At 38.1% G+C, this 72,089-nt stretch overlaps 1 protein-coding gene across 2 annotated transcripts; it reads left to right on the top strand.

The window, feature by feature from the left end:
* The first annotated feature begins 1,166 nt into the window (after window positions 1-1,166).
* Window positions 1,167-20,825, top strand: Gdap1 (ganglioside induced differentiation associated protein 1). Of its 2 annotated transcripts, none has more exons than XM_020177099.2 (6): window positions 1,167-1,387; window positions 2,040-2,232; window positions 13,196-13,369; window positions 14,534-14,628; window positions 15,514-15,628; window positions 17,751-20,825. In XM_020177099.2, the coding sequence occupies exons 1-6, from the start codon at window positions 1,271-1,273 to the stop codon at window positions 18,131-18,133; spliced, it is 1,077 nt and encodes a 358-aa protein (XP_020032688.1). In that variant the 5' UTR covers window positions 1,167-1,270; the 3' UTR covers window positions 18,134-20,825. The 2 variants fall into 2 exon arrangements, with proteins under 2 accessions (XP_020032688.1, XP_073924837.1); XM_074068736.1 differs by having other exon boundaries at window positions 1,300-1,387; window positions 2,040-2,087.
* The last annotated feature ends 51,264 nt before the right edge of the window (window positions 20,826-72,089 follow it).

The following is a 72,089-nucleotide window of genomic DNA, read 5'->3' on the forward strand; positions in this document are numbered from 1 at the left end:
TGAAAAATACAGTGAAAAAAGGCTGGGGTTGTGGCTCAATTGATAAAGCTCCTGCCTAGCAAGCAAGAGACCCTGGGTTCAATCCCCAGTATCACCAAAAAACAAAACAAAACAAAACCCCCCCAAACTTAAAAAAATGATAAAAGAATTATAAGTGAACAACACATGAAGTACTGTAAGGGGAGGAAGACTCTCATGGGATTTTGTGTCATTCAGGGGTCCTTCCTGCTTTGGGGAAGCCTATTGGCTTATTTTATTGTAGCTATTTACTTTGTTAGCTCTGCTACCAGATTCACATCTTGAGTGCTCAGGAATCAGTTTTTGCATGAGTTTGTATTTCCAGGATTCAGCAAAATGTCTGAAACACAACAGTGCTCGAATAACATTAGCAGAATGAATTATCAGGGCATTTATTTAATGGTCATATTTACATGTATTTATTGAAAGAAATTTTATCAATTTAGTAGAATGTTAAATTTCAAGAGGTATACAGTAATGACTAGCATGAAATTATGATTCTGCTCATGGTTATAAGAGACTGTAAAAAGCTTGTGAATAATATTGCATGCTACAATGTGCCAGATGTTTGGAGAGTTTTTTATTTATTTGGGTCTCACAAAAACCTTATGAGCGAAATAAAATGATGTCCACTTCAACTATGGAGAACATGGAAAAATCAGGACATGAACCCACGTGGTTCTGCTCTAAAATTTCCGCTGCTTCACAACGCCATTGTTTATTGGTTATTTCTGAGATTTTTTTCCCCGTGACTCCATAGTAGCATCTTCTAATGAAAACTCACCAGTCCTTACCCACTTGCGTCGTCTGTCCACCGGAACTTCCTTCCCGCCAAAGGAAGACCCCCGAGTGTCTTGGGAAATCGCTGCGTTCCACCCAAGCAACCTCCAAAGCCGAAGAGCAGTTTGCAATTACAATTTTTTTCTTACCCTAATAACCAGAGTCTCCTATTTTAGATTTTTTTTTCCCCCTAAAAATCGTCCGATGGCATCTCTCTCCCACCTGCCCCGCCCAGGTGACTTCGGCACTTGCAGAGCCTCACGGCGCGCGCACACCCCGCGTCTTTGCGGGCGCGGCTCCGCGGCTTTCTCGCGGGGAAAACTACACTTCCCAGAGGCCCGCGTGTCCGCGGAGCTGGTTTCCCGCGGGGGAGGCGCGGGGCAGAGCCCGAGGCCGCTGCGGGGCGCGGAGCGGAGCGCACGGCGCGGGGCGGACGCGCGAGGCCCCTCGCGTCCCGGATTCCAACCCCGAGATGGCTCGGAGGCGGGACGAGCCGAGGAGAGGTGCGCCCTTGATGGCGGAAGGCAAGCCAGACGCGGAGGTGAAGCTCATTCTGTATCACTGGACGCACTCCTTCAGCTCGCAAAAGGTACAGGCCTCGGCGTCGCGGGCCGAGCGGAGCGGATTTCAGCACCCGGACAGCTCCCTCCGGGGCTGGGGTCATGCCGGCCTCCATCCAGCTCCTTCCCTGGCAAGGGTGCGCCTGGTTGGGGAGCGGGGACAGCCAGTGTGAGATGGAAGGGCTGTGCCCCAGGCACTGCCATCATGAAATGCAACAGAAAAGCACCACGTTCAGCAACTGGCCTTGGAGGCCTTGCCCACTGCAGCCTGGAGAGACAGCACAACGCCTTCCTGCAACAGCCCAATCCACGTTCCCTCTTCTCCCCGTCCTCTCCCTCCTCCTTCTTCACATTCAGGCTCCTCAATAAGGCCTAGCATGCCTGCACTTCGGGTTCTGGTCTGGGCAGTACGGATAATTAGGTTTAGGACACAAAGAAACGGGTGGTGATGGGAAGGGTGACTATGTAACGAATATAGCTGGCATTAGTTTCGTTTCCTTTTTGTTTTCTTTGCAAGAATAGGACCTAGAATTTATCTCACTTACTCGTTCTAGAAACAAGAATCACTAAAAAGAATGTTAACAGTGTTAATAACTCAGAAAGGCTGTTTAGCTGTATCCCGGGAAGTCATTTTAAGTGAAAACTTAACCTGTGCTGAGTAACCCGTGTGAACTCTTCCAGGTGCGCTTGGTAATTGCTGAAAAAGCATTGAAGTGCGAGGAACATGATGTAAGTCTGCCCCTGAGTGAGCACAATGAGCCTTGGTTTATGCGTTTGAACTCAACTGGAGAAGTGCCTGTCCTTATCCACGGGGAAAACATAATTTGTGAGGCCACTCAGATCATTGATTATCTTGAACAGACTTTCCTGGATGGTAATGTTAAGGCTATTTGTGATTTCTTGGATTTACTCTCAACACAAATATGTGTTCTCTCTCTGCTCTCTCTCTCCTCTCTCTCTCTCTCTCTCCCTCTCTCTCCCTCTCTCATCTCTCTCTCTCTCTCTCTCTCTCTCTCTCGTTTTATGGTGGTGGTTTAGTGATTTAAAAACCTTTTCCATTTCCATAAGCACACAAATACAATATAGGTCAATAACAAATTTTACATAAGCTAATGTAACTGTTTGAAAGAATTTCATGTAAAGTACAAATGTTAATGTGTGCAAAAAACACCTGCAGCTTTTTTTTTTTTGTGGTGGTGGTGATTTATTAGCCTTTAAGCCAAATTCATAGTATTGATTCTAAATTTATACTATGAAAATCAATTTCATCTAACACACCAGAAGGTTTCATTTTAAAAACTAGAGGGGAAAAAGAATAATGAATCTTAGACAACAGACAATAGGTTATTAGTGTAATTTGGGTTCTTTGCCCTAGTTACTTATGTATAGTTTGAATTTTTCATCTTTTCTACAGAATTCTAGGGCTTAAATTTGCATACTTTTTAAAGTAACATTCTTTTTTTGCTGGGACTGGAGTTTGAACTCAGGGTTTCACACTTGCAAAGCAGGTGCTCTACTGCTTGAGCCACATCTCCAGTCCATTTTTGCTCTGGTTATTTTTGGAGAGAGTGTCTCAGGAACTATTTGCTAGCCTTGAACATGATCCTCCCTATCTCAGCTTCCCAAGTAGCTAGGATTATACTGGTACCTGGCGGAAATGATCATTTATTGGTAGCTTATGTATTGGGAATTTTATAATCTCTATTCTAGTCATTTGTCAAAAGAACTCATCTCAAACAGGCGTTGTAGACTAGTTATTCCTGTTTTGTACAGGAGGAAAGAGAAACAGGATTGTCCGAGGTAATATGACCATTTTATGGTAAGGTCTGTGGTCTCTAAAACCTTCACATTGCCCTGTTTCCCACTCACACATTGTTTGACTTGTTCCTAATGACAACCCTTCCAGATGAACTGTAGCTTCAATAATTTGTCCAAGTTTACACAGTCCATCATTGGCAGAGCTCAGAACAGAATGAGGGCTCCTAGCTTCACCCAAGTGCGCTTCTTAAAAAGAAGCTACACGAGATGAAGTTACTTTTAACATGGCACCAGATATGCCGATACAAACTATGTAGGATGAAACCAGCATATAACTCCAAATTAGAAAGCTGAGGGAGGAAATTCCTAGGTCAGAAAAGATTTGAGGGACCCAGGAGGAAAACGAGTATGAGATCTACATGGGGAAATTAGATCAACAATCCCTATTCTTTTTTCTTGCTGGGAGGATACCACTATTCTTAATCTAGATGTTTGTGTCCTAGGATTCAGAATTCTAATTGGCGGTGTTAATTAAAGGTAGCCTTGGCCTAAACCAAATGTTGTAATGAACTACTGAGACTTCATCATTACTTGCTATTCCTTATATGTTTATATGTTGGCAACTGTACTGAAAATGGATGGTTACTAATTGATTTAAGATAATTTTTCTCAACTTGAGCTTTTTGGAAATGGATAAATCTATTAATTATGTTTCTTGGGAGAAGTGATTACAATAATATGGACAAAACAAAATAATTGTGTAAGAATTCTATCTTAAATGGTCACTTTTAAAAAATACATATAATAGAAAATCAGATTTAAATAGAAAATCAGATTTAAATCTTCTGGTAACGTTGATTGAACTATTATGTCTGTTACTATTCCACTTCTACTCCTCCTCCATTCCATCCTTGTTTTCTCCTTCTCTATACAATGTTTTCCTCTTAAGAAATTGAGCAATAAAATAGTGTTTTACAACATAGTAATGGTACTGCTTATTAGATTTTCTTAAATTTTCCCTTAGGCTTCCTCTTGTGCTTTTATTATATACTAATAACAAAAATGAAATACATTCTGAGTCTTGCTATGTAATATGTAACCAAGGAAAATACCAACTTCTTAAAAATGACTGCTAAGTTAGAGGAGAAGGTACTGTGGATTAAGAGATAGAATGGGAATATGGAAAATACCAATTTTAACTCTGATTGAACTATCATAATAAAATCAAGAATCCTAGTTTTTAGTCTGATACTGCTATTAACTTCTTGAAGATCTTTGATAATTAAATTTCTCTATTTGCTTTTTGAATTAGGTGATGTCATTTTATCAGTTGAGATAAAACATACCCAACCAACTCATATTTCACTCTTTCACAGGAGAGTAATTATCCAGTAGAAAAGGATTTAAAAAAGGAGTAATATTAAGGGGCCTATAATTTATGGTAGATATGAAGACAGCTAGTGAACAATTGTTACAAATCAAGACTAGTCCAGTTTATAGGCCAACATGAAGTTTACCTCAGAATATTGAAAAAGTTTAAAAACCAGCAAACATAAGTGTTATTATCATTATTATTCAGATATTTAATTTTTTTTGTCATGAAGATCTCATGGGAAGTAGGAAGAGAGCCAAACAAGACGTAGACAAATGTTATCCCAATTGTCAGGAAGGAGAGGGTGAATTCTGCTGGTCCTTGCTATTTAAAGTATGCTCCATCTACCAGCAGCACTGGCATCCCTTGTGAGGTGGTTAGAAATGCAGAACTTTTGATCTCACAACAGATCTAGTTAGAATCTTTGTCTTAACAAGAGCCCTGAATTATTTATATGGTATGTACATTAAAGTTTGAGAATAATGTTATAAATTACCATGTTTAAACTTTAAGTACGGATGTAAATTACAATATTTAAGCCTGGCAGAATTCTAGAATAGGTTGCCAAAGTTTTTTTTTTTTTTTTAATAGGCTTGTCAATTGGATAGTTACTCTTCTGAGAAAGGGAAAGAGTAGAATATGAGTTGGTTGGACTCGTTTTTATCTCTGCAACTCATGAGAGTGCCAAAGGATTTTAAATGTATATTTTTAATTTTTGAGTCACTTAGTAGAAGGAACCACTTATGTTTTAGATTGCTGGAGCATGTTATAAATACTTTTAAAGAATGTGTCTATTATTTGCCAGTCATAGTTCTAGATGTAGTGTATATTGATTTAAGTAGAGCATTTGAGATTATTTTATGATACCCTTGTGGAATAAAGGAGCAAATATGGCTAGAAATGATAGCAATGCAAATTTGCATGTGCATAAATTACCATATTAAAGAATATTCATTTATAGATTTCTTATACCAGGTTGCCCCTGCAGTTATAGACTCTCATTTTATGTATAATAATTTTATCATACTTTATTTTAAATATTTATATTACTTATAGAGCACTGTAAGCACCATGAGGTTAGAGACAACAATGTCTGTCTTCTGTCTTACTGTCCTGTTTGTGTTGCACAGTGAATACTTTGTCAGAGGTGTTTAATAAAAACTTTTGAATGATTAAAATGAATGAATGATTGAAATACATGTCAGCCTGGATGGAGAGCTCTAGTGGTTTTTTTTTACTTGTGGTGCTAGGGAGTGAATCCAGGGTTCCCATGCTAGGTTAGTGCTTCCCACTGAACTATACCACTAACCCTCTAGTGATGCTCTTATAGGCCTCTATTCCTTGATTTGAGACTAACAATTGTGTAAACAAATAAAGGCACAGGAGAAATGGTATTACATTTGTGGATGACAGAAAAGGTGGGGTGGTTAAAATGATGACTTAGCTTATGAAATGTTTCTCATGAGATAATAAAAATGGGAAAAACTGAGATACAGTTTAACAAGACTAAGATAACATGTGAATTTTGCTTTTTAAAATAGGCTGCATTAAGTAAGGATGAGGGTCCTGATTGATAGTAAGTTTCCAATAATAAAACAAAAGACTGGTTTAATCTCAGAGTGTTTAAAAGTATCTTCTATCTAGACTGAACAAGTCATAGTCCTTTGCATTCTAAGCTGGCCAGAACATTTGGCATTTTGTTTAGTTATGGGATTTGGAGTAGTATTGACAAGTTAGAATGGTAATAAGTGGGTGGGTTCCATGAGGTGTAATGCTGCCCATGGTTCTGATAGACCCTTCATCTACAGAGCAGGATGTAGTGAACTGGCATCTCTGTTGTCATTTGCTGACCTTTAGGAGTCTGTCAGCTGATGATTGTACTAAAAATGATGGCGTGCTGAACCATCTTGTGTATCAGTATTTAGATACTTACATTCTTGTACTTTTGTGATAATTCATTAAATAGTTGGTAGTTTTAGGGGGAAAATTTGAGAATCAGGGCAATCCTCTTCAAGTTTTAGCCTATAACAGTGAATATCTAACTTAGATAATAGCTGTGTTTGATTTTTGTTTTGAAAGCAGGCACATGGAGGAATGGTAATAGATATGAATGATATTCCCAAGGTCAAGACCTGGGTCCAAGAAGGGATTTAGAAGTATCAATTGTGACTACTCATTGAAGACTGGCTAAGAGCTCTCTTCCTTCTGTTTTCAGTAGTCCTTTATTGGGTGTCAATTAGGTGCAGGATCCTGGGATACTTCAAAGATACTTCAAAGATCCCAAATCATTATAAGCTTACTAATCTTCAAGGATATTTTCTACCTATACATTTAATAAGAGTCCTAACCTGTCCTTGATATATGCATATACTGCTATTTTTATTCAGCTTTACAGGTCCTTTTTCATGTAAATGCTACCTTTTTCAATTTGGGCATATAATGAGTAGTTATATTAAAGCAAACAATTGAGTTAGATGAGGTATGACTCAACCACAGGGGATATGACAAGGTGAATAAACACACTAGTGTGGATTTTAGAACCCAGCTATTATACCATTCAAAAATCTCTTTCAATATAATTTGGCTACTAGATAATAAAAATATGGATATGAAGTAATTATAAAATACTAGGATATATGATATTTATTATTGCCAAGTTACTCAGTGGTAACTTGGAACCAAGGATGTTATATGGTAAATACTGAATTTTGGTAATTTTATACATAATAGTTTTCTGAACATAGTGCCCTATGTCTTATGTCTATCATTTAAAGTATTTCTAAGAGGTAGAGTATGGTTTGCAAATAAACTATTATGATATAATATTAAAATCATATATTAAGTCTGACTAGGAAATATAAATTATTTTATAGATACAATTTTATTAATATTTATTGAAACTCAAGTATAACATTTTAAAAAGAACATTAATTCTGAAGTCACTATTATATTAAGACATAATTCTTTAAGAAACTGCCAATTATTGTGGTTCATAGGATAATTTTATGTCCATCAATAAAAGGCTTTTGTGTACAGTTGAATAACTTTATGTACCTTTTAGCATATCTACTGAAAATTGCAAATTACACAAAGGATGGAGAAAATATGGCACATGGTAAGGAAAAGAAAATGAGTCTTTAAAACTAACGATTGTATCAATAAAAGTTATTTTGGAAATAGCTTTTTATTTTGTGATTTGGCCAATTTTCACAGAGGGGGTTTTAAAAGATAAATATAGCTCTGTTATATGTCTCCAACAATTAAAACAAATTGTGATAACACTTTAACACATTCTGTTGAAAGTATTTAATATAATGACAATTAAGAGTAACTGATATAAATTAAATATAATTGTATATACTTCATATATCTATATGAAACAGAACTAAGGAATCTCTTTTTTTATTATTCATTCATTCACATGTGCTACATTGTTTGGGGAATTTCTCTCCCCTGCTCCCCGCCCCCTCCCTCTCCCCCCCACCACCCTTGCTTCCAGACAAACCTGTTCTGCCCTTATCTCTAATTTTGTTGAAGAGAAGACATAAGCATAATAAGGAAGACAAACCAGAGAGATTGCTAGCATTGCTTTCATGTACAAATGTGTTACAACCAAGTTGATTGATCTCTAACTGATCTTACTGGTTCCTGATCCCCTTCTTGTGTTGACCTCTGTCACTTTAAAGATCTAAGAAATCTCTTGCAATTGCTTTAAGTGGGATGGGGAGGGGGCTGAGGGGGAGCGATGATGGGGGCAGTGTAACTAATGTAATAAAAGTCTAATTAGAGTTGTCACTATGAACCCCCCCATATAATATATCCAAATAAAAATTTATTAAAAAAAATAAGTATAATTATATAATATAGATTATAATTAATATGTTAATTATAATTAATGTAAGTTAAAAAGTAATATAAATATGAAATTTACTGAAAAAGGCTACAAATTTGTCTTTGTCTCAGAAAATCCTGGAGGCATATCATATAGTGAATATAAGTAATTTGATACCATATGTTTTTTCTCATCTATACTTAGATTTGACCCTTCTAGTACCAAAGTTACCACAGTCTTGAATTGCAGTCGGTTCGTAACCATATCTTTGGTTTCAGGTTATGACTTGTTTACCATTATTCTATTTTTTAAAAGGCTGATGTATGACTAGTTGAAGGGCACAAGGCTGTGTTACATATATTGACATATATTGATGCCCCCACTACACAATCTAAAAAAAAAGTAGCGAAAGGATAGAATTAGATTTGAAGTCTAATCTGTAATATTTGAGCTACTAAGGAAGACATGATGGTGCTTCAAATACACCTAGAGAATTGTGTTTCTTGAAAACAGGGCACAATAATACCTCCTGTTTCTAGGGATTGTAGAAAACCAGAGCAGTGAGTTTAGTGAAATAATGGAAACTGATACCTTTAACCTTAATTTCTTTTTGATTTTTGCTTTTGGAGAAATCTAATGTTACTGTGTTTTGTTGTTTGTAAAAATGGCCCAGAGCCATTGTTATTCTACTCAGCGATACAGGGGCCACAGAATGTCCAGGGCCACTTGTTTCCGCTAAATAGCAGCAGAATACTTTTATTGTCTCTGATTTTTTCTCTCTTGGTTTCTTCTGCTGTTACCACATCATTCTGCTTTATGTCTACCTACTGCTTTTGAATTTGCCATCTTAAGTGTATGTGCAATACAAGACCTGCTTTGCCACTCAGGTCTAGGAGTCAGGTCTTGTGGCTGTTTATTTACTTGTCTGGTGCTGAGGATTGAGCACCAGGCCTCATGCATGCTCAGAATATGCTCTACCATGGACCTACACCCTCAGCCCCTGTTTACTCTTCTACTCACCAAGCCTGGCCTCTGCTCTTGCAGCCTCACCCCCAATGCTGGCACCTCCTCTCATTGCCTGCATCTGCTCTGCCCTGTGTGCCCTATATTGCCTTTTCACCCCTGATTCAGGTGGAATACCAAGAAGAGATACTCTTTTCTTTCTTAGTATTACAGCAGAGGTGTTCTATGGAAGGACTGGAAAATAAAATATAGTGGGTGTGAGAGCAAAGATGTCCTGAGTAATACTAAAGGAAACTCCCAGTTATCTTTTTTGAAAACCTTTTTGTGGAGGCAGCAGTCACTGTTGTGCCCTGGTGTAAGGGGGAGGTTTGCAGTGCTGGACAGGGTATCCTTGAAGTGGGCAGGGAAAGGGAGATGGGAAGAGTGTGTGGGTGCAGTGAGCATCTTGTGCTGTGTCTCACCAAGTGCTTCAGGAGATAGCAGACAGCAATGGCAAGTAAGTAGAAGAAAATTACTTGTATTTGTTCTCCTTTGAAGAATTCAGGCTTGGCCAGATGGAACTGACCCAGAAAGCAATTAGATGTTGTTTTTCCTTCTCTCGTTCACTTTCCTGGGAAGGAAGTGGTATGTTCTTCTGGAGAAGGCGCCAGGGTTTGGCACCAGAAAGCAGTTAGAGTCAGGAGCCATAAATTTGACATTTGGGAAGCGTTTGAAAGTGTTGTACTGTTTATGCTCATTAACCTGGGGTTCTTGGACCCCGAAGACAGTGGCTCTTAAACTTTTTTGCTCTCAGGATCCCTTTGTATTAAAAGTTATTGAGGATGCCCAAGAGCTTTTGTTTATGTTCGTTGTATCTGTCAGTATTTTCAACTTCAAAATTAAAACAGAAAAGTTTCAAGCTCTCAAACCCTCAAGCACACATCCCACTAGCTGTCAGAGTGATGAGTCATCATGTTTCGTGTGGCTTCTGGAAAACTCTGCTATAACTGAGAGGGAATAGGAGTGACAAAGTGATTAGCACCTTCATGTTACTATCCAAATAGCTTTGATTTTGTGGTTCCCTCAAGGTGTCTTGGGGCAGTTTAGGGAGCCTCAGTATACATGTTGAGAATTTTGCCCTTAAGGGTTTATGAGTAGAGTTCAGGAGATTGGAGATTTGATGAGGAAAATTGTGTTTGTATTCATTTACTTCTAAGAAGAATTTTATCATTTCCCTCCATTACCAATGTAGACACAATCTGTTTTTTTTATTATTATTTTATTATTCATATGTGCATACAAGGTTTGGGTCATTTCTCCCCCCTGCCCCCACCCCCTCCCTTACCACCCACTCTGCCCCCTCCCTCTCCCACCCACCCCCTCAGTACCCAGCAGAAACTATTTTGCCCTTATTTCTAACTTTGTTGAAGAGAGAGTATAAGCCATAATAGGAAGGAACAAGGGTTTTTGCTGGTTGAGATAAGGATAGCTATACAGGGCATTGACTCACATTGATTTCCTGTGCGTGGGTGTTACCTTCTAGGTTAATTCTTTTTGATCTAACCTTTTCTCTAGTACCTGTTCCCCTTTTCCTATTGGCCTCAGTTGCTTTAAGGTATCTGCTTTAGTTTCTCTGCATTAAGGGCAACAAATGCTAGCTAGTTTTTTAGGTGTCTTACCTATCCTCACCCCTCCCTTGTGTGCTCTCGCTTTTATCATGTGCTCATAGTCCAATCCCCTTGTTGTGTTTGCCCTTGATCTAATGTCCACATATGAGGGAGAACATACTATTTTTGGTCTTTTGGGCCAGGCTAACCTCACTCAGAATGATGTTCTCCAATTCCATCCATTTACCAGCGAATGATAACATTTCGTTCTTCTTCATGGCTGCATAAAATTCCATTGTGTATAGATACCACATTTTCTTGATCCTTTCGTCAGTGGTGGGGCATCGTGGCTGTTTCCATAACTTGGCTATTGTGAATAGTGCCTCAATAAACATGGGTGTGCAGGTGCCTCTGGAGTAACCTGTGTCACAGTCTTTTGGGTATATCCCCAAGAGTGGTATTGCTGGATCAAATGTGTAGACACAATCTGTATCACTGTCAGGAGTGCCTGTGACTTTGTTACGAATAGAAATCACAGATATGCTCACAGCATATTGTTATTGTAGTATTTTCATGCTTTTAAATGAGAGTAGATCTTGTTAATATGTTAAAGAGGTGTGCATATTATAACTTAAACTTACTTTGATAACTATCTTAATATAACTTCCTTTGCAATCCTATTTTACGCAGGACATTATTATTTTGAAAAGAGGTCAGTGGCACATGCAAGGTTAAGAAAACTTTTAATTTCAAGACTTTGGTCTGTTGTCCTCATAGAAATGATTACTGTGAATTGGTTGAGGTCCTGGTGATATTGTTGACATCCAGAAAAGTCTGCTTAGATTGCTGATTGAAATATGTGGTGTTAAGCGACTGGCTGTGGTATAAGTGACTTACCCTTGTTTCCACATGGGGTCAGCAAGAAGTGTGCTCTGTTTGTAAACTCTGTGCAGAAGCAGTATGTAGTCAGTACTACATTCTTGGTTATTCTAATGCAGCTTTCAGCACTGGTTTCTGCAGCAAGGAGTTAGAAATTTGCCTACTGGCTTGAACAGTAATCCATTTTCTTATTTCTCAGAGTCAGAAACAGTCTTTTGGCTTAAAAAACTTGTTCTCCTTGGTCTGGCATTAGGAGATCTTGCCTGAAATGCTCTGCTGATAGCAACCAACATTGAATTGTCAATGTTTATGAATGAGTATGGGCTGCCCAAAAGGATTCTAAATTAAATAAGTGACCTAAGCTAAGAAATAAATGGTTACATTGGAATAAGCCAGTTGGCACTTTTCAGACATGGCATAAGAGATAGAGTAGGAAATGATTCTCAGGGAACACTGCCTTGACTTTTGAGTCTTACCCTTCACTTCTATTCTTTTTTGGATAGTCTCTGAAATGTAAGCCCTTGGAAGATGTTATTGTAATATAATAAAACAGAGCATTACATTAGGAGTCAGGTGACTTCAGTTTTGTTTTGCCTCTAATTACCTGTGGGATCTTGGGTGAACTTCTAGCCTTCATATCTTAATGTTCTCATTAACTGTTGCAGAGCTTTTTCTAGCTCAAGTATTCAGTAACTGAAAATTTTGGGATTCTCTCATTACAATTTATTGAACACCTATGTATCAAACATTGTGTTAGGCTCTGGGGATTTAACAGAGGACAATATGTGGTCCCTGCCCATTTACAGTCTAGATTTTAACCAGCAAGTGAGGATTCAGGTAGAACCCACTTTCTGGAGGTGAATTATTAGAAATCTGCAGGGAAAGTGTAACTGTGGTCTTTGAGCAAAGATTTTCCCTATTCCATACAGACTGTCATTTCATATGAAATGGGTGGGGTTACTCCTGATGTTAATTGGTACATAGAAAAGTGTGGTCCCTAATTATCTTCCCATAATTCACTTGACCTTTTATTGAGGGCCTAAAATGTGTAACCTAGATCATTGTTACTTGTCCTAAAAGAAATATACAACCATTTACAGGGTAGTAGGGGCTGTACCAGTATAGGTATGATGATTTTTGACAAACTTGAGCCAGTCAGGTGTTGGGCAGGGCATGCTTCATGGAGGAAGTGGGTAAAGAACTAAACTTTGAGGGTTGAGCAGGCGTTTGCAAGGTAGGAAGTGAGAGACTGTCAGGGAGATCATGGTTTGGGATCTGGTACCTCAGGCCATTTCAAATGGTGACTGTCTAGGCTCATGAGATGGCATGTTTTAAATGAACTGATACAATGAAGAATGTCAATGATGAGGGCTAGGGTTTTTCTTTTGGGTGTAGCATATCATTTGTAACTTTTCCTCCAATGTTTATGTTTATATGTATATTTTAGAAAGAACACCCAGGCTGATGCCTGATAAAGGAAGCATGTATTACCCACGGGTACAGCATTACCGAGAGCTTCTTGACTCCTTGCCGATGGATGCCTATACACATGGCTGCATTTTACATCCTGAGCTAACAGTGGACTCCATGATCCCAGCCTATGCAACCACAAGGATTCGCAGTATGTAAAACCTTAAGGTTCTGAAATGCTGTCAGAAGTTTTTTATTTCATTTTGACACCTAGCATGTCTCATGGTTATTGAGTTTGCTTAATGGATGTGTGTGTGGATCTACTTAAGAAGTAGTCTGTTTAAACTGTTCCAGCCATTCAACTGAACATTTATTGTCTGTTGGACCCAATTTGTCAACTCTTGGGTTTGAGGACCAAGCTTGGATAAACCTTACAAGAATGATTGGGAAAGTGGAGAACATGACATGTTCTCATGAACAGATGTATTGGGAGTCAGAAAAACTGGAATCTTCCTGGGATTATGGGCAAATGAGTTCAAGTTTCTGGTCTGTAATTATTGTTTTGTTATGTGAGGGACCTGGACTAGCTAGAATCTAAGCATCACCTCTACATTGTGGTATTGATATTGAGCTGTGACACCAGTGTCCTCCCTCCCTCTGTCATGAGGATATTGTTGGGTCAGTGCGTGAGATGTAGAGCAGAAGGAGGTATGCTCTGTAGTGCAGGTGACTGGGGCCAGGAAGGCCAAGGAAGATGACAGTGATAAGACCCTGGAGTGTTTGACTAGAAACATTCAACTCCCGGTGTTCTAAGTCCAGGAACCATATTTTACCATTACATCATGCCTCACATTTGTCATGCCTAACCTTTGTCATCCTCTTATGTTATTTTTCTTCCTTTTTGGATGCCTCTCCTTTTCTCTCCCCTCTTCTTTTTCTTCTTTCTTCCCTTTTTCACCTTTCTCCTTCTCTTCTGTCCTGCCCTGTCTTCCTACTTCTCTCTTTCCTCTTGTTCTTTCTTCTCTTCCCAAGTGCTCATTATGTGATTTGAAACACATCTTCTGTCTACAGTTCTGTCACCTATAGTTGACAGAACTTGAGAAGAATGGACACATAGAGCAACCCACCTGCATGGAGCACTAGGATGGGCGGGGCCTTGCTCTAAGTGTTTCCTAGGAGCTTGTCAGCCAGTTCAGCCTGCACACTTTAGCTCTGTTTTAAAGGTGAGGAAACTGAGGTGCAGGACAAGGTATGCCTGAGGAAGTGGCAGTCCATTAGCCCCAGAACTCGTGCCCTCACTGAGTTTTTCCCCACTCTGTGTCTGGTATAGGAGGGAGAGAATACCTTTGCATTTCAAAAATGTTTTTATTACCAGGCCAAATTGGTAACACAGAGTCTGAACTAAAGAAACTTGCTGAACAAAACCCTGATTTGCAAGAGGCATACATCGCCAAACAGAAGCGGCTTAAAGTAAGTGACTAAGCTGTCCTCAGCTGACACCTGCTGTTTGTATTAAATGTTCTTTTTATAAATGAAGAATACTGTTTCTAGAACATTTGCCATTAAATGTTACATTTCTCTAGTGCACATGTTACAGTTGGCTTATGCTCAGCTTTTAGAAAAAAATTTCTTTATTATTTTTGATAGTCAAACAGTGATCTGAGAAGCAGATATTGAGCATACTGGTAGCCATGGAAAGTTATAAAAGGCAAAGGCAAGCTAATAAATAATTTGGGGAACTTCTTATAACTGCTGTTCCACCACAGCAAGAACTAGCTAGACTGTGTCTCTCCATGTGTTACACTGACTGGCTCTGTCCCTAATAAGTAGCAACAGTTACAGACTTTCTGTTGATTCTTTTCCCAAGGCCAGCCAACACATGGAAGCTTCTCCCATGTTACAGATAGAGCAAACAGCAGCACTCCCAACCCTCTCTCAACTTCCCATCTTCCTTTACCCCTCTTAGCTAAATGAGCTCCTCAAGAGAAATACCTGTGTATAGTCATTCTCCTTGTTCTCTACCTCACTCCCAACTCTCTATTTACTCATTCACTTACAGCTTCTCAAGTTCCGCTCACGACAGATCTTCCTTCAGGTCCCTCACATTCTTTGCCCTCCCAGCTCATCTAATTTCCTAGGAGTTGCCGATGAGCTCTGAGTCTGTTCTTGGATGTTTTCACAGCTGGGGTATTGCCCCTTAATTTTGTTCTGGGTTTGCAAAGTTATTCTATTTCTTCCTATTTTCTAAAAGAAAGAGGTACTAACTCTATAAAAATTTATATGTACTTCATGCTACATAGATTTTTATAGGCATAAATAACCTATTTAGTTTCTTTTTTGGGTTTTGTTAATTAGTCAAAGCTGCTTGATCATGACAATGTCAAGTATTTGAAGAAAATCCTTGATGAGTTGGAGAAGGTTTTGGATCAAGTTGAAACTGAGCTGCAAAGAAGAAATGAAGAAACCCCAGGTAGGTTCTCATTCTTAGTATTTTTCTCATTTAAACACCAGGAGTATTTATGGGAACATTCTTAGATCTTATCAGATATGTTCTGCAATCTGTTTTTTATTGTTGCTGTTTAGGGGCAGTATTAATTATTATTATTATTTTTTTTTTCTCTGCAAAATCATTTATTTGTTCTATATGACAATACACATTTTCATGGTTATATATTGTTAAAAATAATATTTTTATTCCTAATGATTTATGATCTTTACTCAACATAAAAGCCGAAGTATATTAGTTTATGTCTGAACCTTGAGTCAACCTTGGCTTAGAGGGTTGGTTTTGGGAGAGCATCCCAGGTTATTTTCTCCTCCTTAATCCTGACACAGAGAAGTTCTTCCTTGTTCTGAGGATTGCTTTGCACAAAGATTTCCTGCATAGCAATCAGTTAATTTTATTTTTATTTATTTTTTAAATTTTTTTATATTTTTTTTTCATTTTTCTTTTATTATTCATATGTGCATACAAGGCTTGGTTCATTTCTCCCCCTTGCCCCCACCCCCTCCCTTACCACCCACTCCACCCCCTCCCACTCCCCCCGCCTCAATACCCAGCAGAAACTATTTTGCCCTTATTTCTAATTTTGTTGTAGAGAGAGTATAAGCAATAATAGGAAGGAACAAGGGTTTTTGCTGGTTGAGGTAAGGATAGCTATACAGGGCATTGACTCACATTGATTTCCTATGTGTGTGTGTTACCTTCTAGGTTAATTCTTTTTGATCTAACCTTTTCTCTAGTTCCTGGTCCCCTTTTCCTATTGGCCTCAGTTGCTTTAAGGTATCTGCTTTAGTTTCTCTGCGTTAAGGGCAACAAATGCTAGCTAGTTTTTTAGGTGTCTTACCTATCCTCACCCCTCCCTTGTGTGCTCTCGCTTTTATCATGTGCTCAAAGTCCAATCCCATTGTTGTGTTTGCCCTTGATCTAATGTCCACATATGAGGGAGAACATACGATATTAATTATGATAGCAGCAATGCTGTTTATTATGTCTGATTAGAATAGTCTGCATCTTTGTGAAATATGTCTGGTGACTTTTCTGTACCATTTAAGTTATGATTGGGAGAGTCTTACCTATAACCTATTTCACAAATTTGTAATTATAATAGTTCAATTGAATAACCTGAGGAATTGTTTGAATGCCCTTTCTAGTTTTTTCCTTAGGCAGGGAGACAACTTCCACTCTGAAGTGTGAGGTGCATCTGTAGGCTGGCTAGTGAGTATTCTTGTAGTGCACCTGTGGACTTCAGGATTAAGCCATTGTCCTGGTGTATACATGAGGACCATTTGTACTTCTTTGGTAACAGAGTTGAAGACTATGTAACTCAAACATGATTCATGATAGGGACTCCCTTCTGCTTTAGATAAGTATAGTCATCCCTCAGTATCCAGAGGGATTGGTTTCAGGAGCCCCTGGAGATACCAAAACCCATGATGCTCAAGTCCTTTTTACAAAGTGGCATATAGCCTACACCTGTCTCTACCTGTATACTTGAAATCATCTCTAGATGATTTCTGATGCCTAATACAATGTAAATGCTATGGAAATAGTTGATATACTGTATTGTTTAAGGAATAATGATAAGAAACAAAGTCTGTACATGCTTAATACAAATGCATTTTTTTTTTTTTTGCAAATAGTTTTATCCATGGAACCTGGGGGCATGGAGGCTTCATAGAACGGTAGTCAGTGATGTTTCAGGCTTAACCTTATGGATTTTCCTAAGTACACCTGTTACTTTACAAATCAGTAGGAAGTATCTGTTAATCTGTTAACTCCTCTGGCTTGTAGGCTCTCAACTTTTGAATCCTTCACAAATGATAGAAAGACTTTGAGATCAAGTGGTTTCAATTTTACCTAGGGACTTGGGCAGTCAAGCCAGTCTCCTGTATCTTGGGGCACATTTCAATGGACTTTTTCTTTTTTAGAAAAAATTACTTAGAAATGTTATGCTTTAAAAGTTGAGAAAATGTACTGTGGCCCTTTTGCTCTACTTACACTTGCCTTTGAGGCTGAGACTACAGGTATCACTTAGAGTTTGTCTGTATAGAGCTTGTCCCTAATTCTTCATGTTTCTTTCTCTGATTAGAAGAGGGCCACCAGCCTTGGCTATGTGGAGAGTCCTTTACCCTGGCAGACGTCTCACTTGCTGTCACACTGCATCGACTGAAATTCCTGGGGTTTGCAAGGAGAAATTGGGGAAATGGAAAGCGACCGAACTTGGAAACCTATTACGAGCGTGTCTTGAAGAGAAAAACATTTAATAAGGTTTTAGGACATGTCAACAATATATTAATCTCTGCAGTGCTGCCAACAGCATTCCGGGTGGCCAAAAAAAGGGCCCCAAAAGTTCTTGGCACCACCCTTGTGGTTGGTTTGCTTGCAGGAATGGGATATTTTGCTTTTACGCTTTTCAGAAAGAGACTTGGCAGTATGATACTAGCACTTAGACCTAGACCAAATTATTTCTAGGGTTGTTGGTATCTGGTGGTAGTAACTCATCCAAGCATTCAGCTAAACCCGTGTCCACTCTTCCAGACCCAGTGAAGCATTATCCTGGGCAGTAGTAGAAAGCATCATTTACTTCACTCTTTGGTAGTTTATATGGGAAGAGGAGATTATGAAAATGGTTTTGTAGCTTGGTGAGACGACTTATTTGTAACCCTGAACTAATCCTGAAACATGTACAAGGTCAAGATATGTAAATGCTATTAGGTAGAGGATTGACCTTTAACCCAATATGTCAGTTCACGTTCTGAATTGTTTTTTTGAGAGAGGTCATTGTTTTGAACCGACAGTGATAATAAATGAGAGCTGCTCATAGCTTTTCATCTGGAACTGTCTGGATATGCTGAGTGTTGAGTAGTTAGGAATTCAGAAGCCATCTTTGTGGGGTTCAGACAGAAACAGGGCACAGCACTGCTTCATCTTACCAGTTTCAGGCAGAAGTAAGGGAGGCAAAAGGAAAAGGGAGAAGGAAAAACAGGAGAATGAAGTGTATATAAGATAGAGTAGTAGATTGTAACCTTCAGTTGCCTTCAGTGTCACTCATGTAAACGTCTCATTTAACTCCTTGTGGCCACTGCCCACACATGTGCTCCTTAATTGAGGACTCTTGGGGAGAGGGCTGGAAGTTACTGGGGATAGTGGGCTGGGGAGAACCCCAGGATTTACATATATAGCACCTCATTTGACCTTCATGAACCATATTCATTGATCTAATAAAGTTAACTGATTATATACTTGGTCATGAGATACCCATTAGAACATGCCTGGGTAGCATTTATATGAATCTTTTAAGTGATATTGAGATGGTTCCTTACAGTCCCCAACTTGACACCTTCGAGATATTATTCCTCACTCTCAGTGCCAAGTTCTGGGGGGCTTGGTCTCTATAGTCCTCTTTATGCACATAAATGGCATGTGGATGAATGTTCTAGGTAATCGGTAGCATCACATATGTTTAGGTAGTAGATTTCCTGATGAGAACCTAATACTCTCATTCTTTATTTGAGTACATTGGTGTACCAACACACAAACTGTTGTCCAAGCCTTGCATCTGTTTATGACTAACAAAGCCTTAAGAAGTTGAAGAAGGAGGAAAATGTCTAGCCTTAGCCCTTCGCAATTAATTTGGGGTGTGTGCGTGAAATATATAGCATATGCACAGGCATTTTGGGGGGCACTTCAATCTGTTTGAAAGAGACAGTTCTAGTGTGTCCCAGGAACAATCACGGGATTGCAATAGGAAAAATCTTTAAGGAAACAGAGAAGCAGTTTCCTTGCAACTGACTGTCAAGGTCTTAGGAGCAGTACCAGAGGTCTCGTGGTCAGCTTGTGCAGAGACCATGAGCTAAGATTCTAGGGAGTAACAAAAGCTTTCCTGGGCTGCCTCAGCTGGGCTGTGCAATAGCCAAAGAATGTACTGACTTTTTCATTAATAGGAAACAATGACTTTCTGATGGTAAAATTATTCTGTAATAACATTGTGATTCTACAATTCCATTTCATGATCTGGTTGTATTAGAAAGTCTTCATGAACTGGAATATGCCCCATTTATAAGAAATTAATAACACTCCAGAGTGAACTCAGATCAATAATAATAAATATACTTGCAGCTGTTATAATATCTTAATTTTGCACATCACTGTGTCATTATACGGAGTGTCTGGATCTGTTTGTTTCTGGGACATTCCAATCCATGTATTTATAAAAGAGCCTTAGAATTGATTATTCAGTAACTAATGTGTTTCAGATTTCTTTATGTTATTTTCCTCTATCTGTTAGAAACAAAAATTGAGACATGAAGAAATAAAAATTGGATTGTTATAATAATCTACAAAGGATATTTACCTATGAAAATGTTAAGAATAGATATTGGCTCTTCTTTTAACATATATTACTGAACTTGAGGGAATCTACTAGGACTTCTTATCCTTTTCTTATACAGTTTCATTGGAGATAGACTTGTGTCAATATTAAAGGTGAAACAGCTTAGCAATTTCACAGACACTTGAGTTTATTGCTTCTAAAATTTTTGTCTAGTGATACAATGACCAGTAGATGTCACTGTTCACCAGGAGTCTAAGACTGGGTGTGTGTTCATTAGGTTCAGCAAGCTTTCTGAAATGTTTCAAATGAAGATAAACATTAATGACTTTAGTTTTTGAAATTAGGGCATCTTTATTAGGATCATTCATCTGTGAAAGAGCTTGAGGCAAATGTAATACTGATTTGTGATGCTTTCTAAGTGATAACAGTACTACACGATGTCAAGCTAAAGTGTTCAACTGAACACTGTTAGGTAAATAGACACTTTTATATGTATGTATTTTTCATGGTCATTGGTGACTGACCAATGTGCTGCTCATTTCCCAAAATTTGTTTAAGTATCACAATTAGAAAATGCCTGAGGTACTAGTGCCATGCTGGCTATTTATGTCTCAACACACATCCATACTATTTTATGTTACTGCAAAAGGTTATGTTATATGCCTTTGAAACTCAAATAGTTGTAAATTGCTTGCTCAATTTTTAGTAATTGTTGTAGTGACACCAGAGTTGTAGATTTTTGGTGTTGAATGTCATAGAGAGATTCAAATACTATTCTGCCTGTAAGATCAATAAAGTAATTGGAAAATAAATATAAACCCTAAGACAAAGTACTAATTTTGTAATTGTTTTAGAAAAAATATATTTGTGTTTTTCATTTTAAAAAATCAAAGCATCATATGGTGATTAGAAAAGGTAAAATAGGCAGAAAGTTGATATTCAAGCTATTTAGCTATAGGACGTATTTTTTTATACATAAGTTACTGACTTCATTTAAATATTCATAATTTTATGGTTTAAATGAATGGCAACCTAAAGAATAACAAAATAGCTCTTTTGCAGCCCCTAGTAAGAGCATGAACACGAACACAGGAGTATTATTATCTTTGAAGAATAGTTTTGTCACATCGTTTGTTATTCTTATATTTGTTTTTCTTTTACTTTTTTGGTACTGAGGTTTGAACTCAGGGCCTTGCACTTGCCAGGCAGGTTCTCTACCACTTGAGCCATGCGCCTTCTTTTGTTGTTTGAGACAGGGTCTTGCTATGTAGCTCGGTTGGCCTTGAACTCACCGTATAGCCCAGGCCAGCCTGAAATTTATGCCTCATCCTCCTGAGTGCAGGGATTGCAGATATACAACACCACACCCAGCTTATTTATGTATATTTTTGACACATCTAGCTCTCTTTTTTTATTCCATATGGGTTATGAATGTACAAATTGCTATCAATGTTTCTAGCCTTGTTAAGCCTAATCATTATTGTAATCACCAAATAGAAATCAAGCACTATTTTTGTTTCACTCTGAACTAAGTGAATTAAGGGGAAGTCTAATTAGTCTAAGGGAGTCTTACCTCCCTTGAGTTTACAAACAAAAACAAAAGGCAAATACTCATGGAAAGTCTAGTGATTATATAACTCTGTGGTCTGCTCAGGAAAGAAAAAAGCACCATGGTAAAAACATAAAAGTCAAATCAGCATTCCTTTCATATTATTGTTGACTATTGGTCCATTTATCTTATTATCTCATTTATATAAAAATGTTTTGTTTTTCTAATACTCCAGAACAGGTATGTTTTAGTGAGGGTTTCAAACCAAGTGAGGAAATGTAATTTCTAGTGTGAGGATGATAGTTTTGTTTTAAATGTGTATAGCATTATGAAAACAAGAGGGAGAGAAAGTACTGATTTCATGGGTTAGGAAGGCAGTGCACTGATGAAAACCATATCCTTTACTGCTTGCACCGAGTTGAGAACAGATTTTTGTCTTAAGAGGGAGGAATGATTGACAGATGGTGACAAGGTAAGCGAGGTAGTGCAGGCTCTGAGGTAAAGAACAACAAAGCCTTTAACTTGAGACAAAACATGCCTATGATGGTGCATCTCATCCAGCATATCTTGTCATAAAGCTTTTTTTCCTTCTGCCTTTTTGCTTTGTTCATTACTTATTCATTTGTTCCTTGATTACGATGTACTGTCATTAAACTCTTACTGCAAGAGGCTGGTAATGTGGGTAAAAAATAAAGATGTTAGTGAAACAGAATGCAAAGTATTGGGTTTTCATGCTAACAACAACATCTCTCTCTTTTTCTCTCTCTCTCTCATCTATCTAATTTAATTCCTAATGAGATAAGTTTTCAGGCATATGGCAAGCATATGGAACTGTTTGTATCATCAGATTAAGCTTTCTCGAACTTAACCTGATATTCAATAAAATTACCCCCAGATCATTAAATATACATCCTAATAAAATGACATTTTCAGAGAATCCACATTTATTAAGTTCAGTGCACAAAAGAAAATGAAAGTTTGCACAATAAGTTTTTATCACTGAAGCACAACTGGTTACTTTGTAAAAATTGCCATGAATTAGTTCACACTATTTCATTAATTCCCTTGTAATATGATGTTACAAACCCTCCCATACAGAAATTGCATCTGCAGAACAAGACTGTAGGAGGCTTACCAGAGGGCAGCTTACTGGAAATGTTAGCCATCAAGTAATGCTGAAGGCCATTGGAGGTCCATTCCAGGCCTAGTGGAGGACCTCACCAACTTGTCAATCCTCCAGGCAGAAGAACAAGATTATTGGGGTTTTTAATCTTGGCACTGTCAAAACTGTAGGCCAGATAATTCCTTACTGTGTGAAGCTGTCCGTGTGTTGTAGGAGGTTTACTAGCATCCTTGGCCTCTACCAAATGCCATTAGTTATCTGTACCCTAGTTGTGACAAACCAAAATGTCTATATTGCCAAATGTCAGGGGGGGAGAAAATCATCTCTAATTGAAGATCACTGCTCTGTGCCCACTGTAACAGCCTTAAATCAAGCCCTGAGAAGCTCTGCAAAGGGCACATATTTTTAGAAGTGTTGACTCCTGCTATATTAGAGGTACTTGGGGAACATTTTGGGATTCTACATATTTTCCATAAGAAAACATAAACTCGACCTACCCAATTTAAAGGCAATTAGTAACTGAACTGCTTACTATAATGAGGATTAACATTCCTCAGAAGGAAGATAAAAGAATCTGGTCTCTATGATACATCACTAACGGTGTCTAGTAGACAATAAAAAAGTTGCCAGACAACCAAAGATACACAGCCATGCTAATAAAAAGGTAATAGTAGAAACAGAATGAGATACGACCCAAATGTTGGATTTGGCAAAGATTTTAACCTAGCTAACAAATAATACATACTTATAGAAATAAAAGAAAATGTAATCTTATTATTCTACACATAGGAAACCTCAGCGGAGAAATAAAAACCATTATAAGAAACAGAATGGAGCCAGATATGGTGGTAGAAAGCAAGCATGGGGGTTCATGCCTGTAATCTAGCATGCAGGAGGTGGAGACAGGAGGATTGAAAGTCCAAGACTAGCCTTGGGAAAAAAAAAAAAAAGGAAATCCTACAATAGAAAAGTACTGTACCTGAAGTGGAAAATTCATAGGATGGGCTTCACAGTTACTAGGTTTGTGAAGAGCAATTTGCTAAGTGTAAAAGTGATAGAAGAAGTAGAAATGAGAAAGGCACCAGAACTAAGACTGGAAAACAAATAGCAAGGTTGTGGATGTAAACACATCATAGCAATAATTAGATTATATGTAGTGAAATGTGAATAGCATTAAATGTAAAATGTTCTAGCTATAGATCAGAGATCAAAAGATCAAATCAGAATGGAAGATGCAAGTATTTTCATCTACAACAGATGCACTTAAAAGAAATGTGTAGGAAGCCAATGACTGGGAGACCAAGGTGGCTGATAGCTGATGGACCTTGGGACCTTGACCTGCACAATTTCAGAAAAATACTCCATATTTTCGTGGTAGCAAGGATTGGGTAGCCCTGCTTTTCCGCCAACTAAGATAGTGCCAATACGTAGCGTACACATAATACTCAATGACTGACTCTTAAATTAGCTTTTTATAACACCTGGGCACTGGAGCAGGTAGTTGCTGGTCCATTAGTCTGCCTGCTGGGAAGCCCCTTTAAACCCCCCCCCCCTTTTTTTCTTTTTCCTTCCTTTCTTGGTAAAGCAAAAACAAAATGCAGAGAACTGAAGAAAGAGATCTGCAAGTATCTGGGATGACCTGGACCTGTCATAATACCTGTGGACACAGAACCTCTGACTTCTGCCTGTAACATTCTGGAGCTGAGCCGTTTCCACCCAAGTGACTCTGCAACCCCACCAGGTGAGCATGACACATCATCTGCTTTAGAGGGAACCACACACTCTAGCACAGCTGGGGGACAGATTGTGCCACCCCTGGACAAAACTGGTGGCCAGATACACTGAGGGAACATTCCCCTACACCTGGTGGTAGAGGGGCAGAACGCTGAGCTGAACTAGTCTGTGTGGAGGTGGGGTGATCCACCAGCACTCTGGTGAACACTACACATTGGGAGTGAGCTGAAACTGACAGAGTTCCAAGAGAAAAGCAGTGGACCATAAAGCTCAATTCTAGCTCCCAGGCTTGCTATGTGGGTGGAAAGGGCTGGCTACTGCTCACATACCAGATCCTCCCAGGACCACTTCTGAGAACCCACCTGTACCAGAGGGTCCATCCCACTAAGGGAAGCCTAGGCTCAAACACCTTGAGCTGATCCCCCCTAAAGCTGGCCTATAGGGAGGGGCAACATCCATTACCCCACAGTCCAGCCTACCAACCTTAAGAAGGAACAGTGACATGCTCAAAGGTCCCTGTCAGCACAAATTTCAAATTTTAGGATTTGAAATCAGAGGAAAGAGTCCAGAACATTCATTGAACTGATATATATATAATTTTTATTTTAATTTTTTCTTCCATTTTATTGTCACCTATCTCCCTTTTCCATTCTGTCCAAATACCAATTTGCTTAGTCCTTTTTTGTTCCACTTTCCTTTCTCTATCCCATTTTTTCCTCTTCTCTTTTCTTCTCTCCCTTCCTTTCTTCTCCTTACTTTCCGCTCCTCCCTCTTTCCTTCCCCCACTGCCCTGACCTCCTCACCACTCACCACTCACTGAATAGTCTATTATAACAACTTTACACATTACCCCCATCCTTCCTGACCCTCTGCAATCCCAGACAATAGTACCCTCCCTCACAATGACTGAACTACACCTTAACACACATTAGGGACTTATTACCCTATAGCCCCATATCTCATACCCCTTCCCCCCACCCCATCCTCTCTTTCTGCCCCCTCCTCTAGTGACATTTTTTTAATTACCTAAGTATCTATCTGTATCCAAACAACTTATCCCTGCCCCCAATACCCACTGTTTATAGATAATATCACCAAGGGATTTTCTATATATTATTTAAATAACTGCTCTGGCATTGAATTTGTAAATTTGTTATTGCTAAATTATATCTCCAGGTCAGGGAACAGAAATAGTACAACAACCTAGCTAAAAACTAAGCCAGCCACAGCACAGAAATTAAGTCAAGGGAAAGATAGCAGGTGATTAAAACCCCCAACTAGCTAATCAACAACAGGAGCAAAGCACAAAATAGAAATATGGGGAGCAAAAGAAGGCAGGGGAATGCCTCTCCTCAAAAGACTAACAAGAACTCGATAGAGGATTTGGTGGAAAGCGAAGGAAATGAATCCCCAGTTGCTGACCTCAGTAGAATGATGATAAGATGTTCAATGAGCTTAAAGAGGAGCTTAAAGAAAACATATAAAAACAGCTCAAAGAATGTCAAGAGAACACGCCAAGAAAACTTGAGAAGACACAGAAACAACTTAAGGAACTCCAAAATGAAGCTAAGGATATTATAAAGAAAAGAGATATATGAAATAAAGAAGAGAGCACAAGACATGAAAGAAGAGTTTTTTGTTTTGTTTTGTTTTTTGTTTTGTGGTACTGGGGTGTGAACTCAGGGCCTCACGCTTGCTAGGCAAGTGCTCTACCACTTGAGCTACTCCAACAGTATGAAAGAAGAGTTTAACACAGATATGGAAAGTCTCAGAAAAAGTGATCAATCTGAAATCCTGCAAATAAAAAGTTCCATAAATCAAATAAAAAATACAGTTGAAAGCTACGCTAGCAGACTAGAACAAGTGGAAGACAGAATTTCAGGGCACAAAAACAACATAGATATTAAAGAAAAAACAGAATTCTTAGACAAAAGACTCAAGAACTGCAAAAAGAATGCACAAGAACTATGCAATTTCATCAAAAGACCAAACCTGCAAATCATGGGTATTGAAGAAGGAAAGAGGTGCAAGTCAAATGTATATGTAATATATTCAACAGAATAATAGAAAATTTCCCAAATCTCAAGAAAGAGATGACCTTTCAGGTACAGGAAGCCTCCAGGACACCAAACAGACATGACCAAAATAGAACTTCTCCATGTCATACTATACTTAAAACCACTAGCACAGAGAACAAGGAAAGAATATTGAAGGCACTGAGAGAGAAAAATCAAATAACATATAAAGGTTAGCCCATCAAAATAAAAGCAGATTTCTCAACAGAAACTTTAAAAGCAAGAAGGGCATGAAGTGAGGTATTTCAAGCACTGAAGGAAAAAAATTCAGTATTAGGATACTCTACCCAGCAAAGCTATCATTCAAAATTTATGGAGGAATAAATGTCTTCCACGATAGACAGAAACTAAAGCAATATATGACCACCAAACCACCACTAGAAAAGAGTCTGAAAGGAATCCTATACACGGAAGATGAAAACAAACATAACCATGAAAGGATGGGCAATATTAAACCTCAAGAGAAAAACAAATAAGTACCCAGTAGCATAGAATTACCTGCACACACACAAATCTTCAAACAATAAAAACAACTAAATATCAGGAATAACCACATACTTCTCAATATTAACACTATTAATGGCCTTAACCCCCCCAGAAAACACCAATTGGCAAACAGGATTAAAAGGAAGACCTGACAAGCTGTTTACAAGAAACCCACTTTATGGACAGAAACAAACATTGCCTTAGAGTGAAAGAGTGGAAGAAGATTTACCAAGCTAATGGTCCCTGAAAGCATGCAGGACTAGTAATACTTAGATAAAGTAGAGTCCAAACCTACATTAATCAGAAGAGACAAAGAAGGTCACTTCATACTAATAAAAAGAGCAATATAATAAGAGGAAATAACAATCATTAACTTATATATGCCCAATGTTGGTGCACCCAACTTCATTAAACATACACTACTCACCCCAACACAATGATGGTGGGAGACTTGTACTCCTCTGTCATCAATAGTTAGGTCATCCAGACAAAAAATCAGCAAATTCTAGAATTGAATGACACCATAGATCTAGTTGACCTGACAGATGTCTACAGAGTATTCCATCCTGCAACAGTACAATATACATTCTTCTCAGCAGCCCATAGAACTTTCTCCAAAACAGATCATATTTTAGGTCACAAAGCAAGTCTCAACAAATATAAGAAAACTGAAATAATTTCCTACACACTGTCTAATCACAATGCAATAAAACTAGAATGCAACAACAAAAGAACAGCAGAAAATAAACAAATGACCCACTGATCATTGAAGAAATAAGGGATGAAATCTAAAAGTTCTTGGCATTTAATGAAAATGAAAACACAACGTATCAGAACCTATAGGACATAGCAAGGCAGTTCTAAGAGGAAAGTTTATAGCCATGAGTTCATATATTACACAGAAAGATCTCAAATGAATGACCTAATGCTGCATCTCAAACTCCTAGAAAAACAAGAACAAACCAAACCCCAAACTAGCAGAAGGAGAGAAATAATAAAAATAATAATGAAATTAATGAAATAGAGACAAAAAAAATTGATACAAAGAATCAACAAGACAAAAACTGGCTCTTTCAAAAAATAAACAGGATTGACAAAACCCTGGCAAATCTGACTAAAATGAGGAGGGAAAAGACCCAAATCAATAAAATTAGAAATATAAAAGGGGAGATAACAACAAACACCAAGGAAATCCAGGGAATCATCAAGGACTACTTTGAGAACCTATATTCAAACAATTTGGAAAATCTCGAAGAAATGGACAAACTTCTAGATACACATGACCATCAAAAACTGAACAAAGAGGATATTAACCACTAAACAGATCTATAATTCACAATGAAATTGAATCAGCAATAAAGAGTCTCCCACAAAAGAAAAGTCCAGGACCAGATAGAGTCTCCATTGAATTCTACCAGACCTTTAAAGAACTAATACCAACAATCCTTAAACTGTTCCATGAAATAGAAAGGGAAGGAACACTGCCAAACTCATTTTATGAAGCCAGTATTACACTCATCCCAAAATCAAACAAGGACACAACAACAAAAAAAAGAATTATAGGCCAATTTCTTTAATGAACACAGATGCAAAAATCCTCAATAAAATATTGGCAAACCAATTCAATAACACATCAAAAAGATCATCCACCATGATCAAGTTAGTTTCATCCTGGGGATGCAGGGTTGGTTCAACATACACAAATCATTAAATGCCAGCACAGCATATTAGCAGAAGCAAAGACAAAAACCACTTGATCATCTCAAAAGATGCAGAAAAAAAGCCTTCGATAAAATTCAACATCCTTTCATGATAAAAGCTATGAGGAAACTAGGAACAGAAGGAATGTACCTTTTAACATTTGATGTCCTCAATGCAAAGGAACTAATGCAGAAATTTTAAAGTGACAATAGGAGAAGGGGACCAGGAACTAGAGAAAAGGTTAATTCGAGAAGAATCAACTTAGAATGCAACACATATGTACATGAAAGCAATGTGAGGAATCTCCCTGTATAGCTATCCTTATCTCAACTAGCAAAAACCCTTTGTCTTTCTTATTATTGTTTATACTCTCTCTTCAACAAAATTAGAGATAAGGGCAAAACAGTTTCTGCCTGGAAGCAAGGGGGTGGGGGGGAGAAGAAGGGGGTAGGGGGAAAGGTAGGAGGTAGGGGGAAGGGGGAGAAATGACCCAAACATTGTATGCACATATGAATAAAAGATATATTTTTAAAAAATAGAAGGAATGTACCTCAACATCATACTAAATGGGGACAAACTGAAACCATTTCCTCTAAAGTCAGGAATGAGATAAGGGTGTTTACTCTCTCCACTCTTATTCAACATAGTCTTGTAATTCCTCACCAGAGCAATAAGACAAGAAGAAGAAATAAAAGATATACGACTTGGAAAGGAAGTAGTCAGACTATCCCTATTTGAGATGACATGATCTTATACCTAAAAGACCCAAAAAACTCCACCCAAAACCTCCTAGACACCATAAATAGCTTCAGCAAATCAGTAGGATACAAAATCAACCTACAAAAATCAGTGGTATTTCTATACACCAACAATGAGCAGATTGAGACAGAATATAGGAAAATAATTCAACTTAAAATTGCTTCAAAAAAATTAAGTTCCTAAGAATAAACAACAAAGGATGTCAAAGGCTTCTATAAGGAAAACTATAAACCATTGAAGGAAGAAATAAAAAAAGACCACAGAAGATGGAAAGAGCTCCCATGCTCATGGGTTTACATAGTGAAAATGGCTATATTATCAAAAGCAATCTACATGTTCAATGTAATTCCCATCAAAATTCCAATGACACTCATCATAGAGATTGAAAAATCAATGCTAAATTTCATTTAGAAGTACAAAAGACCATAAATAGCCAAGACAACACTGAGCAAAAAGAACCACACTGGAGATATCACAATACCTGATTTTGAATTATACTACAGAGCCATAGCAATAAAAACAGCATGGTACTGGCACAAAAACAGATATGAAGACCAGTGGAACAAAAGACTCAGATATGGATCCATACTGCTATGCCCACCTAAATTTTGACCAAAAACAAAATGGAGAAAAGACAGCCTCTTCAATAAATGCTGCTGGGAAAACTGGATATCTGCATGCAAAAAACTGAAACTAGATCCATGTCTTTCACTCTGTATACATATCAATATTAAGGATTAAGGACCTTAATATAAGACCTGAAATTTTGAAGCTAGTACAGGAAAGAGCAGAGAATGCACTGGAAGCAATAACCATGGGCAAGGACTTCCTCAATATAACTCAAATGGCTCAGCAAGTAAGAGAAAGGATTGACAAATGGGACTACATGAAATTAAAAAGCTTCTGCACAACAAAAGAAATGATTTCTAAATTGAAGAGGCAACACACAGAGTGGTAGAAAATCTTTTCCAGCTGTACATGTGACAAGGAATTTATAACCAGATTATATAGGGAGCTCAAAAAACTGAACTCCCAAAAAATTAATGACGCTATGAAGAAATGGGCAAATGAACTGAACAGAGCCTTTTCAAAGGAAGAAGTCCAAATGGCTAAAAACATGAAAAAATGTTCAACATTCCTGGCCATAAAGAACATGAAAATCAAAGCCACATTAAGATTCTACCTCACTCCTGTAAGAATGGTTACCATCAAGAACACAAACAATAACACATGTTGGCAAGCATGCAGGGAAAAAAGCAACCCTCATACACTGCTGGTGGGAATGTAAATTAGTATAACTACTATGGAAAACAGTATGGAGGCTTCTCAAAAAAGTAAAAACAGAACTGCCATAGGACCAGCAATTCCACTTCTAGGGGAAGGAATTAATTCAGGTTATTGCAAAGGTACCTGCACACCTATGTTTATTGCAGCATTATTCACAATAGCTAAGTTTTGGAAACAGCCAAGATTCTCCACTCTGCTGAATAGATTAAGAAAATGTGATATTTATATACACATTTTTATGGAATTTTATTCAGCCAGAAAGAAGAATGAAACTTTGTCATTTTCAGATAAATGGATGGAACTGGAGAACATCATCTTAAGTGAAGTTAACTGATTCAGAAGGCCAAAAGCCATATGTGGAATATAGACCTAATACAAATATAACAATTTTAGGAGAAACACATCACACCAAGAGGAGGTCACATATGAGACGGGTAGGCTAAAGAAGAAAATTACAAAGGTGAATATGGTTGATGTACTTTCTATACAAGAATGAATACAGAATTTTTAAACCAGTTGAAACCACCATAAGAAAGGGACTAAGGTAGAATGAAGAAAAATAGAGGAGATGTACCAATTTGGGTATAATACATATATACATGAAAATATCACAAGGAAACTCCCAGTGTTGCTATCTTAAACAAGCAAAAATGTCTTTTTTTCTTCTTCTACAAAATCAGACAGCAGGAGGGCAGAACATCAGGTCCTGTGAAGGGAGAAGGGGGAAAGAAGGGATTGATAGCAGTGGGAGGGTGGAGGTGGTGGGGAGGTGGTGTAGGAGGGTGAATATGGTGCAAATACTGTGTACTCATGTATGTAAATGTAAAAGTGATAACTGTTGAAAGTATTCCAGAAATGGGGGGAGGGGAGAATGAAGGAGAATGATGTAAGGACTTTTGAAAATGCCAGTACAATAGGAAAAAAATGTGTAAATTGAACATAAGAGTATGGCCAATGATATACCAGACAAATAGCACAAGCAAACTCATGTGGCTATATTAATTTTAGAAAAACTAAACTTTAAGACAAACAGATAAAGAGGGACATTTATAAATCACAAAAGGAGCAATTCATTAAGAAGACATAATAACCACAAATACAATTCATCTAATAACAAAGCTTCAAAATTTACATAATTAAAACTGACAGAACTAACAGAAAAAGTAGTTGGAGATTTTATTGCCATTCCCTCAGTAATTAATAGAGAAATTGACAAAAAATCTACTCATTAGATATAGAACATCTGCGCTCACTCACAACTAAGTTGAGATAATTAACATTTACAAAACATTGTATAGCAACTTTGGAATAAATGCTCTATTCAAGGGCATATGTTTATCAAGATAGACATAAGTCTCAATAAATTCACAAATGATTTCATACTACAGAGCATATCCTATAGTCATAGCAGAATAAAATTTAAATTCAGTAACTAATATATTGGGAAAGTTTCCAAGTATTTGGAAATTAAATAACACCTATCCAACTAATGGCTGAAAGAAGAAATAATAAGAGAATAAATATTCTGATTTGAATGACAATTGAAAATACATTTTGGGATTCCAAGATGGTGGCTAGAGGGAGGAAGCAGAAAGCGAGCCTCCTAAAGTGAAATCTTGGAGAGACGCTGGAGACACACCTTGCAGGCAAGGCCACCAAGAAGAGGCAAAACTTTGATCCCTCCACACCTCCAACCTGCACAGAGCATCACCACTTCACATTGAATGGAGAAACCAGGAGGGCCTGCGGCCGCCACCAGACACCAGTGCCCAGATGACTTGGAAAGACACGGACCACAAGGTGAGCTAAGTGGTACATAGTACTCCCACAGACGACCCTGGGCCAGACCAGCATAGCCCCCTGGACAGACCAACCCCCACCCAGGGAAAAAAGAGAAACTGAGTAATAAGCAATAAGAACAATAAAGATATGTAGCAAAGAGGGTGGGGCGCCCTGAGCGCTGAAGAGGGGGGGAGAGAGGAATCCCTCCCAGAACTGTAAATAAACAAGCTGGGCCTGGCCGGACAGGGCGGGAGCAGCAGGGCACACCCAGCAACCAGGAGCAGGAAAGCTTGTGAGAGTGGAGGAGGGAGGAAAAACACACAGGCCAGAGAAAGCGGGTGCAGTGTCACCTCCCTCAGTGTGCTTGGAGAGGGGAAAGCTTGTAGCAGCGGCTGGCGCACAGGAGAACTCAGATTAAACAAAGCCTACAGGCCAGGTGAGTGCTAAGCTCACCCCAGAGATCTGCATAAATAACGCCTCCAGAAATAGCAGGCTGACAGCAGTGGGCAGGCAAGCCACAGCTGCAGATAGCCATTCACAGACCTGTCTCCAGACCCTTTTTAAATCTCTCTTCCTACCTTTGATGAGAAAACAACTGAACTACACCTGCATGCTGAAAAATTTACTGAAACTGTATTGCATTTGAACTTGGGACACTTGGTGGGTTTTTTTTTGTTTTGTTTTGTGCAGTTTTGTTCTAGTTTATTTTCCCCCTTTGATGAGACAACTACAGAACAACATCTGAGGCACCATCTCCAGGATTGGAAGATATAGGGAACTTAAAAAACTAAATTCTCCCAAAACTAGTGAACCAATAAAGAAATGGGCAAGTGAACTAAACAGAACTTTCTCAAAAGAAGAAATTCAAATGGCCAAAAAACACATGCAAAAATGCTCACCATCTCTAGCAATAAAGGAAATGCAAATTAAAACCACACTAAGATTCCACCTCACCCCTGTTAGAATAGCCATCATCAGCAACACCACCACCAACAGGTGTTGGTGAGGATGCGGGGAAAAAGGAACACTTTTACACTGCTGGTGGGAATGTAAACTAGTACAACCACTCTGGAAAAAAATTTGAAAGCTACTTAAAAAGCTAAACATTGATCTATCATTTGATCCAGCAATACCACTCTTGGGGATATACCCAAAAGACTGTGACACAGGTTACTCCAGAGGCATCTGCACAACCATGTTTATTGCAGTACTATTCACAATAGCCAAGTTATGGAAACAGCCAAGATGCCCCACTACTGACGAATGGATCAAGAAAATGTTGTATCTATACACAATGGAATTTTATGCAGCCATGAAGAAGAACGAAATGTTATCATTCGCTGGTAAATGGATGGAAGTGAAGAACATCATTCTGAGTGAGGTTAGCCTGGCCCAAAAGACCAAAAATCGTATGTTCTCCCTCATATGTGGACATTAGATCAAGGGCAAACACAACAAGGGGATTGAACTTTGATCACAAGATAAAAGTGAGAGCACAGAAGGGAGATAGGAGGATAGGTAAGACACCTAAAAATCTAGCTAGCATTTGTTGCCCTCAATGCAGAGAAACTAAAGCAGATACCTTAAAAGCAACTGAGGCCAATAGGAGAAGTGGACCAGGAACTAGAGAAAAGGTTAGATCAAAAAGAATTAACCTAGAAGGTAACCCACATGCACAGGAAATTAATGTGAGTCAACTCCCTGTATAGCTATTCTTATCTCACTTGTTCCTTCCTATTATTGCTTATACTCTCTCTTCAACAAAATTAGAAAGAAGGGCAAAATAGTTTCTGCCAGGTATCGAGAGGGTGGGGGGGAGAAGGAGGGGGCGGAGTGGGTGGTAAGGGAGGGGGTGGGGATGGGGGGGTGAAATGACTCAAGCATTGTATGCACATATGAATAATAATAAAAAAAGAAAATACATTTCAAAATTTATGGAATATAGCATTGCTGTTTTCCCTGTAAGCAATGTTTATAGGGAAATTTATAATTTTAGATGCCTATATTAGAAGAAAAGGAAGGTATAAAACTTAAAATTGACAATAATTTTACCTATTTCTGGGATATAGTATGATAATTTGATGCATGAATACGGTAATGATATTTTAATGTAAGTTTCCATTTAAAAGCTACAGGAAAGAGTAAATCAAATCCAAAGTAAGCAGAAGGAAAAAAAAATCAACACAGGAAGAGAAAGTGGAGAGGATGAAACACCTCAGGACTTAATACATATATACACAGAAATATCATAATGAAACTCCTTGTATAGCTATCCTAAAGAACAGAGAATTTTTTTTTTCAAAAATGGAGGACAGGAAGGTTAAACAGGACCTGTCTTGGGGTGTGTGTATGTGTGTGTGTGCTGGTATCAGTGGAAGAGGGGAGGTTACAAGGAGAGGGTGTAGAAAGGTGAACGTGGGGAAATAGTATGTACTCATGTATGAAAATGGAACAATAAGACCCGTTGAAACTACTCTAAGAATGGGGGAAGGGGAATAAAGAATAAAGGAGAATGATGGAGGGGGTAAATCTAAGTAAGATATATCATAAGAACTTTTGTAAATGGTACAATGTATCCCCAGTACAATAATATGATTATAATAATAAAAATAAAAAAGAAATAGAAAATTTAGTAAAGCTCAAAATTCATTCTTTGAAAGACATAAAATTGATAAACCTTAACAGGACAAATCAAGAAACAGAGAAATATAAATTTACCAATATCACAAATAAAAGAAGGAATATCATTGCGTAGCCTACAGATTTTAATAGAAAAATTTAAAAAATGTTATTAACAGATTGTGCCAATAAATATAGCAACTAGGTGAAATGGACAAATTAATTCTTGCAAAGTGCAGCTTCTCAAGGTTGACTCAAGAAGAAATGAGAAATTGGATTAGCCTTATATCTATTAGAGGCATTGAATTTGTAGTAAGTTTTTTTTCTACATAGAAACTCAAGGTCCAGGGGCTTTCATTGGTAATTTCTATCATACAAGACGTAAAAATTAATACCAATTATACATAGTCTTTTTCAGAAAATATGGAAGGTATGAGGCTGGAGGCATAGCTCAGCAGTAAAGTGCATGCTTAGTATGCATGAAACCCTGAGTTCACAATTGAAAAAAAGAAAAGAAAGAAAATAGAGAAGAGAGTGCTCCCAAAATTATTTTATGAGACCAGTTTAACCCTGATACCAAAGTCTAACAGAGATTTATAAGAAGAAACCAGAGACCAAATATCCCTCATAAATATGGATTCAAACTGAATAAATATTGGCAACTTGAATCCTAATATGTAAAAAGTATACATCATACCTCAGGGCCAATTATTTAAGGAATGTGAGTGTGCTTTAATGTCCCAAAAAACTCACACAATGTAGTTGCCATATTAATTGAATAAAGATGAAACACATTACAAGCATCTCAGTAAATGAAGAAAAATTGTAATAAAATTTAACACATTCAAGATAAAAATTCAACATAGTAGAAATAGAAGGAAACTTCTTCAGTCTGATAAATGTATCCATGAAAAATACAAAGATACTGTACTTTGTGGGGAAAGACTGGATTTTTCCCCTAATAGATCAGGAATAAGGCAGAGATATCTATTCTTATAATTTTTGTTCATAATTCTACTTGAGTTATAACCAGTGCAATAAAACAGCTAAGAGAAACAAAAGGCATAAAATTGAAAGAAGATAAACTTTCTATTTGTAATTGACACAATTGTCTCTATAGAAAAATCTTCTAACAACACTTAGAAAGTTTGCAAGCTCACAGAATGCATGATCAATGTTCAAAACTCAATTGTATTTACATATACTAGTATGATACAATTGAAACTGAAATTAAAAATTTACAGTATGTCAAAAAAGATAAAATGCTTAGGAATTATCAGTGCAAGACAGCTATACTGAAAGTTTAAAATAATCAATAAAAGGTTTTTAAAAAGACCTACGGGGAGAGATATACAATGTGCATAGTTTGGAAGAGTCAACAGTTAAGTGCATTCCCTCCCAATATACCTATAGATTTAATGAAGTGCCATTTCTCATCCCAGCTGCTCCCTTCTCTTTTGGAAAGGAATTGACAGCTTTATTCTAATATTTATATCAAAATGTAAATAACAAAGAAGAGCAAAAACAATTTTGAACTAGAATAAGATTGAAGGAGTTACATTATTTCATTTCAAGACTTAGAAGAAAGCTATAGCTTTCAATTTAGTATAGTATTGGCATAAAGGTAGATATAAATGGTACAATATAGACAATTCAGAATAGAGCTTATATGTATGGTCAATTTCTTTTTTAAGCTTAAGAACTAATTAATTTTATTGGAGAAAAAGAGTCTTTTCAAAAAATGGTCCTAGAACAACCAGACACCATGTTAAAAAATATATACCTCAACATTAATCTCAAACTATACACAAAAATTACTTTGAAATCTGCTTTGCACCTAAACACAAAAAATAAATCTACAAAACTTCTAGAAGAAAATAAAAGAAAGTTTTTTTTTACTGTGGGACTGGCAAAGATTATTAGAGAGGCCAAAGAAAATTATCATAAAAGATGATAAATTAGACTTCACCAAAATTTTATTGCCTGCTCTCTAAAAGACAGCATTAAGAAGATGAAAAGGCAAACCACAGAATGGAAGATAAGACTCAAAATACATGTTTCTAACATAGGAAGGACTTATCAAAATATGCATTTTATGATTCAATAATAAAAAAGCAACCCAATCAAAAATGTTTATAAACTTCAATAGATGCTTCACACAATAATTTATGTTGTACATAGTATTTTTCATATAATTCACCATTTCACTTCTGGGTATTTAACCAGGAGAAATGAAAGCATCTTCCATGCAAAGTATACATGAATGTTCATAATAGCTTTATTTGTAATAGCCCCACTCTGGAAATGACTCAAATGTCCATCAATAGGTGAATGGATAAACAAATTTTTGGGGCATGTAAAACACTATGATTTAAGCATATTGTCTTTATTATCTTACTGATGCTTCAGTTGTCCTATGTTTGGCCTATAAGCCTATTCAAGATGGCTGCTAAGTTCTTTTCTTATGTTTCTAATATAGTTTCCTTGTTTTATATTTCCTGTCCCAGACTTGGAGTCAGCTATTTTTCCAAAGACTTCTGAGTCTTGTTAGTGGGACATTGATGTGCAGGTGGCCCATTGCTACTTTGTTGGTCATGTTCTAAATATTCAAAAGCATGAAGTCACCTTAGGACCTCCCTAGGTAACATTATTGAATACCTCAGGCATAAAAAGGATATAGAAAATATTGTCACCAGTCTTCAGTAAATTTATAATTTTTGTTGGAGTTAATAATTTTATCTAAGAACAAAAATATTGAGTAGCTTGCTTTTAATTGATCCCTGAGTTGATCATTTTTTTTCCCTTTGGTGAATACTATAGTACTTCTGAATTCTCTTTATCAGTGCTGGTTCAGATGATTACATCAAATAAATCATTAGGACTTTAAATGAATCTGTTTAGAAAATTAACTAATGAGGAGCAAATGGTATGCTGGTACTTTGGTTGTCATCTCAAATCTAGGAAAATTTGTTACAAATTTCCTCTTTAAAATTCTACTTTTTTCATGTCATACTAGGAAGTTTGAATTTTTTTAGATGGAGAATTTTTGGATTATTATGTTTACCTTTTATTTCGATTATTCTGTTTTTGGAATCTCTTCTTCTCAGGAGGGCTAAGCTTTTTACTCCTTGTTGTTGGGTCGAAAATTTAGAATTCATGGAATCTGAGTGACATTTAAACTAAAAACAAACTTCCTCCTTAATTTGCTTGCAAATCAGTCAGTTTGTGAAATGTTTATAAACGTTTCCAACACGTTTTATAAACCCAGGTCAAGCCTGGGTCTCTTCAGGATATAGCATTCAAATTTTTAACCAAATTTCCATGGAGCATGACATTTTGTTTCCTTGGGTGTTTGCGTACAAACTTATTTAAAAACCCAAATTGAGAACAACTTTTCAAAGTACCTTAGTTGGCTCCTTCACATCTGGGTTTTGGGAAATCTTAAAAATCAACTAAAATCAGTTTGCTTTGTTGAATGTTACCTGTTTGCAGGTTTTTGATGACTTTTGCCTCAACCTTTAACTCAATACAGGTTTATTTGAAAACCAGACTGCACTGGCTTTAGAATTGCCCTGGTCTTGTTCCACATGTATCCCACTGAATTGCAGCCCTGTTTAGCATAAAATTCATTTCTAGAAATTTCTTTCTTTTTTTTCTCTTGAGAGAGAAGATCAAGTGGTAGAGTGCCTGCCTAGCAAGCATGAGGCCCTGAGTTCAAACCCCAGTACCACCAAAAAAAGAAAAGGAAAGTCTCCTGAGAAAGAAGAATCTGGCTGTGTTTGAAGTAGTAAAACTGATTTATTTGTTTTTCTTTTTTTCGTTGCTGTGCTGGGGGTACATTGTGTCATTTAGAATTGTTATTACAATACATCATAGTCCAATGGCTCAAGTTGTAGGGCGCCTGGCCAGAACTGATTTAAAAGTGTTAGATTCAATAATTTCCTTTGAATTTCTGTAAATATTTCCATCCTTAACTTAAAAATGTGTTTTTTCCCTAGGAAAAAAGAGAACTCAACAATGTACATAAACCATGGTGGAAATCTCACTTTCAAATCTTTCTTGTCTTCTTTTGGTCTGGAGCTTCATCACCTCTTTCACTATATCCTTTGACCTTCACGATCTGTACCTCTTTTCTATGTTCTGCATATGATTGGGGGGAAGTTATTTAGTTATTTTTCTCTTTGTTTGTCAATTAGCAAGTTTAAGTTCAACTTCTTAACAGATTCACTTCTTCCACAAAATCTTCCAATCAAAATTTATGAAATGCCAAAAAAGAAAAAAAATAAGCTTATAAATGTAATAGTCAGATTTTTCTTCAACTCAATGTGTGAATCAGCACACATCTTGGTTGTCGTGCGTGTCTGAGCATTAATTAAATAAGTTATTAGACTCGCCTTGTTACAATGGACTCAAAATTCAACACTGAACACCATGTTGCAGATTTCCTGCCTCTGAAATGATGATGGCACAGATTTCATTACTTATTATTTGGAATATAGTTAGCTGAGTTCAGACACCGGACTGATAAGCAACCATTTTCTTTTTCAAACATTCTGTTGTTTATTTTTAAAACAATTTGTAGAATTTAGTTCAGTAAGAGATGACTGAGGTTGACATTCTCTTCTCCAAAAAGATCGTGTGTTCCCATACCTGTTCTATTTTCTGGGAATTCCCTGTGAAAGGGAGAATAACAACTGACTGTCACATACTGTATTACACAATTTCTTTAAATTCCTCTCAGACGACCTCTTTTCAACCACTGTGCTGTGTTCCAGAGCCCATGCATGAACCATTTTTGTATTTTTCCAAAGTAAAAGTTGTTTCCTTCAGGTCTTTTTTCACTAGGAAGTCATGTTTTCCCTGTGAATGGAACTTAAACCCCAATTGTTCAATTCTAAATTCAAAACCCACTGAAGTTGGTCTAAAGTAAACAAAGCACACTTATTCTCTTGTTTCTAATTGCTTGAAATTCTATCCAGGTTTTCCAAAAGTTGATTGAGTCTTACCAACATTTTCTATGAACCACACATGGATTTCAAGTTTATACAGAAACCTCAAACCTCTAGAAATAAACCCCACATCAAGAACGTTTCATGTTTCACTACAAAAATTCAATATAGCTTCATTAAAAAGCACTAAGCAACCCTGGAAGAAGATGATCTGTCACCAGAGAAATGCCACGTCTATGTATGAGTAGCTGTGCTAACTTGCACCTTCAATCTTTTTTTTTTCCCTTTATTATTTATATGTGCATACAAGGCTTGGGTCATTTCTCCCCCTTCCTCCACCCCCTCCCTTACCACCCACTCCGCCCCCTCCCCCCCACTCCCTGAATTGCCATCAATAGAACTATGCAAATAGAACTATCCAATGCAGTACTGATTTTCTGTCTTAAATCCACACAAAATAATGTGTAAGGAATAACATTAGTGAATGTGAATCTATTCCAAACCACAGGTGAGTGATATGGCATTAAAAAGAACATGAAGTTCATAAAGAAGAGGTCAGTGCAAGTATCTTGGAATTGCATCACAATTTCAAATTTGGTAAAACCAAATGATATGGCTGCTAATTAACCAAATATTATTCTTTTAACTTCCAAGAGACCTGGAATTACAAAGTTGGAAAAAGAGACTTTAGGCATTTTTTTTTTACTCTGGTACTTCTTCTACAGTAGAGATTAGATACTATCAACTCAAAATCTCTTATTGTGTGGATAAAGAATAAAGTGTTAGGTGTTATGTACATCTTTTCCTACTGGCAGAGTTGGATAGTAATCATTTGTAGTTAATGTTGACATTACTTATTAATTTTGGCATCACGCATGATGTGAACTTAATAATATTTATATATAACAAAATATATAAAGGGGCACTCATTTTATTCACACCGATGGACATTAGGTACAAGGATTATAAATGGCTATATTTAATAATAATAATAGTAATAATAACTCACACCTGTAATCCTATCTACTCAAGAGGCAGAGATCAGGAGGATTATGGTTTGAAGTCAGCCTGGGTAAATAGTTCGTGAGACCCTATCTGGAAAAAACCTATCACAAAAAGGGCTGGTGAAGTGGCTCAAGGTGTAGGTCTTGAGTTCAAACCCTAGTATTGCAAAAAAAAATTATTACAAAATCGGCTTCAGTTTATTAGTTTGTTTAATCTGCCACATTATAACACTCTTTTATCCATAAAATGATTTAAATGATCACTTTCCAGATTTATTAATGTGGTAGTCAAAATATTCCATATCACCTTATACATCTTACTTTGAGATTTTAGCAATAAAGGTAACACTTTTTGATGTCAATAATTTAAAAAAGAAAGTTAAGGAAAATGGGAGTAGAAAATGAAATCTAAATCTGTAAATTTCTCTAGCCCATATGACAGTACAAGTCAGTAGCATCTCAGGGGAAAATGTTCGTGTTTTTATCCATGGTGTAAGATCATTCAACATTTTAGTTTGTAGTATTTGTTTTTACAACTGACCATGTGGTATTGAAGGCCAGTAATCCACTAACATTCATGTTTCCTCTTTGATAAAACAGAGCAGTTTCTGAAAGTAGATACAGAGTTAAGAGCTAGGTGTGGTCTCATGACACAATGAGAGCACAATGATTTGTGTGATTAAGCGTACATTCGCTTTCTACTGGTGTAGACACTGATGTCAAGGCTAAGGGAATGATACAGTCAAAGGATAGAAGGAACCTAGCATGGAGAATGTTGCCTGGTGACTGGGACCACCAACACTGAACTTACTCTAGCAAGAAAAATCAACAGTCAAGACGTTTGGAACTTTTTGCAGAAGCTATCATTGTCTTTGCTATTGTAGAAAGGATTTTATATCTATTTTTTGTGTTATTTGTATCACTCAAAAATATTTAGACATTAGAAGGAAGTTTAAGCGTATAAGTAATAAGTTTAACATATTCAGCAGTGCCTTGCAATTGCATCATGTGGGGCAATATTTTCAACAACAATGAGATTTATTATTTAATCCAGAACACCTTTCTCTTATTTTTAAATTCTTATTTTTGAATTAGCATACATTGATAATATGAGAGGATTTCACTGTAATAATTCCATGCATGTAAACAGTGTACCTTATATTTCCATTCCCTTCCTTTTTTCTTCCCTCTTTTTCAAACAGTGTTTGGTGGGTTTCATTATACTGTCTTCATATGTGTATATGTGGCATACTTCAAACCTCTTCACCCATCAGTATCCTTTCCTCTCCCCCTTCTTCTAATTTTCCCATAGATAATTCTCCATGTTCATTCATGTCCTATCATCATCACCATCATTATCATTTTAGGTGTATGTTCCACAAATGAGTGAGAATGTATGCTATTTGGCCCTTTGAGTTTGGCTTATCTTGCTTATCATGATGATATCCAGTTCCATTCATTTTCCTGCAAATGACATAATTCCATTTTTCTTTATGGCTGAGTAATATTCCATGGGGTGTATGAATAGATAATATATATTATATAATGTATATATATCCATTCATCAGTTATTGGGCACCTTGATTATTTCCACAGTTTGGTGATTATAAAGAGAACTGCAACAAATATGGGTATGCAGGTATCTCTCTTGTATATTCATTTATACTCCTTTGCATATATTAAAGTGGTATGGTAGGGTCATAAAGTCAGTTTATTTTTAGTTTTTTGAGAAACCTCCATACTGTTTTCCATAGTGGTTGTACTAGTTTACGTTTCCACCAAGGTTCCTTTTTCCCCTGCGTCCTTACCAGCATTTGTTGTTCCTTGTTTTCTTGACAATGGCCAATCTGACTGGGGTGGAACAGAATCTTCCAGTGTAGTTTTGACTTGCATTTCCTTTATGGCTAAGGTTGTTGAACATTTTTTCATGTATTTATTTGTCATTAGTATTTATTCTTCTGAAAACCATCTGTTCAATTCATTTGTCCATTTATTAATTGTATGCTTTGTTCTTTTGCTCTTTAGTTTTCTGAGCTCTTTGTATATTCTGGATATTAATCTCTTATCGGTTGAATAGCTGGTGAAGATTTGATGTGTTGTCTCTTAATTCTGGTAATCATTTCTTTGATGTGCAGAAACTTTTAACACAGTTCCATCTGTCAATTCTTAATCTTATTTCCTAGACACTTAGAGTTTTATTCAGAAAATTATTACTTATGTCTATATCTTCCAGTATTTCCCCTATTTTTTCCTGCAGTAGTTTTAACATTCTGGGTCTTACATTAAAAGAGAATGTAGAGAGTAAATAATCTTGAAAAACAATGTATCTGTGTATAAAGGTAGTATCTGTGTATAAATGCAATGCACTGCAAGCTGTTGAATAATGTAGCAGCAGGGCCAAAAAGATGTAAGGGATTTTAATCTGATGAAAATACTGTATATACATGTATGAAATACCAAGGTGAACCCCCTTGAACAACCAATATTCACTTGAAATGATGAAGGATAGGAAGGTAAAAGAGATCCTGTCCAGGGTGGGGACCAGTGGAGGGGGGAGGGAAACGGAGAGAGTGAACATAGTGGATGTACTTTGTATACATGTATGAAAATAGAACACTGAAACATGTTGAAATTGTTCTAAGAAGGAGGTTAGAGGGATGAGGGAGAATTACAGAGGAGGTGAATCTAATTAAGATATATTATAGCACATATGTAAATGTCACAATGTATCCCCCCTGTACAACTATAATATGCTAATAAAAAAGATCTTTGATCCATTTGGAGTTAATTTTTGTACAGGGTGAGAGAGGGGAGTCTAGTTTCAGTCTTTTGCTTGTAGATAACTGGCTTTCCCAGCACCATTTGCTGAAGATGTTGTCTTTCCTCCACTGTATGACTCACTCTTTTGTCAAAGATTAGATGGTTATAGTTGTGTGGTTTTATTTCTGGGTCTTCTATTCTGTTCCACTTGTCTTGCTGTCTGTTTTTATCCCTGTGGGACAAAGTTTTGAACTCAGGGCTTTGCTCTTGCAAAGCAGGCACTCTACTGTTTGAGCCACACCACCAGTCCATTTTGCTGTGGTTATTTTGGAGAAGGGGGTCTCATGAACTCTTTGCCCAGGCTGGCCTTGAACCCTGATCCCTGTGATCTCAGCCTTCCAAGTAGCTAAGATTACAGGCATGAGTCACCAGTGCCCCAGCTGTGTCTGTTTTTGTGTCAGTCCCATGCTCTTTTTGTTACTATGGATCTGTAGTATAATTTGAAATCTGGTATTGTGATATCTCCAGCATTGTTTTTTTCTGCTCAGGATTACTTTGGCTATTCAGTCTTTTATGCTTCCATGTGAATTTTGGTATTGAATTTTCAATTTCTGCAAAGAATGACATTGGGATTTTGATGAGCATTGCATTGAATCTATAGATTGCTTTTGGCAGTATCGTCATTTTTGGGATATTAATTCTGCCAATCCATAGAGAAGTCTTTCCATTTTCTGGTGCCTTTAATTTCTTTCTTCAAGGTTTTATGGTTTTCACTGTAGAGACCTTTCACCTCCTTGGTTAAGTTTGTTCGTAGATGTTTGTTTTTTATTTGAGCCTGTTGTGAATGGAATTGTTTTCCTGATGTTTTACTCTGCTTGTTCGATGTATAGAACAAGTATGGAAAAGCTACTGATTTTTTGTAAGTTGATTTTATATCCTTCTATGTTACCAAAAAGTGTTTATAAGATCTAGGAGTTTTTTTGGTGGAATCTTTGGGGTCTTTTAAGTATAGAAGCATATCATCTTCAAACAGTGATAATTTGAGTCCTTTCTATTTTAATTACTTTTATTTCTTTCCCTTGCCTTATTTCCCTGGCTAGGAATTCCAGTACTATATTGAATAAGAGTGGGGAGGGTGGACAACTTGTCTTATTCTTGACTTTGGAGAAAATGTTTTAAGTTTTCCCTCATTTATTGTGATGTTGGCTTTAGATTTCTCATATATAGCTCTTATTATGTTGAGGTGTCATCTTTCTATGCCAAGTCTCTTCAGAGCTTTGTGTTATGAAAGGATGTTGAATTCTAAGAAGGGACTTTTCTGCATTAATTGAGATGATCATGTTATCCACCCCCCTGCCCCTTTATTCTGTTTATGTGCTTTATTTGGATATGTTGAACTATCCTTTCATTTTCTGGAATAAAACCAACTTGACCATGGTGTATGATCTTTTAAAAGTGTAGTTGGGTTCACTATGCAAGTATTTTATTGAGAATTTTTGCATCTATATCCATTAAAGAGATCAGTCTATAATTATTTTTTGCTGTGTCCATGTCCAGTTTTGGAAGAAGCATAATAATACCTTCATAGAATGCATTTGTTAGTATTTCTTCCCTTTCTGTTTCATGAAAAAGTTTGAGGAATACTAGTGTTAGTTCTTTTTAAATGTCTAGAAGAATTTGGCAGTGAATTCATTGAGTCCTGGGCTTTCCTTTGTTGGGAGAACTTTATTACTGCTTCAATTTAATTGCATTTTGTAGTTATATTTATGTGGCTTATGTTCCCTTGGTTCAATCTTGGTAGGTCAAATGCATCTAGAAATTTATCCATTTCTTCTAGATTTTCCAGTTTGTTTGAATATAGGTTTTTAAAGTATTCCTTCATGATTTTCTGGATTTCATTGGAATTTGTTAAAAATCCCTCTTTCATCTCTAATAAAAATTAATTTTTATTAATTTGGGTCTTTTCCCTCTTCCTTTTAGTAAGATTGCCTAAGAAATTATTAATCTTGTTTATCTTTTCAGGGAATTGATTTTTGTTTTATTGATTGTGTGCATGATTTTTGGTCTTTATTTCATTATTATCTGCTGGAATCTTTATCATTCTTCCCATTTGATAATTTGGGGCTTAGTTTGATCTTGTTTTTTTTTTTTTTTAAGGACCATTAAGCTGTTTATTTGAGCTCTCTCTTTTTTTTTTCTTTGATATAGGTACTCATAGTTAAAACTTTCCTCTTAGCACTACCTTTGTTGTATCCCAAAGACTCTGGTAGGTGGTGGTTTTATTTTCAGTAGATTCTAGGAACTTTTTGATTCCTCTCTAGTTTCTTCAATGACCCACAACAATGTGTTGTTCAGTCTACATGTGTTTGAATATTTTCTGTAATTTCTTTTTCTGTTGAGTTCTAGTTTTATTCCATTACGGTCTGATAGAATATGGGGAGTTATTTCAACTTTCTTACATTTGCTAAGACTTGCTTTGTGTCCTAGAATATGATCTGTTTTGGAGAAAGTTCCATGGGTTGCTGAGAAGAAAGTATATTGTGCAGTAAGTGGGTGAAATACTCTGTGGATATCTATTAATTACATCTGGTCTACATTGTCATTTAATTCTTAGGTTTCTGTGCTGATTTTTTTTGGTCTGGATGACTTATCTCTTGGTATTAAAGTCTCCTACTATCATTGTGTTGGGGTCTATCCATGCTTTTAATTCTAGTAGTGTTTGTTTAATGAAGTTGAGTGTACCAACATTTGGTACATATATGTTAACAATTGTTATTTGCTCTTCATTGATTTTTCCCTTTATTAATGTGAAGTGACCTTCTTTGTCTCTTCTTACTAGTTTTAGTTTCAAATCTACTTTATCAGATAAGAGTATAGCTACTCCTGCCTGCTTTTGGGGTCCATTTGCTTGGAAGGTCTTTTCCCATCTCTTTATCCTAAGCAAGTGTTTGGGTTTTTTTTAGTGAGATGCATTTCTTGTAGGCAACAAATAGTGAGGTGCTGCTTTTTGATCTAACCTTCTGTCCTATGTTTTTTGGTTAGAGAATTAAGACCATAAACATTTAGTGTTACTCTTGAAAGATATGTTGAAATTCATGCCATTTTGTTGTTTTTATAGAGTTTGATTCTTTTCTATTCTTAATTTGCTTATGTATTCAGCTAGTGAGATTTTTTTCCCCATATCTTCATGGTTACAAGTATCTTCCTGTTCCTTGTGTAGGATTCCTTTAAGTATCTTTTGCAGTATGGGTTTAGGGTTATAAATTGCTTAACTTTTGTTTATCATGGAAGGTTTTTTTAATCTTTCCTTCGGTTGTGAATGATACTTTGCTGGACAGAGTAATCTAGGCTGCCAGTTATTTTCTTTCAGTGCTTGAAACACTTCATTCCATGTTCTTTTTGTTTTTATGGTTTTCTGTTGTGAAATCTGGTGTTATTCTGATGGGTCTGCCTTTTATGGGACTTGTTGCTTCTCTCTTACAGCTTTCTCTATTCTTTTCTTGTTCTACATACTTAATTTTTCAACTATGATATGTCTTAGTGTGGTTCTTTTCTGGTATTATCAGGGGAAGCCTCCTTTCCCTGAATGGCTCTCTCTTTCTCAAGATTTTGGAAATTTTCTACTATTACTTTATTGAATATGTTTTCTATCCTTTCACCTTGTACCTCTTCTTCTTCTATGCCCATGATTTGTAGGTTTGGTCTTTTAATAGTGTACTAGAGGTCTTGCATGTTCCATTGTACTTCTTTGTTTTATTCCCTTTTTCTTCATCTGACTGTTCTAATAGATCTTCCTTGTCTTTGAGCTCTGGTAATTTGTCTTTAGTTTGATCCACTGTACCAGAGAGACTCTCCATTTAGGTTTTTATTTGATGTATTGAGCTTTTCATTTTTAGAATTTCAGTATGAGTTTTTCCCCCAGAATTTCTGTATCTTTATTGAATTCCTCTTTCCTGTCCTGCATTGTTTTCTTAATTTCATTCAGTTGTTTATTTGTATTCTGTTTGAGTTCCTACAGCTGTTTATTTGAATCCTTTTTTAATCATTCTTCTTTTTATACATACTCTCATTTTGTTAATCATTCTTATGATCATGTTTTTTAATTCTTTGGGCTTTCTTCCTCTTTACTATCTTTAGTGTCTGTTACTGTGTCGTTGCTGACCTTTGAGGGAGTCAGATTGCCTTGTTTTTTCATATCTCTTTTATTTCTGCATTGAAATTTATGCATCTGATGCCAAATTTGTTTATAGGAAGTTTTATCAGCAGAGTCTTGCAGTCAAAGTATTATCAGTGTTTTGGCAGGACTATGTAGTGGGAGGGTGGCAGTGTAGTTTCTCACCATCAGACTGGGGAACAGCTCCATACATAGGCAAAGTTTTGCCTTCTTATCCAAGGCACCAAGCCTGATTCTCAGCACCAGTCAGATAGAGGAGAGCTAGCTAGAGTCTCTTGTGTTTCCTTGTGCATGGGTTGGTGCTATATGGGTTGAAGGTGGGGCTGATGAAGGGTCAGTTGTCTACTTCTGTGCTGTTTCCACCTTAGAAGCTTCCCTTCTTTTTATATTAGAAACCACTGCTGGCTGCAAGGTGCTTTTTAATCTATAGACCAGGCAAATTCACACTTGCTGCACAGGTCCCCTCTGAGGGAATACATGTGCAACCCTCAAGATGTCACCCACATGTGCTTGATGATTGGAGGAACAAATAACACACTCAGCTCTGCACTGGTAGAGAACTGAGGGACTCAGGCAGTCAACTTTCAGGTCTCAATTCCTTCAGATCCCACCCAGCAGTTCGCTGTTTTGTAGAAGGAATGAGACTGGGGGATATTGTGTGATTCCAGGCTACTGTGCTCAGAGCTTTCAGCCCTGCCTGGCAGCAAGCTCAAAGCTACCAAATAGTTTCTGGATGCTGAGTAATGTGCCAGCTATGGGTTTAGTTGTGTTTCTTCAGTGATCTGCAGGCATTGGGGCTTGCTGTAGCCAGGACAGCAGGACCACTAATCACCAGGCCCTTCACTGCCTGGTGCTACTTTAATTTCTTTTCCTGTGTTATCTCCTCGACCACTTCTCATGGCTTTCTCTCTCTCAACACTATGACCAAATGTCCAAGAACTCCTGTGCTGTGATTGTTTCTTGATTTTCCAAGTCTCCTGTGTGGCTCAGTCTCAAAGCCTGCCTGGTCACCAGCAGCTTTGGGAGCTCCTGTAACTTGAGCTGTCTTCCAGCTCAAGACTAGGTGTTTTGTTTTTGATATTGTCTTCAGGCAATGAAGCTGTTTTCACTGGGTGGGTAGGTGGGGCCACCAATCACTGCCCCTTTCCCAGCTTTCTGTAACTTCTCAACTCACTCTGAGTCAAATGCTCTCCCTCTCCACAGGCTTCTTGGGGCTGTCTCCTCTCATACACTATGGCCAAGTGTCTCAAGACACCCTAAGCTGAACTTGTTCCTGTTTTTCAAGACCCCTAGAGTACCTCAGTCTTAAACAGGAGACTCTCTCTCAAGGTAGTGCCTTGCCACAGCAATCTGAGGTATTAGGAATGAAAGGTTGTCTTGCCAATGAGAATTTATTACTGTATATAAACCGCCTTTGATTTCCTGGTTGAGTCTACTGTAACTGTGTCTTTCTAATAAAGAGATTAACAAAAACATGAAAGAGAGCTTGATAATTTCTGGCTTGTGCAAAAAAATGAGAAAAAACTGTCTTTCAATTCTCATTTACCACCTCCTTGAGTTTTGAAATACTGGTCTACTGTTTTCTTCTTCTTTTTCTGGGTAAACTTAGATTTTCAAGAAGGACCTAGGAGCATAAAGTGTGAATAATAAGCCTTGGGGTACTTCAGATGGAAATACCTAACCCCAAATTGTTTTTAATGTGTATAAACTATATAAATTATCCTGGATCAAAATGTTCTAAATGGCTTAGAAAGGTAATGATTATCTCAGGTCATTTTATTGTGTTAGACCAAGGAAAGGAAAAATAAGGGGCAGAAATTTTAACAAGAAATTTCTATGAGCTTTGTCTCATGTTGTTTCAGGAAATAGCAAAATATACCTTAAACTTGATTCAGAAATTAAGTTGTTGCTAAAACAATGGAGATCACTTAATACTACAGTAAGTAATATAATAACTATTGTTATACTCTCAAGTATAATAAAAATTTTACTCAAGTAAAACTAATGAGGGTCAATATTCTTTTATCGAACTTTAAAAAATTAGTGTATATTAATTGCACAAAATAATAGATTTCTTTGTGACATTTTCATGTATGCAGTGACATACTTTGATCATATTCACCCCCATTACCCATGCTTATCTTGCCCCCCATCCCTTTTTCTTCCTAATAGTTGCTCCTATTGATTGGATTGTTTGTGCTTTTGGTATTAAATTTTTTGAGTGCTCCATATATTCTGGATATTGATTCATTGTAAGATGAATAGCTGGCGAAGATTTTTCCCATTCTGTAGGCTGTCTCTTTACTCTCTGTTAATTGTTTCATGCCCCAGTCCTGTTTGCTTTTCGATAAGGTCTCAAGCTTTTACCTGGAATGGTCTTGGACCATGATCCTATCTCTGCCTCCCAAATGAGTAGGTACAGAAATGTTTTTTGTGTTTGTGGTACTGGGGTTTTAGCTCAGGGCCTCATACTTGCTAGGCAGGCATTATACTACTTGAGCCATATTCCAGCCCTTTTTACTTAAGTTACTTTCTTGAATAGGGTCTTACATTTTTGTTCAGGGCTGGCTTTAGGTCTTGATCCTCCTCCCTATGCCCCCCATAGTTGGGATTACAGATGCATACCACTGCCAGTTTGTTTGTTGAGATGGGGTATTGTTGATTTTTTCATGGATTGGCTCCAAACTATGATCCTCTTACCTATGTCTCCCAAGTAGTTGGGATTACAGGAATGTGCCACCATCCTTGGCCTGTGCAGAAGGTTTTTAATTTGATGCAACCCCATCTGTCAATTCTTGTTATTATTTCCTGAGCTACTGGGGTCTATTTTGATGCTAATGTCTTTAACAACACACTTGTATATACAAATACTTTTCAGAGATTAATAATGCTTCAGCTTCTGAGAGCTATACCCAAAGAAAATGGAAATGTCATGGAGATATTTTACAAGATGTCGATTTTTCTCCCCATTTTATGTAACTCTGCTGTTTCAGTAGCAGAGTCCAGTAAAATCCTTAGGTACACTTTTGCTTTGAGTGAGGAGACATAATCAGCCACCTTGGATAGAACCTTCTAGTAGTTGTCCCTCCAGATACATCTTCTGATAACTCATGGAGGAGACACACGTCCACAACTCCTGCTTCTGTACTTGCTCTGTTTTCCATTTGAAATACTCTTCTTCTTCTCCTTTGCTTTAATGGTCAGGTGAAATGCACTTTTTAGTTTACCTGGGCAGAGTTAGTTATTATTCTGTTTCTAAAGCATTTAATTCATACGTTAGCTCTAGTTACTCTCTCCCAGAAGACATCATTCATTTATTTTAGAGATGATATAACTGGGGGCTGCTCAAAACTGTTTTCATGTTTTTTTTTGAGACAGGATCTTGCTAAGTACTAAGGCTGACTTTGAACTTGCTATGTAGTCCAGGTTAACCTTGACCTTGAAATCCTCCCACTGCAGCCTCGTGAATGCTAGGATAAGAGGTGTGCACCACCATGCCTGGCTTGATCAAAACTCTTAAGCATGTTAATGAGTATGGTCACAGCTCTAATAATCTTTCAGTTATAATGTGGTACAATTTAGATACTTTTAAGTACAGGGGTCTGGTTGTGTTCCATTAGTATACATTATACCTGATTTACATGTAAAGGCTCCACTATGAATTAGAGGCAGATTAAATACACAGAAAACAGCATTCTAATTTAATGCCCTCTGTCTTATAGAGCAATGAATTAGCTGGATGAAGAGAATGGATTAATCCCTGCTGTACAGAAGATAGTTTCACTGTAGGGGAGTCCTAAGCCCATGTTGCTGGGTGCATAAACATACTACTTTGAGGTTATCCTACTTTCATATGAATGATACTATCTCATTGTCTGATGCACTGTTGCAAGTGGGTATGTCTGCAATGCAGTTAATTACAACACTGTAGTGGGTTTAATGGCATCTTCAGTTAAACCTAAGCAAAACAAACTTTTAAGATCCCGTACTTGTGTATCTAGTCATTTTCCTCAGGCTTAAGGGACCTATGTTAGAATCTTGCCCTCCATTTACCTAATATCTAATATATGTAACACATTGTTTTTGATTTTATAGTAAGATGGAAAAGTGAGTTCAAAGAATTGAAAGACACAGTGAAAACAATAAGGCAATGTTTTCAAGCTATTGGCAACAACACATAATGGATGGATAAGTGTGAAGTTAAGAAGGAAAGAAAGGAAGCAGTGTAGAATACAGCAGAAGAGTACATATCAGAGTGCCTTGCATGTACTAAGGAGAAGTTGCTGTCTGGGTATTTGTTTTTCCATATGTACACATGTGTGCTCTGGGTCCTGATGTAAAAGATAATCCTCTGTGTATCATAATCAGAAGAGTTTAAGAGCCACTGTCTTAAGAAGTTGTGGTACAAAAACAGTGGAGTTTATATTATGACCTTTTGGGAACTAGAAAGTCTCTTTCATCCAAGTTTTTATTTTTGAAATTTCTAAGACAGGATTTTTTAAAAAAAAATCAGGAAAAGTCAAACAAATCCCCATGCAATTATTGTTTTTCATAATTCCAAGATAATGTTAATTCAATAAAAATTATAAAAGCTTTGAATTTTTTCCATTGAAAGCAAAAATACTTTTTCCTTAAATACAAATGAATTACTTTTTAGATATATGAAAGTTTTAAAATTAATCTATAAAACTTTTAATTTAATAGGAGTTAATCCATAAAATTCTCTATCAAGACATATCTGAACAGATCTACCATTATTCTCCACATTCTTTGTTAGTATTATTGAACTTGGCCTATGTAAAGACAATTTTAGTTTCAACATAATCATTCTTTGAAAGTTAATCAGTTAATAGTAGGTTAATAGTTAATAGGTTACTAGGTTGAATATATAGACACTTACATGAGTAGAAATACCTTGATAATATAATAATGGACATTTGTGTGACAAGCACAAATTTGACAATAATAGTCAAAGAATCTGATGTTAAAGTGTGACCTCAATTTATAGCTTGACTTGATGGAAGAGTCATTGGGTATATTTGGTTTATTAAAAATACTTGAATAATTCAAATTTGTTTATACTTAGATTTTTAAAAATGATATAAGTGCTTTACTTTGATTAAGGTTTATTAATATTCATACCATTTTCACTATAAAGTATTGACTATATTTTATTATTTTTTTATTGTTTTTACATTTACTCACATGTGTATACATTGTTTGGGCCACCTCCTACCCCTCCCTCCCACTTCTGCCCTCTTGTTCTCCAATTTTGTTGAAGAGCAAACATAAGAGATAATAAGGAAGACATAGTGTTTTTGCTAGTTTGAGATAAAGATAATTATCCAGAGAGATTCCTAGTGTTGTTTCCATGCATATGTGTATTACACCCACATTGGTTCATCTCTAACAGGCCTCTTCACTACTTCCTACTCCCCTTCCCATAGTGGCCTCTGCCAGTTTAAGATTACTTTATTCACTCCTCTACAGTGAGCACATCAACCACATTTAAGTTTTAGGTTGAGAAAGAATTATAAGAAGGCAGAATTACAGACAGATTAAAAAGTTTAATTTAAGTTTTTTTTCCACCCAGTCAGAGAAGAGTCCAGGACATATTCACATGTTTTATTTGGGTGTCTATCTTAGACTAGTAATTCTACATGGGATTTACTAAAATTGCAAATGAACCCAGATGGTGGAATTTTCCTTTATAAACAAGTTAGCCAAAAATTTCCAAGGTTTACATGCTTACCATTTAGCTTTTGCTGATGAAGTGTTTCTGAAGTATTTTACTAGAAGTTCCAGCAAAAGTGTGTGTACTATAGTCAGCTGTATTTGGGTAGGAAATTTGGGCAGGTTTCTCCAGTTGCGCTATGTCTGTAGTGCATGCTTTAGTAGCTTCTGCAGACCATTTGGTAGAACAGCAGGATGAACTGTAGTCATCTGCAGGGTGCAGCCTATGTTCAAACCTGAAACTTGATGGAACTGCTTTTTTGTTTTGCCTCAATTGAGGTCTGAAAACCTAGTCCTCTAAGTACATTTGGCACTGTGTATAAGGTTTTGAAGGTTTATGCCTTCTGGAAAATTTTGTTTTTATTCTCTGAATTGAGCAAAATATATGATGCCCAATCTTTAAATATGGGCCCTTGAAAAAGAAAATAGAATAGTGTTTTGAGTTTATTCAGTACAATTATCTCAGAGTGTTAGAAATCTCTATGATAATAAAAAGATTGTGAGAGTTATTAGCTTCCCATGTACAGGAAATATATTAAGTCATGCATAATACTCTCATCTGATCATTTAGTGTGAATTGCTTACTTTGTGCATGAACTAAAAAATTCCTATCTTAGATTTATTGATAGCTTCATTCTAATAATGGCTACGAGATGCTACTAGCTATTATTTTCTAGATTGTTACTATGTACTGGGCATTTTTATGAATTAACATTTTCAATCATGACAAAACTCTTCAAGATATACACCATTATATTATTTAAATACATATTTAATGTACATGACCAAATGATTATCATTTTTAAAACATGAACACATTGACATGTGGAAGGTTAAGTACTTACTTAAAGTCCCACGACTAGTAAGAATGGAGGGAAGGCTCCAACAGTGACTGTGTCTGATTTCCGAGATCCCATTTTAACCACTATGCTACATTGCCTCTCAAAGCTTAGTATTGTTCCAAAGAAAGAGTAGAAACTATTCTCTAGGGAGAATTTTCCATTTCCTCTGCAACTTTTACACCTATATCAGAATTATCTCTCTTCTTCTCTCACCCACTGAGGATTTTCTTGGGAAGCTGAGGGTACAGAGTCAGTGTGTCTTGAACTGAACCAAATTAAAATTTACCATTGCCCATATTAGGCTAGGGGCCCTCCTTTATGATATTGCTAGTATTCTCTTCTTGTCTTTATTTGTCATACTTATCCAAAGTTTGCTGTTGTGGTATATGAACTTAAGTTTTTTCTTACATTTATAAATATTACTTTGAAGTAAATAGATGACTATTGTTTTCCAAATCACTAAATCAGTCTTTATAGTAAGTCCTGATATTAGCAAAGGAGAGAGATTGAGGAATGAAAACATGAGTGAGCATCTTGAGGTTAAAATCTGTCCTGAGGAGTAGGATTTCAGTATTTCAGCCCTGGAGGCAAGTCATTAATATAACATTGACAACATTAAGGGGAGCTATTGGAGTACAAAATGGCATGTTCTGGCATAGAATAGATGTTTGAGGAGACATTCTGAACTGTGAAAGTTTCCACATGGGACATTTTCCAAGGAACCAAAAATGTATTGGAATCAATAAATGTCAGTAGCTTGCATAGACTTTTAAGCCATTTTAATATAGGAATATGAAGTCCTTGGCATAAACAAACCTAACCATCCAGCCAGATCCACAGGCCTTGGATCATCCAAAACACTCACCTGACTTGTCTTAGTTTAAATCCTGTTTTTAATCACTGCTGAGTTGTAATTCTGAAATGCTGAAAGGCAGATGAAGCAAAAATATGTGCTATACATGTCTTTTCAGCAACATGGCAAGATGTTGAGAATATTTGTGGCTCAAATTAAAGTTTAGGACAGTCAGGGTCATTTAATGAATTCTAGGTTAGCAATGATAAATAAACAGTGACTCAGAACACTGTTTATTTTCTGTGCTTGAGACTTTACTTTGGAGCAGGCCCTATAAACACACATGCCCTTCTCACAAGGCTGGCATTTACATAATTCTCTGTGATACCAAGAACATAGTCTGAAACACAGGCTTTGCCTGAATGAACAGTTCTCATCACTTATTACAAGAAGCCATGGAAAACCATATTGATGATGGCAGACTTAATAGGAAATTCTGAAATTATTAATGATTAACTTGTTTTCTCCTAATTTTTTCTCTGTTTGATGATGCTTATGGTGTTAGGAAACACACCGCACAAAGAAAACTCAGAAGAAAACTCACGTCCAAGGGCAGGGTTTAATGGCAGGTACGAGGTAGTGCAGGAAGAGGGGAAAAAAGGGGGTGGTTCAAGCCAGGCATGGCCTTTTATAGAAGAGGGAGGATAAGGGGTTGGTGCATGCACTGGGGTCCCTGATGGAGGTGGAGCTTGAGTGGAGCTTGTTTTTGGGAATATGGGAAACCTTGTTAAAGGAAGGGGCTGTTTCCTGGGAATGGCTCCATTTTCCAAGAGGTGCTGCTGATTTATAAAATGGCGGCATTATTGTTCTATCATATGGATTATGAAGAAGTTTATATAGTAACTCAATACCACTTGATCCTTTACTTCTACCATAGGTTTCCATAGTGAACTGTGGCTTTTGACAAAAATTTTTCATGTTGGTACTAGTGAAATCCCAGAAGTTAATTCACCATGAGATAATTTTTCTTCCAAGTTACAGCAAAGCTTCCAGATAAAATACTTATTGTTAGCTGTGTGCAATTAACTCATAATGGAAGATTATTTAGAATAATGGCTGTTAATCAGGCACAGCAGAAGTATCTCAGCTGCCTATTATAATCACCATAGTATCATTTTGTCTGTGACATAATGCTTCCTTGTAGTTTGCATACTTAAAAACATTTCTATGGGATTCTGCATTAGCAATGATAAATAAGCACTTGTTGAAGGACTGAAGGACAGACAGCGGGAAGTCCCAAAAGGGCTATAAGTGGTCAAGGAGACACTTCTCCTCCCTAAGAAATGCCTGTTTGCATCTGAAAGGCATCTCCACCCTCAGGCAATGCAAATAGGCTATAAAACCCCACTCCTCACCCTGGCCCACGGGATCACCAGTTTCCGGGTCCCCCTGCATTCTCCAATATGCAGTCTTTCTCTTCTCTTTTCTCCAACTAAATTCTCTGCAAATAAAATCTTTCCGACCTCTGCTGTTGGAGTCTGCCTGTGCTTTCATTCTCAGAGCAGGCTCAAGAACCCTGAGCATCTGAAATTCCTGCATGTGTCATCCGTGCATCATATTTGGCAACCACGAAGGGACCAGCCTTCACTTGAGGTCGGTATAGGTTGTGCCAAACTGGGAAAGACTGCCTAGGAATGTGACCATGAGCGTCCGGCACTCCGGTGGAGTCTGTTTTCCAGGAGAGACCCCCCCACCACGGCCTAGCTATGGTGGAACTCTCAGGTCGACCTTTTCTCCCTCTCTCTCTGTCTAGTTAAGGAGGGTTTCTTCCTTGGGAAACTGAGGAAAAGGTCTGAGCCCACTACAGCTGTATGGCAGGCAATCTGAGGAAACTCGGAGGTCAGGCAGGGGTTTGTACTGCACTGCCAATGCTACGTGGGCGGAACTCGACTTCAGTGCACCAAGGCTTTTTCTTTTTTCCTCTCCTTAAACGCTAACACTCTCTTTCAAGATCTGACCAGCTTAAGGGGAGGTCCAAAAACAGCCAGTGGAAGGAAAGTTTGTCTTCAAGCCACAAGGTGTTCTGGCCAGGGCACTCCCCGGTGTCACCCAAAGGCTGGAGATGCAACTTCCTGACCTGCCCTGAGGCCCCAAAGGTGGCTAAGTCTTGGACCTCTCCAGCCATGTCCATGGCAAACAATCAGATCTCTCATGCTTTCTTCATGGTTTCCGTGGCCCGAGAGTGGAGGTCACCTCTTGCTTCCAGTGCTCCAGTACTGCCTTTGGGCAGGATCGACCTGGACAGCAGGGATGATCAATAATCCCTCATGCGTTGAGCCTGGAAACTCTCTTTTTCCCCAACCCTCAGCCTCTCTTTCCCCTTTCCCAGGCAGTTCAGGATGAGTGTCCCCCTCCCCACCTTTGCTGTAAATAGCAGTGAGCTTCTTTCTTCAGGGAGTTTGGGAAAATCCCTACAGGCATCAAAAAGTGCTAGTCTCCAATTTAGGCTTGACTGTCTGTCAAGCATCAGATTAACTGGTTAAACAGGTTCCGCAGCCTGCCCTCAGGGAAAGGAAAAAAAAATAGTTAAAAGACAAAAACCTCAGGTCTCTGTTTTTTGCCCCTTACCAGAGCAAAAGCCTCCAGATGCTCTCTCTCCTTTCATAGAAAGCATATATGCCTCATAGGATATATAGGGGAACAAAAGTCTACTTCATCAAGGGTCCCCATCCATGCCTCTAAAGGGGTCCTCCTTCTGGCCATGCAAGCCCTCTTGGTTACTTTGATAGAGTTACTTTTTAATTACAAGCGTTCAGCTGATAGAGGAGAACTAAGCCTACCTGGGTCGCAGGGCAAACAGGCAAGTCAAAATAGATGAGAAATTGGTCAAAGATCATCTCAGGGGGGTGGGTGCAACTGAGATATCTATCTGTAAATCCTCCACGACTCTACCCACTAGTGGCAGTGGAAGGAGCAAGGGAGAGCGGGACGCCCTCTCCCACTAGAGTTTCTTCTTATCTGGGGACGCTTAGATAAAAGGAGAAACCTCTGTTAAGGTGATCAATTTTCCCTTGTTTCCCTTTTTAGATGGGAAATCAAGCCCCAAGGATCCAGGAAGGATCCCCCCTTGCCTGCTTATTAAAACATTGGAAAGATCTTGATCCAGAAAGTCTTTAGCAAAAGCGACTCAAGTTTTACTGCACCCAGGCTTGGCCACAGTATCCTCTGGGAGATGAGGAAAGATGGCCAGAAGCAGGCAGCATTAATTATAATACCATTCTTCAGTTAGATATGTTCTGTAAAAAGGAGGGAAAATGGACCGAAGTTCCATAAGTTCAGTTGTTTTTTTTCCTAAGAGACCACCCAGAATGGTTAAACAAATGCAGGCTAGATACCCAGACCATGGTAACCCTTTACAAAAAGCCCCCAAACTCCCTTGAGCAAAAAAAAAAAAAACCCATCTAATGCTCCATCAGCATCCTCTTTTCCCCCTTACCCAGCTACCTCACACACTAGACACTGTCCCACAGGACTCTACCCGCTCCAGTTAATTCCCGGAGGGGACAGAGCTCATGTTCCTTTTACAGTGAGTGAACTTAAAGAAATAAAAAAGGATTTAGGAAATTACACAGAAAATCCAGATCAGTACATCCAGGCATTTAGAGAAGTCAGCCAAAACTTTGAACTGAGCTGGAAAGATGTAATGCTATTGCTATCCCAGACCCTCACTTCTCTGGAGAAACAGCGGGTTCTAGATCAGGCAGTCACAGCTGGAGACAATTATCACTTAGATAAAAGTGGCCCTACAGGCCTGTCTCCTACTGGGCCCTCACAGGAGGAGGAGGGGGAGGGAGAAGAAAGACAAAGACATTGGATACCTAGAAGGGAGCCTTGATTCCCAATTCCAACAGGAGATCAGGCAGTGCCTAGGTATGACCCTAAGTGGGACCCTGAAAATGACAAGGATGAATGGAGTCATAATCATTTCATCCACTGCATTCTTGAGGGACTAAGGAGAGCCAAAGTAAAACCTCTTAATTACTCCCAAGTCACAGCTGTACAGCAAGGACCCTTAGAAACTCCAGTAGTTTTCCTACAGAGACTTAAGGATGCTTTACAAAAGCATACCAACATTATACTAGAGTCACAGGAAGAGGAAATCATCCTAAAAGATAAATTCCTAACACAGTCAGCACCAGATATCCGTAAAAAGCTTCAGAAATTGGTGGCTGAAGGGAGCAGAGATCTGGACCAATTGGTCCGTGTAGCCACATCTGTATACTATAACAGGGACTTAGAAAAAGAAAGGAAGGACCTGGAAAGGGAAAAGAGAAAGGATAAACAGCAGGAGGCTCTGATCACAGCGCTCAGAGGCTATCCTGGACGAAGTCCAAACCCAAGGACATGCTTTCAATGTGGACAGGCTGGCCATTTTAGGAGGGAGTGCCCCAGGAGAAAGCTACCTCCGGGACCCTGCCCCATTTGTTGGGAAAAACACTGGAAGGCACACTGTCCCCGGTTCCCAGGGGAACCGAGGTCAGAGCCTCCCACCCAATGACGGGTCCCGGGGCCTCCCATACAGGCTTCTGTAACCACTGTAAAAGCAGAAGAGCCCCAAATTAAACACAAGGTCAGCCTCCTTATCGATACTGGAGCCAGCATCTCAGCTATTCCTTTCTCTCCCGGACCCAGGTCCTCCAAGAAAATTACTGTTCGAGGCATATCAGGCCAACCTCTAAAGCGTTATTTCACTCAGCCTTTAGCCTGCTCCTGGGGAGATTTCCATTTCTGTCACTCCTTTTTAATTGTCCCAGAAACCCCCACTCCTCTGCTAGGGCAAGGCCTTCTATCCAAATTGGGGGTACAGCTACTTTTACCCCCAGGAGAGTACTTTTGCTTGCCCCTAATAGAGGAACAAGTAGACCCCATGGTGTGGACGGATGGACACACTGTGGGATGGGCACAAACAGCTGCCCCAGTCCTAATTCATCTCGAGGACCCTGATGGTTTCCCCATCAAAAACAATGTCCTTTAAAGCCAGAAGTTAAGGAGGGGCTAATTCCCATAATCAAAGACTTAAAGAGACAGGGACTGCTAATAGAATGTTCCAGCCCATATAATACTCTTATTCTCGGTGTCAGGAAGGGACCTAACAAATGGAGGCTAGTCCAGGATCTTCGCCTGATCAACAAAGCAGTAGTGCCTCTCCTGTAGTTCCAAATCCCTATACGCTTTTAGCCCAAATACCTCTGGGTACTACTTACTACTCTGTCCTGGATTTAAAAGATGCCTTCTTTTGCATTCCCTTACACCCTAAAAGTCAACCTATCTTTGCCTTTAAAGACCCCACAAGAAAGTCTGGGCAGGTCACTTGGGGACTGTCCTCCCCCAGGGATTCAGAGACAGCCCCCATCTCTTTGGGTTAGCACTAACCCAAGACTTGGCAGAATGGCAATACCCACAAGCTACTCTGCTACAATATGTAGATGACCTCCTGCTCTGTGGACCAAATGAGCCTGTCTTTCACGAGCCACTGAGTCCTTAGTAAACTTCTTAGCGGATAGAGGTTATAAGATCTCTAAAGAAAAAGCCCAATTGTGTCAGTCTAGGGTTACATATTTAGGTCTTGTCCTGGAGAAAGAAATGAGGCCTCTAGGAGAAGACAGAATCCGTCCAATCCTGACATTTCCTTTACCTAAAACTCTAAAGCAATTGAGGGCCTTTTTGGGTGTCACAGGATACTGTAGAATCTGGATCCTGGGATATGCAGATCTAGCCAGGCCCTTATATCAAATCCTTAAGGAAGCACAGAAGGATACCCAGCCCTTTATTAAATGGGATGACAAGTCAGAAAATGCCTTCCACAAGTTAAAGAAGGCTCTTATGACAGCTCCTGCCCTGGGTCTCCCAATATAAGACAAGTTTCAATTATATGTCTATAAAAAGGGAGGACTGGACTTGGGCATGGTGACTCAGCTCCGGGGCATCACTCCCCAGCCAGTAGGTTACTTAAGCAAAGAGTTAGATCAGGTAGCCAAGGGATGGCCAGGATGCCTCAGAGCAATGCTACAGTAAGCCTTCTAGTGCCTGAAGCTCAGAAACTTATCCTAAACTGCCCCCTAACGGTTTATGCCCCACATGACCTAGGGGGAATTTTAAACTCAAAAGAGAACTTTGGCTATCTGACAGCTGTCTACTTAAATATCAGGCCCAGCTTCTGGGAGGAACAGAAATAACTTTAAGGACCTGTAAGAGCCTAAATCCTGCATCCCTTCTACCAGAGGCAGAGGGAAATCCTGAGCACTCATGTGAGGAGGTACTTTTGGAAAATTATGCTGTCCGACCTGACTTAACTGATCGGCCCTTTAAAAACCCAGATCTAGAATTATACACTAATGGCAGTTCCTTTGTCAAGAATAGTGTCAGACATGCAGGGTTTGCAGTGGTGACAGAATTTGGCATTCTCAAATCAGGTCCTCTTCTTCCTAATACAAGTGCTCAAATGGCAGAATTAGTGGCCCTAACAGAAGACCTAAGACTGTCAAAAGAACAGAGAGTCAACATCTATACAGATTCTAAGTATGCCTTCCTGATCCTGCATACTCATGCAGCCATTTGGAAGAAAAGAGAAATGCTAACTACAATAGAAACAGCTTCCCATAGGGATATAAGGGAGACTACTCTAATGGTTTTAGGGATAACAGCATTAGTTGCAGCCCTTGCTGAAATCAGCTATGGGGTAATTGCCAATCATGTAACTGCAAAAAACCTAACCAAAGTGGTAGAGGACATCTCAGACCAGGTAGGTCTTGCCTGTATGGTAATGGACCACCGCCTGGCTCTAAATTTTCTTTTGGTTAAACAAGGGGGGGGGGTATGTGCCATTGCTAATATCTCCTGTTGCATATATGTAAACACTTCAGGCATTGTAGAGGAATGTGCAGATTACATTCTCCAACAAGCTAAATGGCTCCGGGAGCAATCTCTTGAAACTCAGGTTTCTACTCAGGTATGGGAACAAATAAAATCCTGGCTCCCCTCCAGGACTTGGTTTCTACCCTTTCTGGGGCCTATAGTTGCCCTTGTCCTCTTGCTTGTGTTTGGGCCTTGTATTTTAAACTTACTTGTCAAGTTTGTTTCTTCTCGCCTAGAATACATCAAACTACAAGTGCCTCTGGTGGAGATGAAAATGACCTACTACCGCGGTCCCCTTGACAACCCCTCTCGTGGTCAGCCCTGATGCTGTGGGCCCCTTCATTGCCCCCTGTCAGCAGGAAGCAGTTACTGAACAGACTTCATCATCCCAGTCCCTAACAGCAGTTAGGGATACCATTGAGGGGGGGAATGAAGGACTGAAGGACAGACAGCGGGAAGTCCCAAAAGGGCTATAAGTGGTCAAGGAGACACTTCTCCTCCCTAAGAAATGCCTGTTTGCATCTGAAAGGCATCTCCACCCTCAGGCAATGCAAATAGGCTATAAAACCCCACTTCCCATCCTGGCCCAAGGGATCACCGTTTCCGGGTCCCCCTGCATTCTCCAATATGCAGTCTTTCTCTTCTCTTTTCTCCAACTAAATTCTCTGCAAATAAAATCTTTCTGACCTCTGCTGTTGGAGTCTGCCTGTGCTTTCATTCTCAGAGCAGGCTCAAGAACCCTGAGCATCTGAAATTCCTGCGCGTGTCATCCGTGCATCATTGTGGTTGTGAAATTTTTAGGTTTTTATTAACAGAAATTACCAAAGAAAATGAGTGCATGTCCCATTAATCAAAGAGTGAAGGACAGACCGCAGGAGGTCACGGAGACACTTCTCCTCCTTAGGAAACGCCTGTTTGCATCTGAAAGGCATCTCTGCCATCAGGCAATGCAAAAAGGCTATAAAATCCCACTCCCCACCCTGGCCCACGGGATCACCAGTTTCCAGGTCCCCCTGCATTCTCCAATATGCAGTCTTTCTCTTCTCTTTTCTCCAACTAAATTCTCTACAAATAAAATCTTTCCGATCTCTGCTGTTAGAGTCTGTCTGTGCTTTCATTCTCAGAGCAGGCTCAAGAACCCTGAGCACCTGAAAGTCCTGCGTGTGTCATCTGTGCGTCAAGAGAACTGTGGCTCTTAGGAGAAATACCAGTTTTTAGAGGAAGTACCATGGTAACACTTTGGAAATTGGAGGTCTGATTCTGTTCTCATTCTCTGCTTTTTTTTTTTTTTTTTTTCACACAGGCCAACTGGCCTAGACAACCAGAGAAGTAGTTATATTGTTAACTTTTTTCTTAAAATCAGACCTGATTGCCATCCTTAAATGTTCTGTTTTTCTCCTGGATTTTAACCTTATCATTTTCTCAATTTTTTAGCATTAAACACACTTCCCCAGACTGAAATATTCAAATCATCCAAATTACACTTCCATTCAGACATGACCTGGTTCTTTAGATTTTACAAGTCTTTTACACTTCTGAGCAACTGAAATCTCCCTGGTCCAGATCTTATACATAAAGCCTGTGATGTTTCGAAATAGAAGGGGGGAAGAAAAGGAAGTACATGCATTTTTTTCCCTATTCTCTGAAGATAAGATTAAAAAATTCTTCCTCACATCTCATCAATGTTATTTTTGCATCTCCATTGTGGTTTGAAATGTACTGTCTACTGGAGGTGGTTGAATTCTCCTGGGTGTTTCCCATAGGAGGTAAGTTGCTATGGTCTGCTCATGTTTTTCCAATAGTCTCAGGCTGAAACCTAATTCCCCAAGGTGATGTATTAGGATGTGGATACTTTGGGAAGTGATTAGGTCACGAGGATGGAACCCTTGTGAATAGGATTAGTGCCCTCACAAATGGGATAAGTGCCCTTATAAAAGGGATCTGATGCTGGCTGTGGTGGCTCCTACCTATAACTCTAGCCACTCAGTAAGCAGAAATTGGGAAGATTGCAGTTTGAAGCCAGCCTAATGTTAGGTAGCAATTAGTTATACATGAGGGATGAGATAGGATAGATACATGAGATATAAAAATTGTATTATTTTAGTAAATATCTAAAGGGCCAGATTCAGACATTGGAATAGTTATCTCCCTCCCTCCCATCTCCTTTTAGATGTTAAATTATAAGAATAGTGTTAACTGCATTCCAGAGCTGTCTGTATCCCCTTTCTCTCTTTGATATGTAAACAAGCTCCTAGGCAACTTGGGTGGATGGAGAATTTCAGACTTAGCAAAGGGAAGTTCCAAAGTATACCTGTTGCCCCTGTGTTTTGGGTAGGCCTAAATTTAGCAGCCATCACAGCTGCCCAAATGCACTATGTTTGACCACGTGTGTTCCCCCAGCTCGCTGAAAGTATAAGATTGAGAGATGTGGGCCACCATTTTGAGTCTCTTCTCCCATTCTCTGCATGAGGGACAGGAAATGTTTCTTTTTTTTCCCCTACTTTTATCTTGTTATAATAATTTTTTTTATTATAAACTTTGCTATTATTTTTACTACATTTTTTGCATCTTTGGCCTGGTGGAAGAATCAAGGTATTTTTCTGGCAAGAAGAGCAAAATGTTAGCAAGACTCCGTTTCAAAGCTGAGCATTGGTGGCTTACACCTGTAACTCTTGCTACTTAGGAGGCAGAGATCAGAAGGATTGAGGTTCAAAGCCAGCCCTGGCAAAAAGTTCCTGAGACTGTATATCGAAAACCCTACATAAAAATAGGGCTGGTGGAGTGGCTCAAGGTGAAGGCCCTGAGTTTAAGTCCCAGTACTGCCAAACAAACAAACAAAAAAACCCATTTCAACAAACAAGCTGGGTATTGCACACACTTGTTATCCCAGCTGTGTGGGAGGCAGAATTAGGAGAATCATGGTCCAAGGGCAGTCCAGGAAAAAGTTCAAGACCTTATCTGAAAAATAACTAAAGCAAAAAGGGCTGGAAGCATAACTCGAGTGGTAGAGTGTTTGCTTAGTAAGCACAAGGCCATGAGTGCAAACCTCAGGTCCCTGCCCCCTCACTGCCCAAAAAAGATGGTACTCCAAAGAGCTGACTTGCTTTTTCTGCCATGTGAGAAGTGAGAAGGACACAGTGAGGAGGCATCACCCATGAGCTAGGAAATAGGCTGTCCACAGACACTAGATCTGATGACACCTTGATCTTTGACTTCTAAACTCAAGAACTGTGAGAAGCAAATTTCCGTTGTGTACAAGTTACAGTCTTAAAGGATCTCCATAGCAGCCTGTGTTAGCTTTCCATTACTATAGTGAAATACCAGAGATAGTCAACTTAAAAAAGAGGGAAGTTTTATTTTGGCTCAGCTTTTGAGGTTTTAGTCCACGGTCATGGGTCCATTGCTTTTGGGCCAATGGCAAGGCAGTACATTATAGTGGGAGTGTGTGGTGAAGGATACTGTTCATCTCCTGGTAGCTGGGAAACAAAGACAGAAACGGAAGGGCAAGGGTCCCAATATCTCCCCCCCCCCATAACTTAATTTCTGCCCTTTAGGCCCCATTTCTTTTTTTTTTTTCTTTTATTATTCATATGTGCATACAAGGCTTGGATCATTTCTCCCCCTTGCCCCCCCCTCTCCCCCCACCCCCTCGATACCCAGCAGAAACTATTTTGTCCTTATTTCTAATTTTGTTGAAGAGAGAGTATAAGCAATAATAGGAAGGAACAAGGGGTTTTGCTGGTTGAGATAAGGACAGCTATACAGGGAGTTGACTCACATTAATATCCTATGTGTGTGTGTTACCTTCTAGGTTAATTCTTTTTGATCTAACCTTTTCTCTAGTTCCTGGTCCCCTTTTCCTATTGGCCTCAGTTGCTTTTAAGGTATCTGCTTTAGTTTCTCTGCGTTAAGGGCAACAAATGCTAGCTAATTTTTTAGGTGTCTTACCTATCCTCACCCCTCCCTTGTGTGCTCTTGCTTTTATCATGTGCTCAAAGTCCAATCCCTTTGTTGTGTTTGCCCTTGATCTAATGTCCACATATAAGGGAGAGCATACGATTTTTGGTCTTTTGGGCCAGGCTAACCTCACTCAGAATGAAGTTCTCCAATTCCATCCATTTACCAGCAAATGATAACATTTCATTCTTCTTCATGGTTGCATAAAATTCCATTGTGTATAGATACCACATTTTCTTAATCCATTCGTCAGTGGTGGGGCATCTTGGCTGTTTCCATAACTTGGCTATTGGGAATAGTGCTGCAATAAACACGGGTGTGCAGGTGCCTCTGGAGTAACCTGTGTCACAGTCTTTTGGGTATATCCCCAAGAGTGGTATTGCTGGATCAAATGGTAGATCAATGTCTAGCTTTTTAAGTAGCCTCCAAATTTTTTTCCAGAGTGGTTGTACTAGCTTACATTCCCACCAACAGTGTATGAGGGTTCCTTTTTCCCCACATCCTCACCAACGCCTGTTGTTCGTGATGTTGCTAATGATGGCTATTCCAACAGGGGTGAGGTGGAATCTTAGTGTGGTTTTAATTTGCATTTCCTTTATTGCTAGAGATGGTGAGCATTTTTTCATGTGTTTCTTGGCCATCTGAATTTCTTCGTTTGAGAAAGTTCTGTTTAGTTCACTTGCCCATTTCTTTATTGGTTCATTAGTTTTGGGAGAATTTAGTTTTTTAAGTTCCCTATATATTCTGGTTATCAGTCCTTTGTCTGATGTGTAGCTGGCAAATATTTTCTCCCACTCTGTGGATGTTCTCTTCAGTTTAGAGACCACTTCTTTTGATGAACAGAAGCTTTTTAGTTTTATGAGGTCCCATTTATCTATGCTATCTCTTAGTTGCTGTGCTGCTGGGATTTCGTTGAGAAAGTTCTTACCTATACCTACTAACTCCAGAGTATTTCCTACTCTTTCCTGTATCAACTTTAGAGTTTGTGGTCTGATATTAAGATCCTTGATCCATTTTGAGTTAATTTTGGTATAGGGTGATATACATGGCTCTAGTTTCAGTTTTTTGCAGACTGCTAACCAGTTTTCCCAGCAGTTTTTGTTGAAGAGGCTGATATTTCTCCATCGTATATTTTTAGCTCCTTTGTCAAAGACAAGTTGGTTATAGTTGTGTGGCTTCATATCTAGGTCCTCTATTCTGTTCCACTGGTCTTCATGTCTGTTTTTGTGCCAGTACCATGCTGTTTTTATTGTTATTGCTTTGTAATATAGTTTGAAGTCAAGTATTGTGATACCTCCTGCATTGTTCTTTTGACTGAGTATTGCCTTGGCTATTCGTGGCCTCTTGTGTTTCCATATAAATTTCACAGTAGATTTTTCAATCTCTTTAATGAATGTCATTGGAATTTTGATGGGAATTGCATTAAACATGTAGATTACTTTTGGGAGTATCGACATTTTTACTATGTTGATTCTACCAATCCATGAGCATGGGAGATCTCTCCACTTTCTATAGTCTTCCTCAATCTCTTTCTTCAGAAGTGTATAGTTTTCCTTGTAGAGGTCTTTCACATCTTTTGTTAGGTTTACACCTAGGTATTTGATTTTTTTTGAGGCTATTGTAAATGGAATTGTTTTCATACATTCTTTTTCCATTTGCTCATTGTTAGTGTATAGAAATGCTAATGATTTTTCTATGTTGATTTTATATCCTGCTACCTTGCTGTAGCTATTGATGATGTCTAGGAGCTTCTGAGTAGAGTTTTTTTGGTCTTTAAGGTATAGGATCATGTCATCTGCAAATAGGGATATTTTGACAGTTTCTTTACCTATTTGTATTCCTTTTATTCCTTCTTCTTGCCTAATTGGTCTGGCTAGGAATTCCAGTACTATGTTTCTTAAAGGTTGCAACATCTTCCAATAGCACCAAGGCTGGGGACCATGGGACTTTGAGAACTATTCCAGATCCAAACTATTGCACAGCTCTAACAGACTAAGGCATGGATAAGAGTATACCCATATATTGAGCCCCTGTATTGATTTCTGGACCCATTTGTTAATGAAACCCTGAAATCCTTGGATTCTCTTAATGTGGCCATTGGTATTCCCATTAGAATACTGAGGATGTATAGCACAGGTCCAAAACAAACCTATCCTTTATTATGGACTGGAAATTTGGTCACCATTCTCTTTACAGATGAACTGAGATAGAGCTTCAAGGGCAGTGTTTCTTGAAATGTCACCCCAACCACCTGCTTCAGCAATATTTGGGATGCTTATGAAAAGGAAGGATTTTGGCTTTAATCCTAGGTCCAGAACCAGGGCTGTGTTTTAAAAGTACAAGTTTAAAAAGTCATCCCCTGGGTGATTCTGATGTGTGATCAGAAGTTTGAAACTTCTATAGAAGCCACAATTAGAAGCAGATATGATTGACTACTTTAAATAATATTCTTTCCCTCTGGCCTTTGGTCTTTTAAGGTTAGATATACTTACTAACTTGGCAGTATCGCCACCTCTATGTAAGTGTGTCCACATCACTGCAAAGAAGAGTGTGAAAAGAGATGTAAGAGAGAATTGTCAAAGAGAGAATATGACATGATATAAGATCTATCTACTTTTTGAGTCCATTATGTGAAGTCATCCATGGGATAGTCTAATGACAATTCTGATGCCAATTCACCCATCAGGACCTGAAATACCCCAAATATTAGACATCCACAAGGAAGAGATAAAGAGGAGCAAGAGGAAACTCTGAACTGATTGAGTTTATGCACATTTCATATCAGAAATTAGTGGGTTTGGGAATGTTACATTTTTTTATTTTTGCCATCAGCATAAACATCTTGGGTGCTAAATTTGAGCCAGTAACAGAGAAAACTCAATATATGGACATGAAATATTAGGCTTGACATAATTAAAATAGTTATTTTAATTTAATATTAGTGTTTTCATGTGGAAATTTCTTCTGAGAATTTCTTGGGATATTTAAAGACCAGCTTTAAAAAATCCTGATAAAACTCAATATAGAAATGGGGAACACAGAAAAAAGGTGTCACAATTCTTATCAACAGTCAAGGCTTCACAATCATCATAGCATGGTCACTGGTCCAAAAGGATTCTACTGAAGTCAAGTCAAAGCAAGAGAAGGAAATAGTGACGTGTGTTAAGGTGGACAAGTCTGGGAACCTGGACAGCTGCCAACAGGAGAGAGGCAGATCTGGGGCCAGGATCCAGTGAATTAGTCTTACTTATAGCTGCTGTCATGTTGTGCGTGATTGCGGTACTGCATGGGTAACGATGACTTATTCTTCAAATAAAATAAATACTTGTATGTTTTTACACATAGTATACTTTATACAACTGCCACGAGTAGTGTCCTAAGAAATAAGTTTTAGGAGCAAAATCAGTCTTTGAATTGCCAATTTTGACTCATAATTCTCTGTAGCACTGTTAACCTTGCCAGGCAACCTGAATGTTATATTCTGAGACTATTATCCAGTAATATTTGCTGGAATTTTCCAGTGTTTAAATGTTTGTCATAGTGTATGTTAAATGTAAATACTACTAAAGTAAAATTTATCATTAATATTTATATGGCATTATTAATATCCTACAGAATAGTAAATTGGAGTAAGAGGATATTGGGAATATTTTAAGATTAACTAATGATTTTGAGAATGCCTAGGAATTCCAATTTCTTTCTTTTTTTTTTTGATGGGATTGGGGCTTGAACTCAGGACTTTGTGCTTGCAAAACAGGTGCTCTACTGCTTAAGCCACACCTTTAGTCCATTTTGCTCTGGTTGTTTAAGAGATGGGTCTTGTGAATTATATGCCTAGGCTGGCCTTGAGCTGTGGTCATCATACGATCTCAGTCTCCCAAGTAGCTAGGATTATAGGCATGAGCCACTGGCATCCAGCTGGAAGCCCAATTTCTTATCCTTGGATCCCAAACATAAATATCCATCATGAATTTGGAAGCACTGAGGCTTACTTTTTAAAAAGTATCTTTTAAAAACTGAGGTAAAATTTGGTACATTTTCTTGACTACATATTCAGTTGTAGATAAAGCCCCATAGAACATAAGCTCACAATACAAATTATAATAAAACAGGTGGATAGGTGTGAGGTTCAGACTGATTGGAGGGATTAAACAGCAGACAACAGTTAGCCAAAGGAAAAATAATTCTTGGAAATTGTGATGAGTGATGAGAAATATTAACGAGATGTGAAAGATGAGTCCATCATACACAAATCACATGGGGTTCCAGAAAGAGAGCACAAAGGGGATGGAGGGTAGGTGACATTTGGAAAGATACACCCCCCCCCACCGGAATTTCCAAGAGGGTTAAATTCACAAGTTCTCAGACTCAGGAAGCCAACAAGTTTCAATCAAAGAGAGATTAAGATTTAAAAGCAAGAAGACAGAAAACATTTACTTAAATGGGAATTACAATAGTCCCTCTTTTATCCTTAGAGGATATATTCCAAGATCTCCAGTGAATGGATGCTTGAAACTATAGACAGTACGTAACCCCGTGTGGACCAGATTGACTCCTATATTAACATATGTAGGGTAAAGCTTCATTTATGAATTAGGCACAATAAGAGATTGATAGCAACAATAATAAAACAGAACAATTTATAATAATGTATTGTAATAAAAATTATGTAAATGTGGTCTTCCTGTCTTTCAACATATTTTATTCCACTGTTCTCACCCTTGTGATGTGAAAGGATAACAATACTTGGATGAAGGGAGGTGCATGACAGAGTCATTGTGAAGCAGCTTCAGGCTGTTACTTGAACATGACTACTGTGAAATCAACCTGGTAAATAAGAAGGTCACTAAGTGGCACAGGACAGGTCACATATACAGCCTGGATATGCCAGACAATATGATGACCTATGTCTGGGGTGGAGCAAGAGGTGAGATTTAGTCACACTACCTGGAACTATTTAAAACTTATAAATTATTTCTGGAATTGCTCATTTAATATTTTTGGACTGAGGATGACCACAGGTAACTGAAACTGCAGAAAGTGAAGTTACAGGTAAGGGGAGACTACTGTATGTGGACTTAAATGAATTTGTCTCCTATTGGGAGAAGCAACTCCAATTACTCTTCTAATGGAGACAGAAACACTGTGCTGAAGCGTCTGATTTATCCTACTGTCTGTACAGCAAAGGCAGCAGTGAAAAATCTTGTCTTAAAATATAGTTTTATTTCCCAGGTTAAATGATTAAAATACTTGAAATAACTTAAAGCTCTAGGTTTTTCAGCAGTGGGTATAATAAAGTATGCCTTTTTAAGTTCTTTTTTTTTTTTTTCTTATGGAGTTTATCACATCCATTTCTTTCTGGACTAAAACTACACAAACTGGCGGAAAAATAAAGAGAAAGCAATCAGAGAACTCAGTTTTGGCCCCCCTTGCAAGCACTTTGGGACAAAGAACGAATACTTATCACTTTTGTCAGGAATATCAAGAAAGTCCTATTTTCTCCTGTCTCAAAACAAAACAAAACAAAACAAAATAAAAACCCTGAAAAAACACCTGTGACAGGAGGAGCTAAGACTCCCGACTGGGAGTTGAGTGAGAGTGATGGTTGGAAAAACTCCACCTAGGGCCAGCTAAGCAGTTCAGCCTCGGCCCACAGGGACTCAGTTTGGGAGAGGTCACTGTGTTAAGTCCTGTGAGTGGTGTCATTCCTCAAGGGGAATGATGTCATCTCTTAAGCCGTCTGCTGGGACATGACCACAGTGTGCCTGGTTCTGCCTTTTCCAGTCATCTGGCTGTGAGGTATGACAACTGATAGGGTGTTGGGCGACTAACTGCTAAAAACTGTTTGTTTTT

This window comes from Castor canadensis, chromosome 3 (assembly GCF_047511655.1).
Source record: "Castor canadensis chromosome 3, mCasCan1.hap1v2, whole genome shotgun sequence".
Taxonomy (NCBI): Eukaryota; Metazoa; Chordata; class Mammalia; order Rodentia; family Castoridae; genus Castor; species Castor canadensis.

Excerpts from the sequence above, each read along its gene's own strand:
- Gdap1 (XM_020177099.2), top strand. The coding sequence starts at position 1,271 with ATGGCTCGGAGGCGGGACGAGCCGAGGAGAGGTGCGCCCTTGATGGCG. Across the intron at positions 1,388-2,039 it reads ACTCCTTCAGCTCGCAAAAG|GTGCGCTTGGTAATTGCTGA; the intron begins GTACAGGCCTCG and ends GAACTCTTCCAG. Across the intron at positions 15,629-17,750 it reads AAGAAATGAAGAAACCCCAG|AAGAGGGCCACCAGCCTTGG; the intron begins GTAGGTTCTCAT and ends TTCTCTGATTAG.